Consider the following 61,519-nt stretch of genomic DNA (forward strand, 5'->3'; position numbering starts at 1 on the left):
CAGGGGATCTTCCCAACCCAGGGATCGAACCTGCATCTCTCGTGTTTCCTGCATTGGCAAGTGAGTTCTTTACCATTAGCACCGCCTGGGAAGCCCCTTTGTTGCCATTGCTGAAAGCTCCTGGTCCTTACAGGCCAGCTCCCTGACCCCAAACTAGGCAAAAATGCCCACCCTTGTGCTCAGCCTATAGTGCCCTAACCAGTCGTCTAATGCCACCCTTCCAGCAGGAATTTTCTTTCTCTTGAGGATATAACAATTGGGCACTAACCCACGAAAAGCCTTGACTCTCCCTCGAGCCGGCCTGTTGTTCTAACACTGTCCAGCAACTCTCCCTGCTTTGTCGGTACGTCGGCCCGCTGTGCTCGCAGTGTCCACATTATCTTTGCTCTTTGTTCTTAATAAACTCACTCTTTTCTGCGATACTCTGTTCAGACTGCCACAACAGCCGCATCTGTGTGCAGTGTGGTTGGCCTTCCTAGCCAGGTCCGGCATGACAGAGACGGGAGAGGCAGGGCAGGGACAGCCATGAAGGGAGATACATGGATGGCAATCCAGCCGAACCAAGCCCCGGGTCACTTCATCCTCAGCAAGAGCTGTGTGTGGATGGTGGGTGGTGGGGTACAGGTGGGCTTCTCTACATGGCAGGGCTCTGAGAGAGAACACGGAAGAGGCAGTGGGATTTTGGGGGTGCAGGTTGGGGGATGGGAGAAATGTGGCCCCCCCAGTCCCAAACCCTAGTGCCTCCTCCTCCTCTTGAACTGTAGGGTCAGCACCCCCAACCCTGACCCTGGGGTGGCCCTATGACTCTGTATTCTGACTCACAGCAGCTGGGGCATCACATGAGCAAACCCCGCAGCTGGGGGGACCAGAACCCCAGGGGCCAGGCAGATGGCAAATGAGGGCAGGGCAGGGCTGGCAACGAGGGGCCTCTCAAGTGGGGTGGGGTCCTGGGTGGGCCAGCCTCCCCAGGCTTGCCCTCGGCCAGTCTGGTCCTCTCGCCAATCAGGAGTTCCTTGGGGCCCCCGGGGAGCCCTGCAGATTTGGGGGTCAGGTTGGGGTGCTGGAGGAAGGAGCAAAGATACACATTTTCTGACCCCTGCCTGGTGGCTGCCCTGGCACAGGTGGGCTGAGACGCCCCTACCCCCTGCAGGCCCCTCAAGCCCCAAACTCTCTCTGGTTCCCTGGGGGCTTGGCTGGACTAGAACAGTCCTGGATCCTTGCTGCCCTCGGACTCTGCAGGACCCTGGGCTCAGCGCTTTGCAGGTACCTTTGTTCCCACCAGTCATAAGCTCCTGATGTGCCCATTTTAGAGATGAGGACACTGAGACACGGGAGGCTTATCCGAAAGTGACCTCTTATCTTGGGGGCTCCAAGTGGACTCTTGTCCACTGCACTCTTCTGCTCCCATCTGTGGAGATGGGACTCCTCAGCCAGGCCAGACTCTGTGCTGGGAGCTAGAGGACATGTGCCCTTGTCTTGAACCCCATCCCTGCCACTGCCATGCCTACACTCTTCTAGGGAGACAAGACCCACAGAGAGAGCAAGGCTGCTTGTCTGGGGAGAATCCTGGCTTTGTTCCTCTTGGGTTGTGTGCACTTGGGCGTCTGCACCTCAGTTTCCTCACCTGAAAAAAGTGGATAAAATAGTATCTGCTGTGGGGCTGCTGTGGAGAAGGCAATGGCACCCCACTCCAGTACACTTGCCTGGAAAATCCCATGGATGGAGGAGCCTGGTAGGCTGTAGTCCATGGGGTCGCTGAGGGTCGGACACGACTGAGCGACTTCACTTTCACTTTTCACTTTCATGCATTGGAGAAGGAAATGGCAACCCACTTTGTTCTTGCCTGGAGAATCCCAGGGACAGGGGAGCCTGGTGGGCTGCCGTCTATGGGGTCACACAGAGTCGGACATGACTGAAGTGACTTAGCAGCAGCAGCAGTGGGGCTGCTGTGAGCATGAAGGGGTTAACGTAGCAAAGTGTTGACAACTGCACGTGGCCCATATCAGTGTTAGCCTTTGTGATCTCCCGGTGGGGGCAGATGAGTGTACTCGGTCACGTGGCCGCATTTAACTGCCAGGGAAACTTGGAAGTAATGTCCTTATTCTGGAGAGCTGTGAGCCCTGCTAAAAGTGTGAGGTTCCATTCCACTGAAGGGGCACGGACATTGGGGAACACCCCAAGGCTCTGACATGAGGTCTAAATGCTGTCAGTGAGAGGCCCATGGTGGTATCTGGCCCTGTATATAGGCTTTGACTCTCAAAGGGCTTTAAATCCATTTGAAATCAATCTCAACCTTTTTTTTTTTTTTAAATAATTTTTAAAAATGTGGACTAGTTTTAAAGTCTATTGAATTTGCTACAGTGCTGCTTCTGTTTTTTTATATTTTGGTGTTTTGCCTGTGAGGCATGTGAATCTTATCTCCCTGACCAGGGATCGAACCTGCACCCTCTGGACTGGAAGGCAAAGTCCAAACTAAAAGTTCTAGCTTTTCTCAAAAGAACTGAGGGATCAGGCCACACGGGGCCCAAACTCTTTCGAGTGACATTTGGTTGGAGCTGGGCAGCACTCCCCAAGATGGCCCTTACTCTCCAGTTCACCCCCCACCCGTTCTCCTCTCCCTCCTGCTCTCATCAGCTTTGCCTGCCCGGCCCTTGGCGGCCACTGCAGTTTGCACCTCCTGCTCCATCAGCTTCCGCAGACAGTGCAGCCGAGACACAGAGAAATGAAGGGACTTGGTCAAGGGTCACCGGGTGGGTCTGGAAAGAGTCGGGCCCCCAGCTCCAGCCTGCAAACTCAGCTTGGGCTTGTTTCTGCCACGCCTGAGGTGCAGGCAGGTGTCCACGTGCCAGGGAAGGTTTGGGGTTGGGGTGGAGGGATCGGAGAGAATGGCTCGGTGGTTAAGCCAGTGGACACTGGAGCCTGACAAGCCTAGGTTCAGGCTTGACCCTGCTGCTTTCCAGGGTGATTCACCTTGTGCTGTCTGTGGCTTGTGCTTTTTGTTTTGTTTTGGTTTTGAGATGAGATAATAAGAGAGCCTGCCTTGCAGAGTCCAAGGCAGATTTAAGAGAGGTGCAGAGTCCTGGGCTCCTGGCAGTGAGCATCTCCTTACATTCTGTACCTGAACTGCCCTTTCCCCTACCCCCTGCCCCACCCTGCACTAGCAAATCTAATATTAGGACAGGAACTCAGAGACGAGGGAGAAAGAAGATTGGGAGAAGAGATAGCTGCCCCTTCTATGAATAGGGAGGGGATGGGGGGCAGACTTTCCTGCCTTGGGGGCCAAGGCGGCTCCCCAAGCTGCCAAGGCCAATCTCTGCAAGGCTCAGTGAGTGCTGAGGGGAATGGAGCCCGTGTCAGCTGTGGGGGTGGGCCTGAGATGCGCCGGTGCTGGACTTCCCCAGCAACAACAGACACCCTCTCTGACTCAGGAGCTGCGCCTGCCCGCCTCCGATTTCCTCAGTCTGCTCAGGTTTTTAGTCCTGGCATGGGTTAGCATAACCTCAGAGAACAGCCAGCCAGCTGCATCTCCTGTCAGCTGTTCTAAAGATACACCTCCTGGAACGGCACGCTTTGGGGCCAGCCGCGGTGTCCGGGGAGCAGCCCTCCGTCATACCCCCTCACCACAGTGTAACATTTGGTTTCAGGCTCTATTTATATCCACCCAGGTACATAGACAGCTCCGGTTTTTGTTTTACTTTGATTGTGTTGTGCAAAACAATTTTAGAACAGCCATAATGGAAACAATTCTAAAATGGAAAGAAATAACCACAATCCTTCCAACTGGCTTTACTTCCTGGTAGCATTGTTTCGGGCTTCCCTGGTGGCTCAGACTGTAAAGAATCCACCTGCAATGCAGAAGACCAGGGTTCGATCCCTGGGTTGGGAATATTCCCTGGAGAAAGGAATGGCAACCCACTCCAGTATTTTTGCCTGGAAAATCCCATGGACAGAGGAGCCTGGTGGACTACAGTCCATGGGACTGCAAAGAGTCGGACATGACTGAGCAACTACCATACATACAGCATTGTTTAAGTGCCAGCTGCATGCCAGGCACTATGCTTTCTGTGATCAATCTCACTGAGGCTGCACAACCGCCCAAGGTGGTAGGAACAATTTACAGATGGAGACACTGAGGCACAGAGCTGCCAGGTCACTTCCCAAGGTCACCCAGCAAGTGTGTGATAGAGCTGGGATTGAATGGGCTCCAGGGTCCTACACTTACCCACCCCTCAGGGTTGGGTCTCCTTTTCCCACATCTCTGCTATTGGAAGCTGGACCCAGAGGCACAGATTTGACACCACCAGCTTTGCAGAGCATTTCTGAGTAGACTCTGGGTACCAGCCTCACCTCAGAGCAGACAAACAGGTCCTCGGGATGGGTAGAGATGCCACGTTTGTTTTCTGCTTATTTTCACTGAATTTATTTGATTATTTATTTTTGGCTACACTTTTGTTGCTGCACTTGGGCTACTCTCTGGTTGTGGTGCATGGGCTTCCCTGGCGGCTCAGACGGTAAAGCGTCTGCCTGCAATGCCGGAGACCTGGGTTTGATCCCTGGGTCAGGATGATCCCCTGGAGAAGGGAATGGCAACCCACTCCAGTACTCTTGCCTGGAAAATTCCGTGGACGGAGGAGTCTGGTAGGCTACCGTCCATGTGGTCACAAAGAGTTGGACACAACTGAGCGACCTCACCATCTTTCTTTCTTTCTTCTACTTGCAGTGCACGGTTTTCCTGTCGTGGTGGGCCTCTCTTGTTGTGGCTCGCGGGCTCTAGGGTGCAAGCTCAGTAGTTGTGATGAATGGGTCCAGCCGCCGCATGGCATGGGGGATCCTCCTGGACCAGGGATCAAACCTGTGTCCCCTGCATTAGCAGACTCTCCACCACTGGACCGCTAGGTAAGCCCCATTTTCACTGAATTTGGTATTTATAAGCAGTTTTGGGGAGGTTGACCTTAAGGTGGGGATGGCCAACTGTCCTGGTTTGCCCAATACTCAGGCATTTCCTGGAACCCAGAATATCCAGGGCGGAAAGTGGGGACAGTCTGGGGCAAATAGAGATGGTTGGTCACCCTAGTGGGGCAAGCTGGGCTGCGCTTCCTGGCGCTGAGCACTTGGACTGTTTCCAGCTCTTGGCTGGCTGGGTTGGGAAGCCCTGTGACCACAGCTTGTCACTGGCACATCCTTCCCTCAGGACCCTTTCCTGGTAAGAAGAGACTGGGCTCTCAGGGTTCCTCAGAGGAGATGTTCAGGACTTACCCCCAGATTTTCGGACCTGTCCCTCATCTGAGCCTGCAGGGAGGTCAGTCGGGGACTTGGGACAGGGCTGAGGGAGGCAAGGGCCTCCGATGTGTTGGAGCCTGTTCATACTGGCCTGCAAGAGCCAGCTGTTGGTTATGAAACAGTCCTTGTTAAGCATTAAATCACATAAACTTACAATTAAACTATAACCAAAATGGTAATAAATGCTCAAAATACACTACTTTCTAATTATTATGCCACATTTTGCTATTATCTATGGTTATGGGCTGAATTGTATCCTTCCCCTCGATTCATATGTGGGATTCCTCACCTTCAGTACTTCAGAATGTGACCTTATTTATAGATGGGGATCTTTAGGGAGGGAAACAAGTTAATATGAGGTCGTTAGGGTGGGCCCTAACCCAATATGACTGGTGTTTCTATAAAAGGGAGACATTTGGATGCAGACACACACAGAGAATGTCATAAAAAGATGAAGGCAGAAATCAGGGTGATGCTTCGACAGACCAAGAAATGCCAAAGATAGCCATCGAACCACCAGAAGCGAGGAGAAAGGTTTAGAACGGGCCCTTTCTCACAGCCAGCAGAAGGGACCAGCCCTGTGGATGCCGTGATCTTGGACTCCCACCTTTCAGAACTGTGAGACAACCCGTTTCTGTCATCTCAGCTGTTCAGCCTGCGGTACTTAGTCACGGCAGCTTTAGCAAACGAGTCATCTATGTGCTTGTGGGTTTTTACATCCATCGCACCGATACCATAGAAATGCTGTAGAATAAATAGTGAGCCGTGGCACAGCTTTCCTCCGATTCCACGTTCAAGGCATGATACATCTTATGGAAAAACACTCGGACGAACTTTTTGGTCAGTCCAATACCTTGATATGGTCCATGTTGGGAGTATCTATACCATAGAAGTCTGCACATGCTGCAATACAGATCAGGCCTTGATCGCTCGCTTTGTTGGTCATCTCGCTAGACTTAAGGAAGTGGTGGAGAAAATAGCGATAGAGCACATTCAATGCCGTGTGTCACGTCTGTGGCTGTTAGGTCGTGAAAGGCGCAAGACAACAGAAAACTGTTCTCCCATTCAGCAGTATATTCAGAAGCTTATCTGAGTCAGCAAGAATTCCAGGCTTTGAGGATTGTGATCCAATTCAGTTAAAAAAAAGAAATCACTCATGTCACTGATGAACAAGAAAAGTTCCAACATGTCTTTGTCATTTCACTCTTGTCTTAGATGTTGATACAAATAAAAATTTCAGTGTTTGGGACTTTCCTGGCAATTCAGTGGTTAAGACTCTGAACTTCCACTTCAGGGGCCACAGGTTTGATTCCTGGTCAGGGAACTAAAATTCTGCATGCCATGCAGTGTGGCAAAAAAGAAAGACAGAAGGAAAAAAGAAAATATCACTGTTTATGTCTGAACAATACACAGAGAGCCAAGTGTTACTGTTTAGCTGCTCGCTGTTGGTGAGGGGCAGGGTAGGCCAGCCCGGGACCCAAAACTGCAGAGGGCTGTTGGGCAGATAGACAGAGAGACTGCCTGATGGATAGACAGGTGACTACCTGACGGATGAACAGATGCCAGCCTTCCAGCTCTGGGGGAACTAGCTACTGTGGATGGACCAGCCTCAGTGTCTCCCTCCTGGATGGGAAGGGAGGTTGCCCTGCCCTCTGCCCTGGTGAACTTCTGCACAGTTCTTGCTTGACCCCACAGGACCCTTGATCCTTGACCCAGCCTTGATCAACAGCCTTGACCTAGTCAGGGCAGAGACTAGGTCTTCAGCTACTCTCCTTAAAATGTAAATGGATGCCCTCACCCCTTGCCTGAGTCCACCCATGGCTTCCTCCTGCTCTGGGATCAAGATTGCACCTCCCTCCCTGTCTCCACGGCCCTCCTTTCTGGCCTCATCTCTCTTGCCTCTGTGCTCCAGACACATTTACTAGCTGCCTGTTTCCCCAACGCTCTGAGTTCTTCTCCCACTCTGAGCCTGTGTGCACAAGCGGTCCCTTCTGCCTGGTACTCTGTGCCCCAGGCTCATTCTTTCCCAGACTGGCTCTTCCTCACCCACCAGGACTTTATTACAAATGTCACCTTCTCCAAGAATCCTTCCGCGCTTACCTGGCTAAAAGCAGGTTCCCTGTTGCATGTCATCTCTGCCCTTATGTGTGTGTTTTTTTTTTCCTTTTTTTGCCTTCTGCATTGCCCTTACATTATATAGAATTATTTTTCTTCATATTTATTGAATTACTTGATTCATGAATTACTTCACTGAATCTTTTTTTAATCCTTCACCCCATCTGGCTATAAATTCCATGAGGGCAGAGGTGATGTCTGTCTCATGTTCACAGAGCTCAAGGGTGAGGTCTGGCATTTAGTGGGCCCTTGTAAAAATGTTTGTTGAATGAATGAATGAAATACATTTACTGAGAAGCTGCATAAAAGAGACAAATTATGGTCTAACCCAGATATGGGTTCAAATGCTAACTCCGGCACTCACGGGCGATGTGTTCTGCGGTAGGTGACTCAATTTCTTTGGGGCTCCATCCCCTCACCTGTAATAATAGCATCCCTCCATTGCATTGTTTCCTACGGAGCATCCCATGGAGCATCCCTCCATAGCTTCCCTGGTGGCTCAGCTGGTATAGAATCTGCCTGCAGTGCAGGAGACCTGGGTTCAATCCCTGGGTTGGAAGATCCCCTGGAGAAGGGAAAGGCTACCCATTCCAGTATTCTGGCCTGGAGAATTCCATGGACAGTATAGTCCATGGGGTCGCAAAGTCAGACATGACTGAGCAACTTTCACTTTTGATCTTTCAATAGGACTGTTATGGGGATTAAATGAATCTGTCCATGCAGAGTTTAGGCTTCCCTGGTAGCTCAGATAGTAAAGAAACTGCCTGTAATTCAGGAGACCCAGGTTTGATACTTGGGTTGGGAAGATCGCCTGGAGAAGGGAATGGCTACCCATTCCAGTATTCTTGCCTAGAGAATCCCATGGACAGAGGAGCCTGATGGGCTAGTCCATGGGATTGCAAAAAGTCGGACATGACTAAGGGACTAACATACACTTTAAAGCTTTATAAAGGAAAGGGCCTGGCACAGAGATGCTCAGGAGAGTTGGATGGTAGTATCCTTGTAGGTAAAGTGCTGAGGACTTTTGAGATGGTGGGCCTCACGGCAGGCTGCTCCCAGTAGGCCATATTGGTGTATTGATTATTTTGAATTGAAGTTATTCAAGGATCAGCTGATGCAAGAAGGAAGCTCTGATCCTCCTCTGTCTCCTTGAAAAGCAGGAAACAATTCCCTGATGTGAAAGGTGCCCTTCCTGTGGATGGAGGAGGAAGGACACCCTTATCGCCAGAGACAGGAAATTTGGGCCGAGAAGCTGCATAAACAAACCTTGTTACTTCTTTCCTAATTTACAGCCCCGAGTCCACACTCTTGATTATTTCTGGCTGTGCTGGGTCTTCGTTCCTGTGTGGGCTTTCTCTAGTTGTGGTGAGTGGGGGCTACTCTCTAGCTGCGGTGCAAAGGCTTCTCATTGAGGTGACTTCTCTTGTTACAGAGAACAGGCTTTAGGGTGCATGGGCTTCAGCAGTTGCAGTTTGCGGGCTCTAGAGCACAGGCTCAATAGTCGTGGCACATGGGCTTAGTCGCTCCACAACTTGTGATATCTTTCTGGATCAGGGATGGAACCCGTGTCTCCTGCGTAGGCAGGTGGATTCTTTACCACAGAGCCACCAGGGGAGCCCCCCAAACTCTGTTTAGATTCTTCACTAATTAAGTGATAAGTTTCTTTGTCCTGTTAATTCCTCACAAATGTATTGTTTCTCTGTCTAAAAAGTATAAAACCTGCCAGCTTTGGCCACTTCTTGGGTTCCATTTTTTCTTTCTTTCTTTCTTGGCTGCACTGCATAGCTTGTGGGATCTTAGTTCCCAACCAGAGATCGAACCTGCGCCCCTTGCAGTGGAAGAACACAGTCTTAACTCCTGGACCAGGGAAGCCCCTTGGGTCCCGGTTCTGAGACCTCCCTGCTCACGAATTAAAATTTGTTTCTTTTTCTCCTGTTAATCTGTCTTGTGTCAATCTTATTATTAGTACATCCACAAGAATTCAAGTGGAGTAGGGTTGAGATGCCCCCCTTTCCAACAGAGGTTCAGAGGCTGAATTCCCCTAGGGAAGAATGGGATAACTCCAAGAGGACTGACTATTTGGAAGAGGGGACATTTGAATCAGGCTATAAGGGCAGAGGGTGGGGTTTGTCTGGGCAGACACGGGATGGGAGATCAGGAGAGGTGAGGGACACTTGGTCCCAATAAGGGACCCGCGGGCAGGTCAGGGCCACGCTGGGACTATGAGAGATTCTTCAAGCTTTCCCAGACATAGCCCCGGCAAGAGCTGCCCTGTTCTAGGCCCACAGCTCCTGCCCCCACAGTCTCAACAGCTGGTTTGTAACCCATTTCCTGTGTTTGGTTGCTACCCGGGGAGTGCTGACTTCAAGGAGACATGGGGGGGGACCCAGCAGAAAATGTGACTCAGTTGTCCTAGAACTCAGTCAACTCAACAGAGGACCCCGGGACCACAAAAGGACAGCCTCTGCAGGGCCACGGAATGCCAGGGATGTGGCCTGACACCACCAACACACTAGGCTATGAGTAAAGTTCTCTCTCTGGGTCGCCCTGGTCTCAGACACTTGGGGACAGACCCTCGACAGTTGTTGAGATGGTGAAATGAGTCTTTTGGTTGGCAGAGTGGTTTCAGAGTGGTTCGCTGCCCTAAGTCTCCTCCTGTGATTCATTTGAAAACACTGTAGCATGGGTCATCTTATTATGTCCATTTCACAGATGGGAACGCTGAGGCTCAGAGGAGGGCCCTGGCCCGTTCAGCCTCACAGAGCCAGTGAGCGGCAGACCCAGGACTGGAACCAGCTTCTCCTGACCCTCAGACTGGGTGCAGATGAAGGAGCAGGTACAGACAGAGCCTGGAACACGTGTGTCCAAGGATGCAGAAGGTGGGGAATGAACTTCTCGTGCGAAGCAGGGTAATTCACTTGGCTCTCTCTCTGCCCATCAGAGCAGGGAGATGTGGTTTGTACACCCACATCTGGCCGGGGAGGTCACTTTCTTCCAAATGTGGCCAAAAAGGAGGAAGAGGCCAATTCTGTTCAATTCAGAGACAGCAGCAAAAACCATAACGGGCTTTGAAACTGAAAGTCAGTCTTGTCTGACTCTTTGCGACCCCAGGGACTATACAGTCTTTATAAGGTCCATAATTTCATTTCCCCTCTGCGTGTGGGTATGGCAAACACTGACTGAGCCCTTACCACATGCCAGCCACTGTTGGAAGCACTTAGCATTTTCTCATTTAATTCTCATAGATTGATACTGATATCACTCTAATTTTGCAGATAAGCAAACCAAGGGTACAGGAGGCAAACTGACTGGCAAGAGGAGCTGGGATGTCCCATCCAGGCAGTCTGCTCTAGAGCCCCACGCCCAATCACAGCGCTGCTGCCTGCCCATCCCAGCACAGTGAGAGCTGTGGGTTTGTTGAGAGCTGTGGGCTGTTTGCTTTTGAAAACATAAGGAAGGTCCTGGCACCTAGGAGTCATTCTGCAAGTATCAGTTTAGTGAATGGATAAGTGCATTAGTAAAAAATGACCCATGTGAATTAACCTGTGATTAGAAAATTATTTTAGAGATCATTGAGGAGAATTCACTCACAGTTCAGTGGTTAAGAACTCTCTGCTTCCATTATAGGTGACACAGGTTTGATCCCTGGCTGGGGAACTAAGATGCCACATGGCATGGCCAAAAAAAAAAAAAAAAAAAAGTAAAGACCATTGAGTCCTCCTCACAGATGTGGCAAGTGTCTTTTCTGCAACACTTCAGCTTAGCACTCCTTGGTTTCCCCTGGGGATGGGGAGCTCACTCCCTGACAGTGGGTAGCACTAGCTCTCAGAGGGAGCTTGGACTGAGCCCGAGGCCCTGCTAGAGTGTGAGATGTCACAGCTGGGGACCCTTTACACCCCTTCACACGTCCCCCTTACCCCAACAATGAAGGGGTCTGCATTTCCTGAGACCTCTGAGTGGGGGTAGGGTTGAGCAGAGAGAGGCGGGGTTCACCTAGAGTCAGATAAAGGGCCCCAGTCCTGAGTCAGACTGTCTGGGTATGACCTCAGATGTGTTACTTAACAATCCCCCCACCCAACCCCACCTGTATCTGTAAAACCCACATGAAAAAGCAGGTGTAGCGGGGAGTTGAGGGGATAATCTGCAGGTCCTGGATGGGGGCTCCTAGAGACCCAGCCCCCAGCCCCACAAGTTCTTCTCAGACACCTGCTCTGACAGGGCACTTTCCCATCCGTCCCTTCTCCTCCTCCTTTTGCCGCTGGAAGAGAAGCAGGGCCAAGGCCTGTGCTTTCATTCCATAGATGGCCCAAGGCACAGGTGTTAGGCAACCTGCCCCAGGTGCATCCAGCGAATGACGAATGACGGCTCCAGCCCCTCCTGTTCACCTGAAGAGCCTGCAGATGACATCACCAGCCAGGGCCCTGAGGGCACAGTGGGGCAGTGTGGAGGTTGGAATGCTGGTTCAGGAGTGGGGGAGTCACCAGCAGGTATACAGGAAATCACAGGGACTCCCCCGGTGTCCTTATCGGGGTGGGTGGCATCTCTGGGGCCACGGGTACCGCTCTCAGAACCCCAGGGAAACTCCGTGGTTTTAGGGGTCAGGCTGTCTTCCTGCAGGCCTATTTCTCCCTGACACCCCACTGCTCTCCTGGTGCCCCCATCTGTGCTCAACTGTGGGCACATCTTGCTGCTGAGCAGAGCAGCCACCCAAGCTCATGGGCAGAGCAGCAGTCGTATCAGCAGTTAGAAATTTCCCTGGGGTGAAGACAGGAAGGTGATCTGGGGACCACAAACTGCAGTGGGGTATGGGCTAGCCTCCGGAAAGGGGCTGAGCTGTGGCCAAGAGGCAGACCCTCCCTCAGGGAGTTGGATCTCTCCCACACCTCACCAGACCCGCATCCCTCCTCTGTTCCCGTCTGTCCATCCATCCTTCCTTCATCTCCCTGGGCTCATCTCTACTTCGACCCCTTTATTCAGCAATGCCCAGCTCCTCCTTTTTCCTCAAATGCATCAAGCGGCCACTCACCCCAGGGCCTTTGCACATGCTGTTCCTGCCCCCAGAATGCTCTTGCTCCAGACATCGCAAAGTCCACCTCCCTCATCACATTCAGCCTGTGTCGTGTCATACTCTTGGAGAAAATCAAAACCAACGCTCCCTCCTCCATCCTTCCCTGCCTCCCTTGCTTTATTTTGCTCCATAGTTCTTATCACTGAAAGTATTTCATATTAATTTCCTAATCAATTTATTATCTGTCTCTCTCAGCTCTAGGAAGGCAGAGGTTTCTTGGCTGTGCTGGGTCCTCGTTGCTGCGCGTGGGTATTCTCTGGTTGCAGTGAGCAAGGCTTTACTCTCTAGTTGCAGTGCATGGGGTTCTCACTGCAGTGGCTTCTCTTGTGGAGTACAGGTTCTAGGGCAGGGGCTTCAGTAGTCGTGATGCATGGGTTAGTTGCCCGCTGGCATGCGGAATCTTCCCAGAGCAGGGGTCAATCCCATTTCTCCTGCACAGGTAGGTGGACTCCCAACCACTGGACCACCAGGGAAGTCCAGGCAGAGATTTTTATATTTTGTTTGCTGCTGTGTCCCTCGTGCCTAGAACAGTGTCTGGCACGCAGTAGGCCCTCAATAAGCACTCACTAAATACGTAGCTGAGTCTGTCCACCTGTCCATCTGTCTGTCCATCCATCATCCACTGCTTCTCCCCATATTTGCTCCTTCACCTACCAGTCACCCAGAATTTCTCTGCACCAGGCCCTGTGCTGGGGTGTGGTCATCTGGCAGGGTTCACAGACAAGGAAAGAAATGACTCTGATCCTGGGGGATAGGCCCCAGAGGAGGGGAACCCATGGGAACCCTGTGTTGGGGTGGCGGTGGCAGGGGGAGGTGACAAAAGGTGCTCAAGGCGTATTTATGTGGCTCAGGGCCTCACCTGGGGCCGAGTCCGCAGTGGCTCCTGGACTTTGCCAAATGAATCAACAACGGCCTGGATGGCTTCTTGGAAAAAGTGGTGGTTTAATTCTCAATACTATGGCACTGGGGTGGGGGTGGGCAGGGAAACAAGCCACCTGTGGAAGTGGGGCCAGAACTGCTGGCCTCAGGCAAGGCTGCAAGGGTGATGCAGGGGCCAGGCGGGTAGCACTGGGCAGGGGAGGTGGGGGTGGGCACGAATGGTCCAGAGGCCCAGGCCTCTGTGGGGACCTCCGGGATGGATGGAGCAGAGCCTGCCTGGACTACTCCCCACTGTACCCCTGGAAAGCTGGCGCAGCTGCCCACAATCCCTCCCATTCTTGCCCCCATCCTTCCTCTGTGTCAGCTCCTCTTTGTGCCCCACACGAGGCTGAATATCTGACAGCAGGGACCATGCCCCCAGTCCCCAGGCCCCAGAGCCCCACCCTCGCCTTCTGTCTCCAGCCAGCTGCAGGCTGTTGGCTTGTTCCTACTGCAGGCAGGTGAGTCTGGGCCCAGGCTTCAGGTGGGGTCTGAGCTCGGAGAGGAGGCAGGCAGGAGCTGGCAGAACTGGTCATCACATACGGTGATGGGGGCAGTGACGCCCACCAGCCTTGGGGAAGGGGGCACTGAGACTCAGAGACATTGGGGAACCCCTGGAGGGCCACAACCCAGGAGGCCCCGAACAGAGGTGCAGAAAGCCCATTAAGGGCTGTAGTGAGGGCCGGGGAGGCTTCAGCACCCAAGAGTCCAAGTCAGCCCCTGAAGGGAAAGCCAGGAATGAGAGAGGGAGGCAGGAGCCGTGGGGCCACCGGAAATGGGAAGAGACACGCATGCGGGCGGAGCCATACCTGGGCCTGCCTGCCCAGACAAGCTCCGGCTGGGTGCCTGGGAGCCCTGGGAGAAGGTGGACGGGAGGAAGTCGCACAGGCAGAGTCCGGCCAGGGGCCTGCCCAGACTTGAGGTAAGAAGCGGCTGCTTGGAGCGGAGAGGTTGGGGCAGCGTGGCTCCCAGCCTGGCTCACTTGACCTTGGCTGATCTCAGTCTAATTCCACCCCTGAAGGCAGGTGTGCGGCCCAGCAAGGACTCAGGATTCTGCGCTGACGTGAAAGTCCTGGCGGTCCCAGGGTGGCCCCTCGGGGCTCTGAAGGGGGTTCGGCCATGCTCACGTGCTGGTCATCAGGGAAGCTGGCAGGCGCGGCGTGCTCCCTGGGCTCAGCCGGGGAGACTGCGGAAGGTGGGGGGCCGAGGGGAGGCTGCAAACCTCGGTGCTTGGATGGGGAGGCAGGAGGCAGGCACCCAGCACCCAGAGCCTACTTCCACCAGCGATCTCACAGGAAACCGGTTTGGGAGCTGGTTGGCCCAGGTTGTCTGACTTTTGACAAGGCGGGGGAAGGCAGTCTCCCTGGGTGAGACAGGCCAGGGTGCGGGCCTGGGGGCGTGCCTGCCCCTCTGGCCAGCACAGGGTCCTTCTCGCCGCTCCCCAGACCCCTCACCTAGCAGTGTGTCCTGTCCCAGCCTGGAGGAAAGGGCTGACCCCACCACTGCCTCCTGTGGGAACTAGGGCAGCCTGCCGTCTCTGGGCTGGTTCCCTATCTGCCTCAAGGGAGGTGGCAGGAGCGGAGATCTGAAAACAAAGACGGGAGCAGACATCTCCAGCCCCACCTCCACCCACACACACGCTGTCTCCTGGCCCCACACGGCAGCCAGATGGAGGTGGGGGAATGGAGCCGGGAGGGGGCCTGGCGCCGGGCCAGCTCTGCCCCCACGAGCTTGGCTCCCTGGGGCGTGTGGGAAGCAGAAAGGGCTCCCCATGTTCCCTCTGTTAATTAGGCCACCCCTGCTATTGAATGTCTGTCATCATCGCCCCATTACGCCTCCTGAACCATCTGCACCCCAGCACTTATGGGGAGACCCTGGGGCGCCCTGGCTGCCAGGGCAGAGGCGCAGGCGGGAAGTGGTGCTTCTGGGAGATGCTGGGGGCGTCTCCCGGGGTGAGGATGGCCTTTCCACAAAGTACACCTGCCTCTTTATTTATCAAAAGAGGAGTGACGGTAGCCCCGGGTTCCAGGTAAGGACTCTGAGGCACCCTCTTTATGGCTCCCAGGTGCGTCTCCTGCAGCCAACCCCTTCCACACAGCTCTGTGTGTGTGTGTGTGTGTGCACGCTCAGTCGTGTCCGACTCTGTGACCCCCTGGACTCTAGCCCACCGGACTCCTCTCTCCATGGGTTTTTCCGGGTTTTTCCAGACAAGAATACTGGAGTGGGTTGTCATTTTCTACCTCAGGGGATCTTCCTGACCCAGGGATCCAACCTGTGATTCCTGTGTCTCCTGCACTGGCAGGCAGATTCTTTACCACTAGCGCCACCTGGGAAGGCTGTGCTGTTGCGTGCGTGCGTGCGTGCGTGCATGTGTGCGTGTGTGTGTGTGTGTGTGTGTGTGTCTTGCCGGGGGTGTGGCACTGGCTGCCTGGGAAGGTCAAAGTAGAGAGCCTGAGCCCTGGGAAGCCTGTGGCAGTCAAGCAAGATGGCACCCTGTTACCCCACGATGAAACGAGATCTGACGTCTTTGCCTGCTGCTGTGCCACCTGGCGGGTAGTCGCTCAACCTCTCTGGGCCTCATTTGCCTCCCGTGACTCAGGAGTGGTGATGCCTCACCCCTGACCAGAGACACTTGGCCCAAGTCTTGGGTGTCTGAGTAGCTGCCACCCAAACCTCACAGGCCAGGCCTGGGGGTGAGCACCGACCAAAGGGGCACAACCATCGAGACATCAGCAGCAGCTGGGGTGGCCAGCCTGGGTCTCCTGTCCAGAAAGGGAGGCTCCTATGGAGGAGTGAGAAGCCTCTTCTGCTCCTCCTAAGAGCCAAATTGCCCTTGAAAAGAGAGCCTGGAATAGTGAGAGCAACTGTGACTGCACTCCCTGGAAGCCCTGGCCTCAGACAAGCCTGTGCAGGCCCATGTTACACCAGTGAACACTGAGGCTCAGAAGCTCGAATCTGGACAGTTGGATGCCAGGTCCTGGGCTATGCTGATTGGAGGACTTTGGGAGCAGTGTTGGGAGGAATCCAGGTGGGAGAGGGGCAGTAGGGAGCCTCCTAATCACCAGGCGAAGAGTCCACTCATTGGAAAAGACCCTGATGATGGGGAAGATTGAAGAGAAATGGAGAAAGTGGTGGCAGAGGATGAGATGGTTGAATGGTATCAGTGACTCAATGGATACGAATCTGAACAAACTCTGGGAGATAGTGGAGGACAGAGGAGCCTGGCATCCTGCAGTCCGTGGGGTTGCAAAGAATCGGACACGACTTAGTGACTGAACAGCAGCAATTACCAGGTCTCCCCCAGGCAAGCCTGCCTCAGAGCAGAGCACCAGAGGTCCCCTTGGGAACAGCAGTTCTCCCAGATGTCAGCCCCCCAACCCCGGAGGAAGGCTGCACCCAGCTCACCAGCTCCAAAACCCTGGGCTGCAAAGGGGTGCCTGATACGTAAAGACAGCATGGGATCTCACCTGTGGAACCCAGACCTCTGCGTGTCCCGCCCTGCACCTACTTCCTGCAGCAAGGGTGGTTCAGGCTGGCGGCCTGGGGAGTGGGATCGTGGAGAGGGCTTGCAGCCCCCGTTTGCTGGGCCTGCCCTTGCCCTGGGTTCAGGGGCTTCTGGAGGCAGTAGTGTGGTCAGAATGGCCTTCCAGGCCTGCTCTGGCTGGATCCAACCTTCCTGGCACGTGTACTTGGGGGGCTGGACTGAGGTCAGACATTCCGTCATGCCCAGGGAGACGGGGTAGCCGCCCTGTCTACCTTCTGTCTTAGGTAGCTAGTCACCCAGGCGTGCCTGCCTCTGGGGAAGGTCAGCAGGGTGGTCCGGGGAGGCCCAGCCAACCTGAACTTTGTCTAAGGACCTGCATAATGTGTCTAGGCAGGAATAGGGCGACTGCAGGAGGTGGCGGGTGGGGGAGAGGGGTGGCGGTGTCTGTCTGTCTGTCTGGGGCAGGTCCAAGGACACTTCTTGTTGGCATGTGGTCAAGATGCCACTGGGAACAGGAAGAGGGTATTAAGGGAAGATGCTGGCCTTGAAGTCAGATCCTGTGTGACCTTGGGCTGGGTGCCCTCCCTCTCTGAGCCTCCATCTCTCCCTTCAGCAAAAGGGGCAAGACTTCCTCGGCAGGGCTGTGGGAGAAAACATAAGTCCCCTGCTTGGTACACAGTGAGAGCTCAATAGGGGTGCATGGACTCTGAGTCTAAAGCCTTCAGGGGGAAAGGTGGCGAGAGGTCAGTGCTGGGGACACAGGAGCCCAGCGGTTGGTATCCAGGGAGTGTCTTTTTCCCCAGACCACAAGCCCCATGCTTTTGAAACCTGATGCAGGTAATCATGGGTGGGGCACCTTCCTGGTGCCTTGGGAGGAGCCAATGGGGTTGAGTCTGTCCTTGGCCCTCCAAATAAGGCCTCAGAAAGCCAGCTTGGACCTGGGTGACCCCTGTCCTTCATTCCAACGCTGGAGCTGGCACCAGCCTCTTGCACCCCAAGTCTAGACTTGAATCTCCATTAAACCTGTCCCATTGGCTGAAGGATCCTCTAGCTCTCCTGTGTCTTGGATTTGTCAGGCTCCCTGCTCCTTCTCCAGCTGGGGGATGGGTGGTGGAGGCAGGCCCAAAGCACCAGGCACACAGCTCCCTTTGTGAGGGCGGCTGAGTCACATGGCCTGTGCCAACCCCCTGCGCCCTGGGGTGGCTGTGATGGTGTTATCATGGGACTGTGACTGCCCCCACGCCTGTGGCCAGGAAGCTTTCCCACGGGAATGAACAGGGAGGTGGCTGACAGCATTGGCCACCAAGTACATAGTCTGAGTCACAGGACCAGGGTTCGAATCCTGTCTCTCATTCGGATGCACTGTGAGGCTTTGGAAAAATTCTGAGCCTCCGTCTTCATCTCTGTTAAGTGGGAACAGCCATCACTGTCTTTAGAGGAGACACTGGACATGAAAGAGCTTTGCAAATGGTGGAGTGTGGGCCTGTGGCATTTGCGTTGACTTGGTGATAATCATGATATTGGCCAACATTTGTCAAGCACCTACTGTGTGCCAGGCATGGTGCTCCGTTATTTTCAGGGACACTCAACTTGCAAGGGGGAGAAGCCTGAACTTGGACAATTCTTTCCAATAAGAACCCACCCATACACAGGCAGTGGTGACTTTCCTGACGGTGGGCACAGTGCTTCACTGTTTGCAAGGCTGCCCAGGCTGGAGGATTAGAGTCGGGAAAGGGTGAGGCCTCCAGGAAGAAGCCACACTGTACCCTCCTACTTGCCCACGCCTCTGCCACTGTGACCACCACGAATGTCCTGTCCTCCCTCCTGTACTGGGGACCACACGTCCTCCCACCGTGCTGACAGCCTCACCTCTGTCTCCTGTGCAGGCTTCTCTGAACAGCAAAGCCCTTGCAAATACATCAGAGTACGCGTTTGTGCCAGGCTGGGCCAGGAGCTTGACGTATGTGGCCTCATTTATTACTACTGGTGGTGCTGTTACCATCTGCACAGATGGTGGATGGCTAGAGATGCTGCCTGAGTCCCTAGGCTGCCAGACCCAGGAGCAGAAGCCCGTTGGCCTGAGCCGAGAGTCTGAGTCCAGCCTCTCAGCTGTAGCATTACCACCTCTCCTCCCTCCCTTCAAATGAAGCCCTTTTCTGCAACTTTCTGCACTCTCCACCCCATCTCTGGCCACTATCACCAGCCAGTAAAGTTCATGACCTTCCCTGGCCCTGAGGGACCCCAGCCCTTCACCCCTGAGCCCTAGCTATATGTTTCCAGTGAGCTTTCGGAAGGTTCCCCACTATATCACAAGGATACCCCATTCTGCTGTGCCCGAGGGCAGCCTCTTCCCTGTCACCCAGATCTGCAGTCTGTCCCATGCCCCCTGCATTTCTGGACAGTCTATGACATTGTATCCCCTCTCATGTGTGGAGTGGGGGTCCCAGCCTCTGCTTCTCATTTCTTGGACCAAAATCCCTAGCCTCCCACCCGCTTCCATCTCTAAAGCCCCAGCTGGGCTCTGGCCTCCCTTCCATATCCCATCCCCTCAATGCTGGTGCAGCTGCTAGAGCAGACCAAGGTTCCTCCTGCTTGAATAAATGCTGGGACCACCTAGGATCTTGTTTAAATACATACTCTGATTCGGTAGGTCTTGGGCACACCTGAGATGCTGGATTCCTAATGACTCCTCTGATCATGCTGTAGGTCTGTGGACCACCTTTTGCGTGCTGGTCACAGGAAATTTCCTTCCCTGGCTTCTCAGCAGCATTGATGAAACCCCTTCAGAAGCAAACTCCCTGCTTTCAAGATCTTCCTGAATCTGCCTTCACCCACTAATTAGATCCTACTTCTTTCCAAGGATGCCTCTCATGTTGGAGGCTTCTCCCCTCTCTGTTGATGCTGTCCCCTCTGCCCAGAAAGTCCTTCCTGCTGGTCTCTGTTCATTGAAACTGATTCTTTGAGACCCAGCTGCTCTCAAGGGCCAACAAACCTGTTTCAAACCCTGGCTGTGATCCTCAGCCTCTCTGAGCCTTGTCCCTCTTCAGTGGAGCAGGATAACAACTGTCCTGAGACGCAGGGGAAATCATGAATGTGATGAACCTAGCAGGAGCCTTGTGCCTGGCAGGTGCTTGGTTAGAGCCCATGGGTTGGAGACCCAGACACAGGCCATTTGGGTCTCTGAAACACAAGCACGACCAGCCCACAGGGTGGAGGATACAACGAGAACTCAGATAGAGCTGAGCATTTTACTCAGAGCCTATGGACACAGCCCTGGTAATCAGTCCCGGTAGCAGTACTAGGAACAGGCAGCATGCGTGCTAAGTCACTTTAGGCATGTCTGACTCTCTGCGACCCCATGGACTGCAGCCTGCCAGGCTCCTCTGTCCATAGGGATTTTCCAGACAAGAATACTAGAGTCGGCTGCTGTTTCCTCCTCCAGGGGATCTTCCCTACCCAGGGATTGAACCTGCGTCTCTTCTGTCTCCTGCATTGGCAGGCAGGTTCTTTCCTGTAGCGCCAGCTGGAAAGCACAGTAAGAGGTAGTGTTGTGATTAATAATAATTTATTTGGTTTCTCTTCTCCGACTCCCAGAGCTCCCTGGGGCTCTATGGTGCTGATAACTGACTCCCCAGTGTTGCTACATTGTGAGCCAGGCTTGTCCCCCAACCCCTGGAGCCTGGCACAGTACCCAGCAGATAGTAGGTCTCTGAGCAGGCTGATGGTGAGAGAGCAGGCAGAGCCTGGTGAGCAGCTCCTGCCCGGCTGAGCCACCTTCTAGGGCCTTTCCTACGTGGCCAGGGTGGCAGTTAGCTCCAGGCTTCTGCGTCCCTTGCTTGGACATCCAGCTCAGCAAGTCCCTGCCAACTGCAGAGTGGCGCTGCTGACCCTCCATCTGCACCCAGCTAGCCAGTACCCTCTGTGGCATGTGTGTGTGTGTGTGTGTATCTGGTTGCTGTCTGGCTGGCCTGGATCCCGGAGAACAGCTGAGGCTGCTCCAGTGACCATCTGGCCTGGCCCTGAAGGACAGACCTTGGGGGAACTAAACCTTAGCAGTGATGATTTGCCCAAAGACATGAATTTAAGAAATCCTGGATCCTTTTCCTGGGTTCTTTCCTCCCTGTCCTTTTTCTGGTGAGGAAGAACATCTTCACCCCTTGTTTCTTGGTCTCCAATGTGGACTGGCCCTTCCTGCCCTGGCCATGAGGCAGTGCTCACTGCAGCCCTGGGAGGGAGCAGCCAGCTGGACACAGACCCAGTGCCCACCTCTCCCAGGCAGGGGCACAGCTTGGTCAGCGGGCTGACTGGAGAGCACAGCACTGCTTTCCAGAAGCTCAGGCCTGGGGACTTCCTTGTACCCCGCTATGTAGCTTTATTGCCCTTCCTCTTCCCTGCAGCTTGATTTATATGAGCAGGTAAGGGATGGACTTCACCGGCAGCAGCCCCTGGCCTCCTGGGCTGCCTGAAAAGCTTCCATTCATGCAGCAGCAGGTGAATGATCCAGGCCCTTCTGCAGATCCCCGTGAGAGAGAAGGGACCTTAGGGCCCTGGGCATCCATTGTGTCCAGGGCCCGCTCCAGAGGCCTGGGAGTCTAAGTTCATGAGCGGTTAGGACGGATGGCTGTGGAGCCAGACCATCTGGGGTCCTGTCCCACCTCTGCCACTTCCCAGCTGTGCTATCTTGTGCAAGTTAATTCCCTTCTCTGGGCTTCCTAGCTCTTCCTTCTGCTTCAGCACATTCATGGCGAACATTGACTGAGGGCTCATCAAGTGTCAGGCGCTGGTCTGAGCAACGAGTTTTCCCATGGTGCAACGGGTATGGCGCCAGGGAAGAGTCTGGAATGTAGTAAATGGTCAGTACATATAATCCTTATTATTAATTATTATTATTACTGTTGTTATTGTTGCTCTCATCACTTGCCCTCATTAGGCTATGAAATCCTTCCAGCACCTGTGACTTGGAAATCATTGGTTCACATTGCAGGGATGAGGGAAGATGAGGGATTCCCCGCCCTCCACAGTGGGGGAGCGTGGGCCATCTAAAGTTTTCTGACTCCCAGGATGGCCGTGAAGGTTAACAGTGAGAGGAAACTGCAGACAGAGGCCAGTGGCCAGAAAGGGAAAGAGGGAGTCAGCCCATTTTCAAATTTCTCTCTCTGAGCTTTCGGAGCCCCCTGGAAGGGTTCCTCCCCTGGGCCTCAGTTTCCCCCTTTGACCCAGCAGACAAACTGGAAGGCCATTTCAAGAAGCCCCTGGAGTCTCAGACTGCAAGACCTGAGTCTGCTGAATGTTGTGAGTGCTTGGGGAGCACTGAGGTGGGTCCCTCTGCTGGGAGGATGAACTGAGGCTCAGGGAGGAGTCAAGGTCAAGTGGCCAGTTGTGTGTGGCCTGGCTGGCCGCATGCCAGGTGCTTGACACCGCCCCCCCCCCTTTCCACGGAGTCCCTTCCGCTCTGCTGGTCAGCACCGGCTCCTGCCTGCTGCCAAGGAGGCCGGCCTTTCTTTCAGGAAGGGGCAGTTGTTGCCGGGCCCTGGGTGGAGGCGGCGGCATCGGGGCAGACTGTTGCCATAGTAACCCTGGCCTCTCTGCGGGAACTTTGGGGAGAACAGCCTTGGGGAAGTAACAGATGGAGGGCGAGGAGGCAGTTATCTCTGACCAGCATCCGTCCACAAAGCCTGGCACCTGGATGGGGGGTGGGGGGAGGTGAGGCCGAAGTGCCCCCTTGCCCAGTGCTGAGTCATGGGCATCCCCCAATGTCCCCGTCTCGGTGCTCTCAGCCCTGCCCCCTCCCAGCCTCCCTGTGAGAAATCCGTGTGACTCACGTATGGTCCCGTCATCCCCGGCCGAGCTTGGAGGAGGGAGGAGCCCAGCTGGGGCAGGAGGGGGGTGTCCTCCCCCACCCCCTGCAAACACACCCCGGAGCCTCCCCCGGCTCCACACTGGCTGCTTGCCTTGCACTGCCTCAGGAGAGGGAGTCTCCACGCGCACCAGCTCCCTCGGCCCCTGCGGGACCACGGCTGGCAGGTTAAGCCTCAGAGGTGGATCTTTAAAGGTGGTTCCGCTGCCTGGTCCCACACGGGACCTTCTGCTCATCACCAGGTACCGGATCAAGGGCTTGACAGCAGGAGGGAGGCGGAACGGGGGTGTGTGCGGCTGAGGGTGGGGTGGCGGTGGAGCGTGGTTCTGAAGTCTCTAACCCACACATGAGCAGGGCTGTGCCGGGGCTGGAGAGTTGCAGGCAGATGGACAGCGAGATGCCGCGGGAGGGGGTGGAGCCGGAGAGGGTGGAACCTCTCAGAGCCGTTTGTTAGCGGGGGAAACTGAGGCTGGGAGTGGTAGGGTCCCTGGGTCCGACAAGCCTGGGTCTGCTCCGTGGACGGGGAGGTACCGTTGTCTCCTGCTCCTGCCGTTCAGATGATAGAAGCAAGGTTGCTGAGAGGGCAGGGGGCTCACTCAAGATCACAGAACAAGTGCGGGGAGGGAAAGCCAGACTCTGGCTTCAGGGAGGAGAGGATAGGGCAAGGCGGCTGGGCAGGGGCACTTGAGGGGCAGCCTTGCCTGTAGCTGCCCTGGGGCTGTGTGTGGGGACCCCCCCGCCGCCCACTGAGCCAGGGGCAACGTGGTTCTTCATGGTCCAGGCCCAGCCTTTGGGAGGAGACGAACCTGGCAGTGGGGTCTGAACATGGGGGACCTGAGATGAGAGAGAGCATCCTGGGAACCAGCGGCAGTCGATGGGGAAGTGCCCCCGGCTTGCTAACCGCCAGGCCCCAGGTCCCTGTCTGCTCGGAGTTGATAGGGCCTCCCCACCTGTGGGACTTCTGGTTTCTTTCCCCACCTCCTTCCCAACCAGCCTCCTTCCTGTGGTGCCGTTTCATGGGAGTTAGGGTCTCCCATGGCCCCCACGGAGGTGGCTGGTGCTCATTTTACTGAGGAGGGTTGCGGGGGACATGAGTTGAGGCAGGGGCCCCTCTCACCATGCCGCCACCACTACCATCCTGCTTGGAGCAGCTCTTGCCTGGGTGAGGTGGGGTGGGGAAGAATAGCCTTTGTGGCTATAGAGGGCCCAGGAAGTTAATTATATAAATATTAATTGAGTGCCTACTGTGTGCCTGGTACTGTTCTAGGGGTGGGGACTCATTTGAATGAGACAAATGGAGTGTGGGTGGTCCAGAGCCAAGCCCCTGCCCTACCCACCCCACCCCACCCACGCTTGGGCTATGCTGAGGGCAGAGTGTTGATTCCTTGGGATTGAGTCGGGGAGAAGGGTCTGGAGTCAGTGAGAACCATCAGGGACTGAGTTAGTCCCCCAGATCCCAGGCCAGGGTCCCCGTGGGGTCTTCCCTGCCAATGACCAGGGTAGGACTAGCTCTTGGAGCCAGACCTGAGCCCCTTTGCTGCAGGGACCCCAGGGGCCTGAGATGCACCCCCACCTTGGTCTTAGCATCACCACAGCCACCTTGCCTTGCCTCTCTCTCTCTCTGGGTGCAGTTGGCCCTGCTGATAAGTGGAAGTGTGTGTTGGGGTGGGGGGTGGTAGCTGGCCCGCCTCCTCTCCTGGGCTTGGCTCCGAGAGGGTCAGGTTGTGAAGGACACCATTCCGGGCGGGTGTGGTTCTGAGGGAGGCAGAGGCTCTGCTAGACAGCCTGCTCTGTTGTTGCCAGCCTTGGTGGTTCCCTGGGCCACTGGGCAGGACACCCTCAACTTGTCAGGGATACAAACAAACAAGACAATTAGGATCTGAGGCCAAGGAAGGAGATAAGCTTGCTGACGGAGGAGGAGAGAGTTTCCTGACCTGGGAGGATGGGAGGCTCCGCAGAGGGCATAGAGGTGGCCTTGGAGGCTGGTGGGGAGAGGGGGAGGGCTGATGGGGTGGCAGGGGTGGCATTCCTGGCTGAGAAACTGCAGTGGGAAAAGGTTTAAGAATGATGAGAACTGGGGGGACTGGAGCAGATGATGGTACTGGAGAGCTGGCATGTGTCATTTTGGTAGCCTGAGTGCCAGGCCGGCGGGTTGCAATCTGCTCGCAGGGGAAGGGATGGTGGGAAGACTTGGCAGTACTGCAGCCAGGCCAGGTGGGGGATGAGGGGGAAGTTTCTGGGGGTGTGGGCTGCCACCCAAGCTGGATGAGAAGGGCAGGATTGTGATTGGGGTGGGAGGGTCTGGCTACCCCAGGCCCAAGGCTCCTGTTTGGAGGGAGGAGTTTCATGGCTGAGGGAACAGAGTGGGGTAGTGGTCGGCCAGTCCAGGAGAAGGACAGGTACAAGAGGCGGCAGAACTGTGGCCAGTCCATGTGCAGCGGGGGTGGGCTTCCTAGCAAGGTCCAGCATGACAAGTGCAAGATGGGCAGGGCAGAGTCTGCCATGAAGGAGGCCACGTGGACGGTGCTCTGGTTGAGTCTAGCCCCGGGTCACTTCATCCTCAGCAAGACCTGCGTGTGGATGGTGGATGGCGGGGGCTGGAGTGAAGAGTCAGGGGCAGGGCTGGTGGGGAATGGGGGAAATGTGACCACACAGCCCCAAATCTCACTGCTGCCACCCCACCTAGAACCAGAGCAGGTTCAGCACCCCCAAGCCTGATCCCGGGGCAGCCCTGTGACTCTGTGTTCTGACTCACAGCAGCTGGGACATCACATGAGCAAACCCAGCAGCTGGGGGGACCAGGACCCCAGGGACCAGGCAGATGGCAAGTGGGGGCAGGGTAGGCCTGGCACCGAGGGGCCTCTCAAGTGGCATGGAGTCCTGGCTGGACCCCAGCCTCCCCAAGCTTGCCCTCTGCCAGTCTGGTCCTCTCGCTCATCAGGAGTTCCTTGGGGCCCCTGGGGAGCCCTGCAGATTTGGGGGTCAGGTTGGAGCTGCTGGAGGAAGGAGCAAAGATACACAATTTCTGACCCCTGCCCGGCGCCTGCCCTGGCACAGGTGGGCTGAAATATCCCCACCCCCTGCAGGCCCCTCAAGCCCCAATTCTGGTTCCCTGGGGGCTTGGCTGGACTAGAACAGTCCTGGATCCTTGCTGCCCTTGGACTCTGCCAGGCCTAGGCTCAGCGTTTTGAACACTCCTTTATTCCCACAAGCTGCAAGCTCCTGGTGCACCCATTTTAGAGATGAGAGCACTGAGGCACAGGAGGCTCCTCCAGGAGTGACCTCTTATCTTGGGGGCTGCAGAGTCTGGGCTCTTGTCCACTGTGTTCTTCTGCCCCTCTCCATGGGAAGGGGACTCCTCAGCCAGGCCGGACTCCATGCTGGGGGCAGAGGACATGTGCCCTTGTCCTGAACCCCATCCTTGCCACTGTTAAGCCCATGTGCTTTTAAGGCAACAGGACCCATGGAGAAAGCAAGGCCACTTATCTGGGGAGAGCTTTGTTCCTCTCGGGTTGTGTGAACTTGGGTGTCTGCGCCTCATTTTCCTTATCTGGAAAAAGTAGATAAAACATAACAGTATCTACTTCAGGGGCTGTTTTGAGCCTGAAGGACTAATGTGGTGAATTGCTGACACCAGCGCTTGTCCCACAGGTTAGCCTTCACTATTGTGATCTCCTCCTTGGGCAGAGGGGTGCACGGAGGCCCAGAGACACGTAATAGCTTGAGGGGGGACATCTTCCTGCCTCCCATCCCCCAAGAGACCGAGAGCTACCTGGGCATCAGCAGGAACCGCCCCCCTACCCCCCCACCCACAGCCTGACTTGTGTTTTGGCGGGGAGGCCAGGGTGGTGGGAGTTGGGCTCTTGGGCTGGCGCTGGCTCAGGCTCAGGCAGCTTGTGGCGCACTTGGCAGTTCAGGCAGGCTGAGATAAAAGCTGAGCCCTGGAGGAGCTGGCAGGGCTTCCGGGCACCAGTAGACAGGCTTCTGCATTAGAGAGAGATGGCCTAGGGGTGGGGGCCTCTCTGTCCGGGAGCCAGCCCAGCTCTGGTCCCCTGAAAGGCCGGCGGTTAGACAGCTAATGGCTCCAGCCTGGCTCCCAGGGCCACTCACACTACCTCCAAGATGAGCAGCAGTGAGCGATCAGAGCCACCTCTGACTTCCCTCCAGTCCCGGGTCTTTGCCTTCCTCCTTCCAGAAGCCCTGCCCTTAGCTCTCTGGGCCCAGGGGTGAGAGCAGAGGACTTTCGGGCTTGTATCCTGCTGCCTAAGGTCACAGCCTCCCAGACCTCAGTGTTCACACCTGTGCATCGAGGTGACCCCCCCACCCCAGGATTATTGCTGGAATTTGGGGGAAATGGCTGCAAAGCATGTACTCAGCACAGTGTGCAGCATTGATGGGTCTTCCCTAAACCTCTGCTGGAAGTTTGGGCTTCAGGTTTGGTCACACGGTAGTTCAGTTAGAACTGAGTTTACATCCTTGAAAAGTGACCTTGAGCAGGTGGCTTAATTTCTCTAAGCCTCATTCCTTAGGCTGGAGAAGGCAATGACACCCCACTCCAGTACTCTTGCCTGGAAAATCCCATGGACGGAGGAGCCTGGTGGCCTGCAGTCAATGGGGTCGCTAGGAGTTGGACACGACTGAGCGACTTCACTTTGACTTTTCACTTTCATGCATTGGAGGAGGAAATGGCAATCTACTCCAGTGTTCTTACCTGGAGAATCCCAGGGACGGGGGAGCCTGGTGGGCTGCCGTCTATGGGGTCGCACAGAGTCGGACACGACTGAAGTGACTCAGCAGCAGCAGCAGCAGCATTCCTTAGGCTGTCAAACGGGCAGAAGGATACCTGAATCCCTAAGTGAGACCCTGTGGGAATCATCTGAGTCAGCCCCGGGCTGTAGGGGTCCTTGAACAGTAGACCCCCCCCCATTCCCAGCTGTTCTGGACCTTTGCTTTCCCATTGCCCAGCTCAGCTGTCCCCCTGGGGGAGGCAGCACAAGATGGGTGGCTCTGGGTTGCCCCATTCTGGCCCAGCTGTGTGAACTTGGACAGGTATATTAGCCTCTCTGTGCCTATTTTTGTTATCTTCAAATTGAGGATAATAATGGCACCTTGGGGCTTCCCTGGTGACTCAGTGGTAAAGAATCCACCTGCCAATGCAGGAGATGCAGGTTTGATCCCTGGGTTGGAAAGATCCCCTGGAGAAGGGCATGGCAACCCACTGCAGTATTCCTGCCTGGGAAATCCCATGGATGGAGGAGTCCATAGGGTTGCAAAAGAGTCGGACACCGCTTAATGATTCAACAATAATAAATAACAGCAACGGCACCTTGAGAGGGTTAAGTGAGCCAAGAAATCTCAACCACTGGGTATAGGGCCTGGCACACCATTAGCGATGTCATCGCCACTCTTCTGGGCCATCACCGAGCCCTTCTCTGAGGGAGCCGCAGTGAGCTTATCACAAGCATTAGCCCTGTCTTCCCATGACATCACTGGGAAAGGACCCAAGCCCCAGAGAGGCCCCCTGGACACCCTCATCCAATGGCCTCTTGATCTGCTGGCCTGAGGAACAGTCCCAGAATGAGGGTCCCTCCTGCCCCTGGAGACCCAAGGCCTGCCTGGCTTGACCACTGTCCCAAACCTGCAGGGGAGACCTGGGTTTGAGCTGGGCTGGTCTCCTGGGGTAGCTGAGTCCCCTTGACCCCTGGGCAGTGAGGGTGGGGGTCCCTGGCTGAGTCTGGCCCTCAGGGGTGTGGCTCTGTGGCTGGCATCCTGGTTTCTGACCCTATGGCAGGGGCACAACTGCCCAAACCCACCTGCCTTAATGGTGACAAATGTGAGGGGTGACCCCAGGGGGCAGCTGAGTCATGCTTGGCCTGGCACCCTCTGCCCACTGCTCCTCTGCTTTGTCACCAGTTCAGTGTGTGTCAACCGCCCTGGGCGACTCCTAACCAACCCCCCAGGCCTGGTGCGTACAGCTCCACTGCCTACAAAGACCTTCATTCAGTCGTGGTGCAGCTGCCCTCGGAGTTTTGAATCTGTACATTTCACAGATGAGGAAGCAGACCAAGGTCCCCTGGCCGGTCAGAGATAGTCTCCTGACTCCGAACCTGGATCTTTGCCTGTGGCCCCGCAGATGATGTTCCCAACTGAGGTAGTGAGTTCCCCGCACCTGCTGGTATTTAAGTCTGACAGGGAAGTTGTAGGGGGACCTCAGATACCATGTGGGGATCTTCACGGCTCTTTCCAGTCCTGAGCTTTTCCGACCCTGCCCATTCTAGCATCAGGCAATGTTTGTGGGTAGGTGGCGCCTCCATATAAAAGCCCTCTCCAAGTCTTGCCAGTACACCCACCATTAGAACCATCCATTACATCTTCAGAGGCTCCTCAGTTCAGTTCAGTTGCTCAGTCATGTCCAACTCTTTGAGACCCCATGGACTGCAGTACGCCAGGCTTCCCTCCCTGTCTATCACCAACGCCTGGAGCTTAGTCAAACTCATGTCCATTGAGTCCGTGATGCCATCCAACCATCTCATCCTCTGTCATCCCCTTCTCCTCCCGCCTTCAATCATTCCCAGCATCAAGGTCTTTTCAAATGAGTCAAATCTTCGCATCAGGTGGCCAAAGTATTGGAGTTTCAGCGTCAGTCCTTTCAATGAACACCCAGGACTGATCTCCTTTAGAATGGATTGGTTGGATCTCCTCACTGTCCAAGGGACTCTCAAGAGTCTTCTCCAACACCACAGTTCAAAAGCATCAATTCTTTAGCCTGTAAACAGCTCAGTAAGCTGGATGGGAGGCACAGAGGGCAAGAGGACATCAGGGGAACAGGACAGGCGTGAGGAAGGAAGGTCTGATGGAGGAGTTGGGAAAGGTGGACACCCACCTCCTGAATTATCAGGTACCCCTTGCTCTCCCTCATCCAGTAGGTCTGCGCCTGGTAGGTGTGTGCCTGGCCTCATGGCACTTCCCCTCCCCCACACCTGCATGTGACATCACCTGGTGAGAGCTGCGGACAGTGGGCAAGGCTGGAAGGAATCCTCATGCAGTTTCCTCAAAGCTGTACTTATCCTTTGTCCATGACCACATCGGCCACACCCGCCTGGGGCTCTGCCACCTAGGTACACACCCCAGACCAAATGGGCAGAGTCTATTATTCAGTTCCTTGGCTAGAAGCCGAGAATATCTGGGTCCTAGTACCTGGGCCAGGTCTGGAGGCAGTGCACATTGCCATTTGTGGCGGAAAGGACAACCAGGGTCTCCCCAAGGAGACCCTGCAGTGGGTGTCAGTGCATCTGGGAGTCTGGCCTCTGCTCTCCCACCCGGGTTTAGGGAACCAGAGTTGGGAGCTGCAGTAACTAATGACCTGGAAGGATGGGAGTGCTTGCAAACCCCATGAGCCTATGGGTGAGGGTCTGACTTCTGGGCTGGAATGCTTTGGACACATCGCGTAGCCTCTTGGGTCTCATGTCCACTTCCCTGGAGTGGCTGGCAACTCCTCTCCATGTTCTGGAGATTCCAGGGCTGGGGCTGGGGGCATCACAGGTGAGGGAGTGCATAGAACTACCTGTAAGTTCAGTTTCACCGCCATGTGACCCCAGGAAAGAAGCTTCTCCTCTCTGAGCCTCAGTTTTCCCAGTTGTAAAATGAGCTTAATAATACCTACTCCTCTCAGGGCAACTGTGTGCATTGCAGAAGGTCAGGTGCACATCATGTGGTTCATGCTCCCTCATGGTTCCTATCTCTGCCCCAGCTCCATCATGAGTCTCTGCAGGCTGGTCCTAGGGATACACCTGCCTCCAGGTGCCTAGACCCCAGGATCCTCCCTGGCCACAGGCACATACCATTTCCCCTCCTTGCTCCACTCTGGGGAGCCCACAGGGAGTCCAGATGGGAGATTTGGCATTTGGAGCAGTGGGTGCACGACCCACCTTCGTTGGTAAATTGCATGCCTGGGCCCCCTCTCTCCTGGGGCCATGGGAGCAGGTGGTGGAAGGTGTAGTAGTGTGTACTCTGCCTCCACGTAGAGAGAAAACTCTAATTTTGATCACAGTTCAGACAGGATCTCAAACATCAAATAATCCAGCACCTGTGAAAGTATGTCTGTGGTCCCACTGGTCTAGGAAAGCCTTGGGCTTCCAGGCTTGTGCACAACAGTTCAGTTCAGTCATTCAGTCATGTCCAACTCTTTGCGACCCCATGGACTGCAGCACGCCAGGCCTCCCTGTCCATCACCAACTCCTGGAGCTTACTCAAGCTCATGTCCATTGAGTCAGTGATGCCATCCAACCATCTCATCGTCCCCTTCTCCTCCCGCCTTCAATCTTTCCCAGCATCAGGATCTTTTCAAATGAGTCAGTTCTTGGCATCAGGTGGCCAAAGTATTGGAGTTTCAGCTTCCACATCAGTTCTTCCAATGAACACCCAGGACTGATCTCCTTTAGGATGGACTGGTTGGATCTCCTTGCAGTCCAAGGGACTCTCAAGAGTCTTGTCCAACACCGCAGTTCAAAAGCATCAATTATTTGGCGCTCAGCTTGCTTTTAGTCCAACTCTCACATCCATACATTGCTAATGGAAAAACCATAGCCTTGACTAGACAGACTTTGTTGGCAAAGTAATGTCTCTGCTTTTGAATATGCTGTCTAAGTTGGTCATAACTTTCCTTCCAAGGAATAAGCTTCTTTCAATTTCATGGCTGCAGTCACCATCTGCAGTGATTTTGGAGCCCCCCAAAATAAAGTCTGCCACTGCCATTGTGCACTACAGGACTTCTTAAAAGCCTTTATCAGGTGGCTCTGGATGGGAGGTGAAGTTTCAGGTCCTGTCCTGGCTCTCAGGCTGTGCACAGTCTTGGAAGCCCCTCTCTGGCCAAGCCTCTGGCAGCGATGTGTGTGCCCCTAACTCAGATAGAAGCTGGGAAGCGGGGACGGCTCAGTGCTGGAATCCCCCTGCCCTAAGCATCGGGAATGACTCCTTTGGAAACAGGCTTGGAGCCAGCCTGGCCTGGTCAGACTCCCAGCTCTGTCTCATTCACTCATCCATTTATTAACTAGCTGTCATTGAGCATCTACTGTGGACCAGGCTCTGTGGCATTAGGTACTGGAGATACAAGTGCTGAGCAAGATAGATAAGAAAGAGCAAACACAGAGAAATGGATGACAAGCAAATCACAGGGTCATTTCAGACAATGTTAAGTGCTTTAAAGTTTATTACATAAGGTGACATGGAAGAGGAGATGAATGGGGAGGCTATTTTGGTTGGGTGGACGTGGAAGGCTTTTTAGGAGAGGGGAGACTTGGATTAAGACTTGAGAAGGGGGACTTCCTGATAGTCCAGTGGCTAAGACCCCATGCTCCCAATGCAGGGGGCCTGGGTGCAGTCCCTGGCTGGGGAACTAGATCTCACATGCTACAACTAAGAGTTTGCATGCCACAGCTAAAGAGCCTACATGCCGCAGCTAAGACTGGGCACAGTCTAATAAATATTAAAAGAAAAAGAAAAAGTCTTGAGATGGAACCAATCAGTGAAAGAACCCAGAAAGAATGTTCTATGCTGCGGGGAAAGCAGGTGCAAAGGCCCTGATGTGTGTCTGGAGATAGAAAGAAGGCTAGTGCGCTGGAGCTGGTGTACGTGAGGAAGGGTGGGGGTGGCATAAGGTGGAGGAAATGGAGCGGGGTCACTAGCTTGTTATTTTGGCGGTCATGTTGCTCTCAGAGCATCAATTATCTGATTTATGAGGCTTATCACTTTGTCCCCGATCTCCACCCTGGTCAGGAGTGTTGTGGGTGTTAAGTAAGAATCTTTCCGGCAGACACTTGGTTATGGGCAGCTATGCGCTACTTTAGGTTTTTTTAAAATTCATTTTGATATTTGGCAAAACTAATACAATTATGTAAAGTTTAAAAATAAAATAAAATTAGAAAAAAACAAAAAAAAACAAAAAAAAATTGTTATTATAAGTGCTTAGTGACTATGGGTGGGACCAGGGATCCTGGGCCTCTCTTTCTCTGCATGTGGCTGCAGTTAGTGAGTACCAAGTGTGTGTACAAGGCCAGGGGTGCCCCATCTGTGGCCCCCTCTCTGGCTCCCCTGAACCACAGCCCCCCGCCAGGTCCTTTCAAGCCTAGGATCTTTTGATCCACAGCGACTGCCTTCTCTGGCCCAGCAGGCCCTGGAATCCTTTCCGGGCGAAGGTTCCACCGAGAACAGCAACTCCTTTCTTTGCTTTCTTTTCCTCTTCCTCTGGGCGCCAAAAATAGTGCCTGAATAGGACACAGCTCTGCGCCGCCAGTGAGACAATAGCCCTGGCTCTGGTCCATCAGTGGTGGGGTGGGGGGGCGATGGGAATGCAGGGGCGCACCATCCCATGGACCCCAGCTCCTGCTGCTTTTCCCACGGCCTCGGCCAGAAGCCAGCCCAGAGCCCCCTGGAGTGTGAGTGCCGAGGGGATCCTTGCTTATTCTGGGGAAGGGCTCTGAAACCCTGGGCTCCTTGGTGCCCTGAGCAGCCCCATCCTGTCTCTTAATCAGCTGCTGGTCTGGAGCTGAAGGCCCTCGTGGGGGCGTCCACAGCCCTGGGCCTCTTCTGGGCCCTGTATGGCACACAGAGGCCATCCCGTGGCTTTGATGTCCTTTTGCCTTTAACTCAATGGCTATGAAAGACTTTTCAGAGGTCAAAGAGATGTGTCCTCTTGAAATGAAGTGAGCCCTCATCAATGGAGGTAATCAAATAAAGTCCGGATATACATTGGATGGGGGTGGGATTAGTCAAGCATCAGATGGACACTGGGTCTTGATGTCTTCATGCCTCAGAGGAGATCATGGTTTGAATTCCATACATCTCTCTTACCAGTTAGGTGGCCTTGAACAGGTCACATCATGTGCCTGAGCCTCTGTCATTCCATCTGTAAGATGGGTTCAATAGGGCTAACCTTTAGAGTGGTGGAAATGGATTTCCAAAATGCCCAGTGGAGTGCCTGGCACATATGCAGGCTTGCAGAAGCTTTGCCTCTGTTCTCTTCCCTCCTCAGACAGGTACTTACTCTAAGGCATAAAAAGGACCCACTCTTGGCCCCTAGGGAGCTCTGGAGGAAAGCCAGGGGGAACCTCTGACTCCAGGGCTAATTCAGGAGAAAGATTCCTGGTGGGCTGTGGATATCTGGGACGGCTTCCTGGAGGAGGCACTCCTCTAAGACATTTCCAGGGAAGTATTGTACATATTCTGTGCTCTTGGAACCCAGTGGTGGGGATTAGATGGGTATCCAGGGGGATCAAGCCAAGGCCACAGGCTGGCAGCCTCATGGGCAAATATAGCTGATAGCAGACACTTTTGATCACAAGGGTAGACCTCACTAGTGTTCTAAAAAGATTTGGATTTAAAGTAAATGTTGACGAACTTAGGCAAGTGTTCCCCAGTGTTCCCCATAACTTAATGTACTAAACTCTGCCCTTCTTCCTGCCAGCTCCATTCCTGGCCGGCATCTGAGTAAGGGGATATGGGCACAGGACAATTAGGGGAACTGCGCTGTGCTGGGTTGGAGTTGGGTGGTGACGTAGTAGTCACTGCAGCTGCCAATGGTTGCCAGGGCAACGGTTGCCAGGGGTTGCTGTCACCTGCGCCCCTTTTCCTGGGCTGTGGGCTGGGGCTTGCAGCCCATCTTCCCGCTGCTTTGTTTGAGGCTCTGGTGAGGAGGCGGGAGCCGGAGCTGGGGTAGTTCAGCTTCAAAGTGCCCCTCTGGCCTCTTAGACTGGGAAGAAGCTGACCCACCGCCTCAGCAGGCTGCAGCCTGCAAACAAGGCGAGCCCTTAGCCTTTACTCATTCTCGCGCTTTATGTATTGATAATCTGCTTGACGGCACGAAGGAGGAATCCAGGTATGATTCTTGCCCTCTCTCTCCATCCTTCTGACTCCCGCTCCCCAAACCCCACCCCCACTTCTCATCTCTCCCCTTTTCCTTGTCCACCTTCCCTGCCATCCCTCTCCCCCTGTATCACCTTCTGCTCCCTCTGCCTCTCCCTCCCATCCCCACAACCGCCCTTCCTCCCTAAACTGAAAGCTTAGCTGATGGGGAGGGTGGGGCTGGGTGTCCGTGACACCAGGGGCTCAGATGCGACTCCGAGGGGAATTGGTCAGTGAAACAGACAGCAGCCCAGAGTGACGAGGAAGTGGCTGGGGGTAAGGGCCTCATACCCCACATTCCTTCCCTCAGCCACACTCCAGCAAAAATTCAATTTCAGTTTATGGGCTGTACCCCCGTCATCGAAGACAAGCCTCTGCTGGTGCTGGGAGTGGGTGTCCAGAGCCTGCGGCGGACAGAGAGCAAGAGTGTTGCTGGGAGGGGGTCCTGACAGCTCCCAGGACCAGGGCTTCTTCAGAGGAAGGGATTCAACTAATACCAAGCAAACACATTTCTGGAAGCATCTTTTACTGGAAATTTTAAAGAGAAGCCCTTTCTAACAGGTAATGTCAAGCAGAAATGGACTGCAAAATCGAGAGCCTGTGCTCTGGAGCCAGGCCCCAATGCTGCACCTCAAGCCGCGTGATCTCCAGCAGCCAACCTGATCTTCAGGGCCTGTTTCCTTATTTGTTAAATGGACAGAATGGTATTTGTCTCAGATTTGGGGGAGGATTAAATGTGCTCCTTTGGGTGGAGAGCTTAGAATCGAGTCTTGCATCTTCAGAGAGCTTCCTTTAGTGCTAGCTGTGTGGCTGGAGGTGGTGAGCACCCCGCCCATGGGGGTATGCAAACAGTAGCGGAGGACCAGGTGAGGCAGCGCTGTGTGCTCAGTGAGCTGGGGTGGGATCCTAGTCTGTGCCTCCACCGACCATCCCTGGAGGGAGCGGGAACCTCAGGCTCACCCTGGCCCCCAGCCCCTGTTGGGGAGGATGCCTGGCTATGTGTCGGGTTTGCCCCTCAGCCAGGGATCTGGGACCCGGAGGAGGAGAAAGGAAAGGGAGGGCTGGCAGCTGACCTTGGGAATGCTAAGGGGTCCTATGCTCCAAAGGCAGGCATTCTGCCAAGGCCCCAAGGAACTGAAACACAGCCCCCAAAAAATGAACAGGGAGGTAACTGGGCTGACCTTGTATGCCTGGCCTTAGCCACTTTTGGAACACAGATGCAGAAGGGAAACTGCAGCCAGACAGCTGAGGTCAGTCTGTGGTTTGAGAGAGAAGACAGGCTGGGCAGGAGGATGGGATGGCCAGCACTGTTTTCCTCCCCGTTCGCTGTCAACCAGGAGGTAAGCTCTTCCCTTCCCTAGAAGCAACCTGGGGCTCTGGTCTATGGAGAAGACAGACGGGGGGACAGGGATCTTGTCACCTCCTCTGTAGAGGAGGAAGCTGAGGCCCAAAGAGGGGACTGGGTGCTACAAGAGTCCTAGGACCAGTTAGGTGTGGCACTAGTTCAGGACCCTATGGGCTTCTCTGATGTCTCAGGTGGTAAAGAATCTGCCTGCAATGCAGGAGACCCAGGTTCAATCCCTGGGTTAGGAAGATCCCCTGGAGAAGGAAATGGCAACCCACTCCAATATTCTTGCCTAGGAAATCCCATGGACAGAGGAGCCTGGCAGGCTACAATTCATGGTGTCCCAAAGAGTGGGATATGACTGAGCGATTAACACACACACATGTCTAACTCCTGCCCCCCTACTCTGGGAGTGTGCATTCCCTGGGCAGGTGCTGACTGGTGAGGGCCCTGAGGCCCAGCTTCAGCTGCTCCTTGTGGGGAGGGCTGTGGGGAGCCCTGCATGTGGGTTGCAGGCTGCCCCAGGGGCATGGAGCTGTGCAGGGCTGGCACCACTGTCCCAGGACTGCTCATGACAGGTCCTGCTGTCTGAACACCACCCCCAAACTGGGCCTGACCCAGACCTTCCTAATCCCTCCCCTTCCCTGAGGTTCTAGATTTTTTCCATCCTCACTCAGATTCCAAAAAGGTTGTGATTCTCAGCTTCTAAAAGCTCTTGCCTCCCCATCACTTTTCTCTCTCTCTTTTTCTCTCTCTGCTCCTCCCTCATTCCCTTTCAGTCCCAGCATTCTAAGTGTCTCTGCCGCTTGAGGTGACTGTGGTTGACTTTAATGGCAATCTAGAAACATGCTGGCACTGCCCCTTTTTCCAAGAGCTGGTGCTGCCGGCCAAAGGGAGGTGTGATGGGGCTGCCATTACCCCAGGTTCCCCCAGGACCTCTGGCCTGGGAGTGTCAAAGATGGTGATGAGTTGCCCTGGGGAACATCACAGCCTAAATGGCTCCTGTAGCCCATCTCCTGCTAGTTAATGGCCTTTGGGACAGCTCAGAGGGGAGGAGAGGGGAGGCAGCTGGAGGGGGAATGCTGACAGCTTTCTTATCTGTGTGGTGTCAAGATTTCTGAGCGCTCCTCTTTTCATATTGGTAACAGGTGTTCTGCAAAAAAAAAGCTCGCACCATCACACTGGGCTGGGAAACTAAGCCCAACCAAGCTCTGTGGATTTTCTTTCTGCAGCACTTATCAGAGCCTTTGATACGTTAATTCATATGATCAAGTAGGACCTGCAGTATTTCTCGAGCTTGGGAACTAGTGCTTCTTAGGGAGGAACTTCCCTGTAGCTCATACAGTAAAAAAATCTGCTTGCAGTACAGGAGACCTGGGTTCAATCCCTGGGTCAGGAAGATCCTCTGGAGAAAGGAATGGCAACCCACTCCAGTGTTTTTGCCTGGAGAATCCCACGGACAGAGGAGCCTGATGGGCTACAGTCCATGGGCTTGGAAAGAGTCGGACATGACTAAGTGACTAAGCACACACAGCTTCTTAGGAAGTGCTTGGCTAAGTTACCTCATAGTAAAGTCAGGGAGATAGTTCCAGAGAAGGGAAGGAAGGGGCTCTGGTGACCGTAATGGCTGAAATCACGGGCTTTGATGTTTGGTAGACTAAAGTCTGAATCCTGGCTTGGCTACTTACTTGCCTGAGTATCACTTAGCCTGTTTGGATTTCCATTTCCTTTTTACATTGGGGCAATAATAGTATTTGCTTTATAGAGTTAAGGTGAGGATTGAACAATTATTTGTGAAAAGTGCCTTGCACAGTTTTGGGCACCAAGTGAGTGCTTGCTCAATGGGAACTGTCATCCCCCGCTCCCCTTCTTGGATTCCAGCTCCTTTTTGCTGTGCCAGCTAGACCTCTGTTTATTGCCGTCTGCTATTCTGCCAGGCACTGCAAGGCTGGAGTGCAGGGCAGTCAGGGGAGGATGTGGAGGCCGAAGGCCAGTGTATGGTCTGGGATCCCACTGGGGTCTGGTGGGGGCACCTCCTTCGTTTGTTGGGTACATGGCATTTCTAAGTTAGACCTTTACAGATTTGGCACAAGGTTGGCATCCAGTGGGGAGGACCGGTGTGTGCAGAGGTTTGGAGGAGGGAACACTCAAGCCCAGGCAAACCCAGAGCAAAGCAGAGCAAGCCCAGAGCAAACACTCTGATGCAGATAAAGCAGGTGTCAGGGTGGGCGGCTGTGGCTAACTGGCTCTCAGGGGAACCCGGCGTCCTTTCACCTGGGCAGGTGCCCCTCTCCTGCCCTTCCTCGGTCTCCCCCCAGGGCCGGGGCCTGTCTGGGCACGCGGAGGGAGCCGTAGCCCGGGGACCTGCTGGACGGAAGCCGTGGGGTGGCGGGGCCTGCGCTGACGGGGCAGCGCTCCAGAATGTGGGACTCATCCTGGGCAGTGAGCCGGCAAGGCCTTGGCACCCGCCGGCCTCCGGGAGGCAGGCAGCTAGCTTAATTTTTATTCTTTTTAATTGTAGAAAAATTCCTGGAACCTGAAGTCACTCTGTTTTCCCCGGCCAGGCCAGAACACCCTTCCTGGGGGGAGTTCTGTGTGGCCACCTAGCTTGGGCCTCGGTCACCCGGCCTGTGACTGAAGGTGGGGAGAGACGGGCTCCATGTTTGCAAGTGGTGCCCCCTGGAGCCCCGGGCTCTGCTGAGGGGCTGGGGGACCGGCTGAGAGTGAGGTGTGGTCGGGGGTCCCACTGGGGTCTGGTGGGGGCACCGCCTTTGTTTGTCGGGTACATGGTGTTTCTAAGTTAGACTGCATTTATGAGAGTTTGGAAAGGGCTGATGGAGGGTCCTCTCAGCCCCCCACCCCACCCCCGTGGAGGAAACACCTGCTGCAGAGCCTCCGCTCTGTTCTAACGTCCCTCCTCACTCCCCTACACACCCGCACACATGAGCACACACACGTGTGCACACCTCATGTGTTCTACCCTCAAGGACTTCATGCTCACCCACCCCTCTCTTGGCCAAATCCTTCTCTCCTAAGGCCCTCTGTCCAGGGCTGGGGGAGGGGGAGCCAGCATCTCCATGTTGTCCCCCATCCGTGTCCCCACCGCCTCCCACACTGACCAGCAGCTGAAGATGAGGGCTGGAGCTGGGAAGCTGGGCTGGGTCCTCCCACTGCTGGCCCTCCCCGCAGGAGGGCAGGACCAGGCTCACACCTGGAGACCCGCTGGGGCAGGGGCTCCCCTCCCCCTCACACCCCCCTGCTCCCAGCTGTGCTTGGGGAGGTCTCTTAAAGGTTCCAGGCACCCTGATAAATGCTAGGTGAGCCACCCAGGACTGTGATTCATCCTCACTACCACTGAGGTGGAGACGAGACGCCACGGGGGAGGCAGGCTGCCCTGGCTCCCGTCCAGAGCGAACTGTTTACCACCCAAGTGATCTGGGGTGGGGCCCCACCCACCTCTGACTCTGTAAGACAGGGCTCCTGGTGGTATCCCAGCCTTGTAAGCCAGTGGTTCTATGCCCGAGGAGTGCTGGTCAACGGGATGCCTGGTCCAGCTGGACTCCCAAGCCCCACACCCGGCCTGGAGCATCTGCCCCTCACATGCTGCTATTGTTTAGTCACTCAGTCCAACTCTTTTGTGACTCCATGGACCGTAGCCCACCACGCGCCGCTGTCCATGGGATTTCCCGGGGAGAATACTAGAGTGGGCTGCCGTTTCCTTCTCCAGGGGATCTTCCCAACCCAGGGATCCAGCCCGAGGCTCCTGTCACATCTTCTGCATGGCAGGCGGATTCTCTACTGCTAAGCCCCTCACACGTGTTCTATCACACGTTTGTGTATCCCTGACAATACCCTGTGTGTGTGTGTGCACGTGTTTTCATCCTAATGTTACTACTCTCCTGGCAGAAAAAGGAAAAAAAAAATGAAAAAAAAACCCATCAAGCTCATAGCAGCTACTGGGTACAAATTCCCCCCTACTTCTGATTTGCTGAATGAAGAAAAAAAATCTTTTGTGCTATTTTCAGAGATACTCAATGTCAGTGTGGAGGGATCTGTGATAGTGCATTTCAGTGAACTTCCTGGGGGTGGTTATGACCCATTGTGGGTTTGGGCACCTCTGATATGAACTCCTTGTGGCAAAGGTGGGCATATAGGGTTGAGTATAGGCTGTGAACTGCCCCCTTCCCCACAACACCAGAACACAGAAGTTAATTCTGTTAGGGAAGTTAGGGAAAGCTTCAAGGGGAGGGCGTGTCTTCACTGAGTTTAGAAAGATGAGTTTGTTCTTGGAAAGAGGGAGGTGATCCAGACAAAGAGGCTGGTCGGGGGATGGATAAGTCTGCGGTCCATGGCGTATGTTACTGGCAGGAGAAGGCCTGGGGGCCTAGGTCATCTTCCTGGGGCGGCGCCTGCCCGGGAAGGGTTAACCCCAGAGCCACCAAGGTCCTGTCCACTCAACTTCCACCTCCATCCTCCGAGGAAATGGGTTTTCCAGGGGCCTGGACTGGGCCAGCAGTGACTCGTGGCTCTAAACGGATGGCAGAGGAAGTGAGTCAGGACTCAGGGGAGAAAGTGAGCCATGAGTCCCCTGCCCGTTACCCTCTCCCCTACCATGAGGATGGGCAGGGCTGGGCCTGTGCTGGAGCCGGGGCATCTCCTCCTGGGCCCAGCCAGCCCAGGGGATGGGCAGCCAGGAGTCTTAGCTTAGATGAGCCCTGGCCCCTCCGCTCTGCCTGGATCCTTGGGACTCTGTCATGGTGGCCCCCATTGTGTCAAACTGGGCCGGATTGTTTTGTTCTCTGCGTGTGTTTACGGAAGGCCTGAGGTCAAGGGCAGCTGCTCTAGAAGGGGTGGGGCAGGGAGGGGCCTCTTTTGGGGACTCAGCCCCCTAAATTCTCTCTCCCAGGCTGGAGTTGCCTGCACAGCCTGTGGTCTCGGCTGTCACCCACCCACCATTTCTCTCTCCTTTTGTTTGGGGGTCTCCCCAAACCAGAGGAGCAAGCATCTCTAGAAACTATTGGCTCCAGCTCTCCAAGGAGTTCTCTAGAATGACACCAAGGTCCGTGTCTTAGCTCCACCAGTGGGGAAGCTTAGAACAGACAGCCCTGCCCTAGTCTCAGTTTTCTGATCTGTAAAATGGCAAAGCAGCAGGACCGGCCTCACAGGGTGGCTCTGAGGATCTCATGAGAGTGTAGGTGGTGCCCCCGTCCAGCCCTCCTGTCCCTCAGAGGCTTCTGGGGACAGGCTCAGGTCCGTGCTGTGAGGTGGGAAGTTTTCTGGGTGGGGTTTCAGTCTTCCCAGAAAGGAAATTTCATGCTCGAAGAATTTCCGGTCAAGGCGCTTTGGAAGTTGAGCTGGCTGTGGGGGCCACGAGGGGGTGACGTGGAGGGTGGGAGGGAAGGTGTAGGAGTCAGGACCTGTGACGGGCCCAGGGGCCTGGGTGAGGGGCAGGCGTGAGCTGGTCAGGAAGGATACAGAGGTATTGAGCCGATATCTATGGCACCTGCCTTGTGCATATTCCTGCTCTAAATCCTCTATAGATACCAATTCATTTAATTCTCACAGTGACCCTTGCGATAGTCTTGATTTTTATACCTATTTACAGATGACAAAAGTGAGGCCCAGAGAAGGTGAGTAACTAGTCCAGAGACACATGGCCATTGAGTAGAGGAATTGATATTTAAACCCAATCTGGCTCCAGAGTCTACTCTACTAAGGATGGGTTAAAGGAAAGCAGGCAGTCCCTCCCCCTCAAATTCCAAGAAAGTCTATGAGGCTAGAGTTGTTCACTTTGGAGTGGCTGTTCAAGCAGCCAGGGTAGAGTGGGGATGACCCAGGAATGTCAGAGCATGCCATTGACCCCTATCTGTTGGAATCATGGCATTTCACAAATGTAGCCTCACTTGTATCCCTCTGGTGATGGGAACCTCATTCCCTCTTTATGCTTTTTTGTTCTCAAAGAGATCAGTCCAGGAAGATAAATGAAAACAGATGACTCTGCCCTGTCCTAGGCACTGTATACTGATAGCGGTAACTCACTTTGAAAGTCAGTGGGCCAGAGAGATACTTGGATTCTAGCCAGCTCCATCCTTGCTTGCTGTGTAAGGTCAGGAAATCACTGGCCCTCTCTGGGCCTTGAATGCAAATGCCATAATGAAGAATTGGGGCCATATTTGCAAAGTGATCTGTGAACTCTGAGTTCATAGGTATAAAGCAAAAGTCAAAATAGGGGTTGGGGAGTTGCTTGGAGGAGATGTTGTTTGTATTGGGGATCAGGTACAGACAGTGACAGGGACTGGCAGAAAGGAGGAGGAAAGAGAAGGGGGTCCAGCAGAGATATACTTCTGTCCCCAGATGCTGGGTTTCCTTCCACTGTTCTAGAGTGACAGTTTCAAAAGGAGTCCAAATGGGAGACACTGCTTTAGAAAGATGCTCGGTGTTCTCCTTACTTCAAGTAATAAATCCTTCATTCCCCCTAAAAAAAAAAAAAGAAAACACCAAAACCCAAAAGGAACCAAAATCCTCAGAGAGGATGCAGAGTGAAACATTAAAAATCACAATTTAGGAAATAGCAGCCATTCCCCCAAAGACTTCCACTTCCTTCTTCTCTGGGGTCTTGTGATATCACCAGGGCAGGGTGATGAACCCAGTTGACCAACGATTAGACTGACCAGACCCAAGAAATTAGGATTCCGTTATATATGTTGGGATACTGGAGACTGGCTTGAGGGGGCCAGGTCATTTCAGTGACTTCCTGTCTGGGCCACCCCTTCATTTAATGCTGCCCTCAAATAGTCCATCCAAAAGTCCCTTTCTCCTGGAAGCCCTCCTGGGTTCCCCCAAATCAAACTCCTCACATGCCCCATGGATGCCAGGCTTCCTTTTGTCTGGCTTGTGGCAGATGACTGCATCTGTCACCACAGACATATGCAGCTCCCCACAGGATGAGGGTGTCTGTTCGTGACTGCCAGCACCCAACTCAGTCACCGGGCCAGATGGCCGTTGGGTGGGCAAAGCCACCCGGCATCTCTCTGTAAGTCCCAGAAACAGAGGTTCCCTGCCAGGCACTACAATCCTGATCAGGCAGGGAAAGCCCTTGGCCTCTGGAACAATTAAATGGGCAAGTCGTTTAATTCCTTGGATCTCAGGTTCCCTATCTGTGAAATGGGTCGAATGGTAGGGCCTATTTCACAGGGTTGGAATGAGGATTAGCATACGTGTAGGGGTGAGGAGGCTGGGTCAGCACAGGCTGGCAGATAGTGGGTACTCAGCTAACAGAGGCTGGGGGAGTGACCCATTCTACACCAGGAGAGGGCTGGAGGGAGCTGTCTCCTCCCCAGCTTGGACCATACTGTTTCTCCCTGCCAGACTGGGACATCCCTCTGCCTTTCCAGCTGCCTTGGGAATGGCTCCCCCTGGTGGCCATACCAGGCAGTGCCTCTCTCCTCCAGCCCCTGTAGAAGGCGCTGTGACCGCACTGATCCTTCACTCCAATACCCCTGCGGCCCGGATGCCCAGTAACCTCTGTGAACACTGGGGCCTGTGCACAGAGATGGATCAGGAGCTCCCTGTGGAGGAGGGGTGCACCGTCCTGTGCCTCCCAGAGCTGGCGAACAGGAGACCCTGGCTGGAGGCGGGAACCAAAGGAGTCTAGGACCGACTGTAGAGAGGTTGAGGAAGACTTCCTGAAGAAGGTGTCCTCTGAGCTGGGTCTTAGGGGTGATCATGGTGAGGTTCCTGGAGGAGAACCCTGAGAACGTCCTTTTCCTTGTTTCTGAAGGCCCGGAGCGGGCAGGGTCGGGTGGTTCCTGGTGATGCTACCCTGGTTACCCCATCACTGCTGGGTTCCGAAGGGAGGTACTATTCTTAGTCCTGTTTTCCCTGACTTACACAGGATTATGCAGCAAGCCAGAGGTGGAGCTGGGACTTGAACTCAGTCACTGCCTTTTTTTTTTTAATTAAAAAAATTATTTAAAAATGTATTTTATTGAAGAATAGTTGATTCACAACATTGTGTTAATTTCTGCTTATAGCAAAGTGATTCAGTTATGCAGTACTTATATACTCTTTTCATACTCTTTTCCATTACGGTTGGTCACAGGATATTGAATGTAGTTCCCTGTGCTACACAGCAGGACCTTGTTTTTCATGCATTCTGTGTGTAATAGTTTGTATCAGCTCACCCCAAACTCCCAATCTATCCCGCCCCACCCCCCACCTCTGGGCAATCACAAGTCTGTTCTCATTGGTGTCATATTGTAGATTTCACATATAACTGATATCATACTGTATTGGACTTTCTGTGACTTGCTCCACTTAGTGTGATCATCTTTAGGTCCATTCATGTTGCTACAGGTAGCATTGTTTCATTCTTTTTTATGGCCAAGTAGGATTTCGTTGCATATATGTACCACATCTTTATTCGTTCTTCTGTTGATGGAAGAATAGGTTGTTTCCATGTTTTGGCTATTGTGAATTGTGCTGCTGTGAACCTAGGGGTGCATATATCTTTCTGAATTATAGTTTTGTCCAGGCATATGCCCAGGAGTGGGATTGCTGGATTATATGACGACTTTGGTTTTAATTTTCTGAGGAGCCTCCACACTGTCCTCCATAGAGCTGCACCAGTTTACATTGCCACCAACAGTGTGGGAGGGCTCCCTTTTCTTCACACCTTCTCCAGGATTTGCTATTTGTAGGCTTTTTAATGATGGCCATTCTGACCTGTGTGAGATACTTCATTGTAGTTTTGATTTTCATTTCTCTAGTAATTAGCGACGCAGAGCATCTTTTCACATGCCTATTGGTCATCTGTGTGTCTTCTTTTGGCCACTGCCTCCTGATACTCCGCTCCTGGCAGCGCTGGGGGAGGTCCACGGACTGTTTCCACACATGCCTCCCTGCCTCGCACCCACATCCATACTACACTGGTTTGTCCCTCTGTAGGGCTGGCAATCCCCCTGGGGATCAGGACCTCGGCTAACACTCCTGGCCTCTTTCAGGCAGTGATGTCTCGGGTGCCTTGGGGGAGGAAGATGACTGCCCAAGTGCTGCTGCAGATGCCACTGTTCCTGCTGGGTCTCTTCCTGGTTCCAGGTAAGTTTTCCTGGAGGTGCCTTGGGACTTCTGTTAAAATGCCATCCTTGTGTTAAGAACCAGCACATCCACTAACCCCTTTGGGCAGGCACAGGCCTGCAAATACAGCTTAGCAAGTAGACGGTACCTTGGAAAAAAGATAGAGTCTCCCCTTCATCCTGTCAAATGCAGCCCCCGGCCCCAGTACACAGCTTGGGGTGGGTTTGGGCCCCACCCGCCCCTGCAGCCAGAGCACCCCTGTGCAGTGCACAGCCTGCGCCGCTGTCTGTGGCAGGCATGGCCTCATGAAATATTTTATTGCTATTTAAAATATTATTTTGCCTTTGAAATTTTTTTCTTTTCTTTCTTTTTTTTTTTTTAAACTGATTTTGAGTTTGTTCTTTTCCTATTTTTAAGCCAACCATCTTGGAACAGGGTAGATTTATATTTTTTGAAACCCTTTGAAGTAGGTCCTTGGAATGTGTGTGGGTCCCAGGCACTGGGCTCCTGTGTTCTGGGCCTAGGGCCTGCCTCCAGCCCAGAGTCTCATCTGCAGTCTCTGCCCCCTCAGGTGCCCATGGCAGGGGCCCCCGGGAAGACTTCCGCTTCTGCGGCCAGCGGAACCAGACGCAGAACAGCAGCCTCCATTATAAGCAGGCGTCCCAGCTCCACATCTCCATCAGGAATTCTGAGGAGGCCCTCACCATCCATGCCCCCTTCCCTGGAGTCCAGCCGGCTTCTTGGCCATTCCCTCTTCCCAGGGGCCTCTACCATTTCTGCCTCTACTGGAACCGCCATGCAGGGAAATTGCATCTTCGCTACGGCAAGAAAGACTTCGTGCTGAGTGACCAAGCCCTTGAACTCCTGTGCTTCCGGCATCAGGAGGAGACCCTGGCCCCGGGGCCCCCGCTGTTTGCCACCTCAGTCAGCTCCTGGTGGAGCCCCCAGAACACGAGTCTGCCCAGCGCAGCCAGCTTCATCTTCTCCTTCCACAGTAAGGTGACTTCCAGGCAGCAGAAAGGGATTAGCCCAAGGCCTGGAAACTGGAAAAGCAAAGTGCACGGGGGCTGGGGGCGGGGCGCTTAAAGCGGTCTGGGCTGCCTGTCATATCATGCAGTTGGGGGGGCTCTGTTCACAGGCAGTGGGGACTCAGGGAAGGTGTCTGAGGAGTGGAAGAGTGTGATGCAAGGTGTGTTTGTGGGAAGACAGGGGTGAGGGCAGAGGGGTGAAGTCCCATCCTGCGGCTGCAGCGTAGGTCCAAGTAAAGGAAGACAGGAGATGAACAGGGTGGGAGCAGAGAGAATGGAGAGACGGAGCTAGAGGTCAGGAGCTGGAGGAAAAATTCTGCTTCGTTAGCCTCATCTAGACTGTTTCTTCCCATTTCACAGAGGAGAAACTGAGGCTCAGAGAGGCACAAAGTTGCAAGAGTAAGGAGTAAGAGAGGGAGCCAGATTTGAACCCAGCAGCTGACTGGCTTGGGCCCGGGGGACAGGAAGAGAGGTCAAAAGTCAGGATGTGGCAAGGCTCGAGGCTGACACTGAGGTGTGCAGACTGAGTCTTCTGGCTGAGATGTGACAGGTGTGGCCTGGCCACTGCCTTCTATTCAGTGCGGAGTGGAGGCAGGGAGGAGGGGCTGACCAAAAGGAGCTGGAGGCTTTACTTGGGGTCCAGGATTTCCCTGATTCTGGTTCCTTTCAGGCAGCTCCAGTTTGGGGCAGGGCTCCCAAGAGAGGGGGCACAGGGCTTTGAATATGTTAGCATCTCCAGGCCCATGGAAATGCTAAGGGGTGGTGGTGGGGTGGGAAGAGGGATGGAGGGGGCAGAGCTGGGGCAGGTGGGGGCGGGTAGACGAGGGTCCTGTCCCCAGGCCCAGATTCTGCCCCAACCTGGGAGGGTTTAGGGCAAAGTCAGGAACAGCTGTAAATGGGCCTCCTGCAGAGGAGATCTGGCCTGGTCTTACTTGGCCTGTACAGAGTTTTTGGAAAACATGAGCCAGGGTTTTCAAATGACTGAAAAATTAGGCTTTCTGCCTTAAAAATTCAGATGTGACCATGGGGCCTGCCTTATTTGATGGCATAGGGCCTGCCCTCTCCCACTATATCCCTATTTCCATCTGCCAACTTCATCAGAGTTCCATCTAATCCCTGGAGATTCCTGAGTCTGCAGCCCTTGGGTGCAGGGTAGCCTGGGTGGAGGCCCTGGAGCCACCAGAGAAGCCCCCCACCCCCCAGCTCCTCCTGAAGGAGGCCTGGCTGGTTCTGGGGAACTGGCCCTCCCAGCTCCCTCTGTGTGGTCAGAAGGTTGCCTGGGGTAGGGGTAGGGGTGGTCTAGTCCACCCTACTGGGGCTGGAGTTTCTGGGAGCTCCGTATGACAGAGGCCCGTCTGGCTGGCTACATCTCTGAGTGACCTGGGGAAGTCCACCCCACTACCTGGAGCCTCAGTTTCCTGTTCTGTAAAATGGGGACAGAAACTGTCAGAGTCACAGGGGGAGTAATTGAGAGTGTGATGAGTGTGGCCTGAGTTGAATGAGTGGAACCTCATTCAACAGCTTTTGGTGGCTCTGTCCATCCGTCTCCCCCAGATCCCCCCCACAAGGCCTCCCACAATGTCTCGGTGGACGTATGTGAGCTGAAAAGGGACCTCCAGTGGCTCAGCCAGTTTCTGAAGCATCCCCGGAAGACCTCAAGGAGGCCCCCCTTCACCTCCATAGGCCAGTAAGTGTGGGTCTGCAGCATGTGGGGGTGAGGAGGAGGCTTCCCCAGACCCGGGCATGGCAGGGATTTGGAGTGGGAGACCGTAGAGACCAACCAGTCCATTCTGAAGGAGATCAGCCCCGGGATTTCTTTGGAAGGAATGATGCTAAAGCTGAAACTCCAGTACTTTGGCCACCTCATGTGAAGAGTTGACTCATTGGAAAAGACTCTGATGCTGGGAGGGATTGGGGGCAGGAGGAGAAGGGGACGACAGAGGATGAGATGGCTGAATGGCATCACTGACTCGATGGACGTGAGTCTGGGTGAACTCCGGAAGTTGGTGATGGACAGGGAGGCCTGGCGTGCTGCGATTCATGGGGTCGCAGAGTCAGACACGACTGAGCGACTGAACTGAACTGAACCGTAGAGACCTCCCCTCGGTCTCCATCTTGATTCAGTCCCACAGGCCAAGCCCCACCACCTGCCTGAGTCAGAAAAAAAAAAAGTCTCTCTTACCAGCACCCACGCCCTCCTCTCCACCAATAAGGAAAAAGGATTGACCCATTTTACAGCTCAGCAGACTGAGGCCAACTGATGGGTAGGGCTGTCCAGCGGCACAAAGTGGGTCGGTCCAGGCAGAACTGGACCCAGAGCCTGGTGGCTGAGTCTGAGGATAGGACCCCACCCCACTCCTTTCCTGTTTGCCCTGAGGCCCCAGTTTCCTCCACATCACCCCCGCAGGTCATTCTGTCGGGCCCCACACTCTTTCCTGTGTATCAGCCTGAGTCGCCTCTCTGCTCCCTCTGTCTTCCTGCCTACTGGCCTACCTGGATCCACCCCTCACCTCCAGCAGTCATCTCTTCCTCTCTCCCCCTGCTTCCAGGCAGCTGCAGAGCCTGGAGTCGAAGCTGGCCTCTGTGAACTTCACAGGGGACGCCGTGTCCTTTGAGGAGGAGCGGATCAACGCCACAGTGTGGAAGCTCCAGCCCGCCTTCAGCTCGCAGGACCTGCACATCCACTCCCGGCAGGAGGTCAGGGGTCAGGGTCGGCAGCCAGGGCAGGAAGCAGATGAAGAGGCTGCGAGCACTCCCTCCCCACACCCCCCCACCCTTCATATCCCCCAGCACACCAAGGGGCCATAGGCAGGGTCAGTGTCTGACACCCAGACACCGCAATAAACATGATTCTCCCAGGCCCTTATCCCCTGGGCTCTAACCACAAGACTCCATAGCCAGCACTGGTGCCAAGGAAAGGAGGAGTGAGTAGGGTTGCTGTGAGTCTGGCTTTGTGAAGGAGGTGGGCTTAGACATGGCAGCATGCAGGAAGGCGTGTGCTAGGGGGACATGGCAGGGGCCTGGAGGTCCACTTCTGGCTGAGCCCCAGCAGGTCCTCTGGTCTGCAGGAGGAGCAGAGTGAGATCCTGGAGTACTCGGTGCTGCTGCCCAGCGTGCTCTTCCAGAAGGCCAAGGGCAGGAGACAGGAAGCTGAGAAGAGACTCCTCTTGGTGGACTTCAGCAGCCAAGCTCTGTTCCAGGTAGGGGGTGGTTGTCCTTGTGCCCTCCCTTGGGGAAAGCAGCTTCTGTCTGACAGAGAGATGGAAGGTAGGCATGGAAGGTAGCCCTCTCCTCCAAGAGTCCTTGCAAAGTCAGAAATCAGATGGCAACGTGCATGACATTTAGAGCTGCTGCTGCTGCTAAGTCGCGTCAGTTGTGTCTGACTGTGCGACCCCATAGACAGCAGCTCAACAGGCTCCTCTGTCCCTGGGATTCTCCAGGCAAGAACACTGGAGTGAGTTGCCATTTCCTTCTCCAGTGCATGAAAGTGAAAAGTGAAAGTGAAGTCGCTCAATTGTGTCCGACTCTTAGTGACCCCATGGACTGCAGCCTACCAGGCTCCTCTGTCCACGGGATTCTCCAGGCAAGAGTACTGGAGTGGGTTGCCGTGCTGGGAAAGATCTAAATGGTGTTATTCTTATTATGGTATAAATGACTACCTATGCAAGAACTGCTTCCAGAGGGAGACTCAAAATCTGGGAGCAGTGTACTGGGCAGAGACAAGAGTGTACTCTTCTTCTCAGTCCTGAGCCCCCTCCCTCCCCTCTCCTCCATACCCCATATATCTAGGATAAGAATTCCAGCCAGGTCTTGGGAGAGAAGGTCTTGGGTATTGTTGTGCAGAACACCAAAGTAGCCAACCTCTCGGAGCCCGTGGTGCTCACCTTCCAGCACCAGCCACAGCCGGTGAGTGTGAGCCAAGCAACCCAGGGGACAAGGGTCCCTGTTTGCCCATGTGCTCCCGTCTCCCCTCTCTTCTGAAAGAAAACTGATTGACTGGCTGAGGGCACTGGCCAGTCAGGTCAAAATAGGGTGGGGCCCTGGCACTGGCCCCCTCAGCCCGGCGGGGAAGGAGCAGACTGCCACAGGGCCCCCCCCTTCTTTCTTGTCCCTACAGAAGAATGTGACTCTGCAGTGTGTATTCTGGGTTGAAGACCTGACATGTGAGTGTGGAGGGGGCTCTGAGCTGGGCAGGTACCTGGAGGCAGGTAGTGGGGGTCCTAGAGGGTGGGGTAGATGGAGTTAATCAAAGAGGGCTTCCTGGAGGAAGGTAGCTTTGAAGAAAGAGTGATGGCAGGTTAGGGACCTGCTGAGGGAAGCAAAAGCTCAGAAGGGGGATGCAGTCATGCATTTGTGGGGTACTGGGGATGACAGTGGGGGTGCTGAGCTTGGTCTCAGAGCCTCATGCTGGCCCTTCCTCAGTGAGCAGCCCGGGGAGCTGGAGCGACGCGGGGTGTGAGACCATCAGGAGAGAGACACAGACGTCCTGCCGCTGCAACCACCTCACCTACTTTGCGGTGCTGATGGTACATGAGCCCCTCCTGCCCCACTGCCGCCACTTCTCACATATATGGCATTCATTCCTCACAGCAAGCCTCAAGATGACTCCTGTTGTTGTCCCATTTTATCGCTAAGGAAACTGAGGCTCAGAGAGGTTAGGCAATTTACTCAAGGTCACACAGCTAGTAGTAAGTAAAAGGTCTCTGAAGTCCTTGCTCTTTATCCCCCAATTTGGGTGCCTGATACAAACAGGTTCCTGATCCTAACCTAGGAGTCTGATTCTAAAGGGCTTGGGTGGGGGCAGGACTGTGTTTCTGTAGAACCTTCCAGGGGATGCGGAGGCCCAATGAGGTGGCCCCCAAGATGTCTTTGTGTCTTACATTCCTTCTCCCAGAATTTTAGGACTTCCCATCTGAGGGACCAGAGTGGTCCTCTGGTGCTCTCTGGGTATCAGGAGCTCACTCCCTCCCAGGAGACTTATTTCTGAGTTGAGTGTTCTAGAAACAGAGTTAGTGCCAGGACAAAAAAGGGGTTCTCTGGTGGAGGCTGCTGGACCTTGGTGGGGACAGGGATCCATATGAGAATGTGGTGAAAAAATGCACTCATGGGACCCCACTCTGCTCCGCTGGGGGGCAAGAGTGGCTCATAGATGCCCAAGGTCCTGCAGGGACCACGGGTTAGCCCCCGACCTGGGCACACCCTCAGCACGGAGGCCAACCCCGACCCCTCCTGTGGCCCAGGTCGCCTCCTTGGAGGTGGACGCCGTGCACAAGCACTACCTGAGCCTCCTCTCCTACGTGGGCTGCGTCATCTCCGCCCTGGCCTGCGTCCTCACCATCGCCGCCTACCTCTGCTCCAGGTAGGGCCTGGGGCTGGGAGGGAAAGGGGAAGAAGGGAGAGCCTCCATTCCCGGCCCCCGCGCTGGGACCCCACAGTCAGGGAGACCTGCCCTGGAGACGGGCCTGACTGACCCCGACGTGTGTGTGTGTGGTTTGTGGGAGCCCTGGGAGGTTCAGTCAGCTGACCTTCCCTCCTCAGATCTGTGATATTTGGCTAACATCGCACTGACAGTTTATATTAGCTGCCAATATTTAAAATTGGGTGAGTTGACGTAAGACTCTAGATGCCTGTCTTTGAAGGACCAGATGTGATTCCACTGGGGGCGTAAGTAATATGATGCATCTGGTGATGGTAACAGTGAACAATTACATCAAGCTTCCCACATGCCACACCCTGTTCTTTTTTTTTTTTTTGAACATATAGAATATATTCCTTTATTTTAAATATCCCATTGTTTCCCTCTATTTTAAATGCATTTCAATACTTTATTTGCTTAAAGGCTACTCAAAGATTTGCAAATTTTTTTTAGTGCAATTTTTTTCTTTTTTAAAAAAATTTATTGATTTTAATTGGAGGCTAATTACTTTACAATATTGTAGTGGTTTTTGCCATACATTGATTTGAATCAGCCATGGGCACACCCTGTTCTGAGTGCTTTAGATGAACGAGGTTCATCCTCACAAGGGTCCTATGAAAGAGTGCTCAGAGAGGGTAAGTGACCTGACCGAGATCACACAGCACGGAAGTGGCAGAAGCATCCTTGAACCGAAGCCCGCACGCTCCAGGCCTGCAAGGCCCCAGTTACTGAGCTGTCTGGCCATGGCCTCTGTGGAAAGGCAGAGCCTCCAGGGTTCTCCCCACCCCCATTCCCTGGTGTTTGTTTTGAGGCCCGGCCTCCTGGCTCCATGGAGAAGGCAATGGCACCCCACTCCAGTACTCTTGCCTGGAAAATCCTATGGATGGAGGAGCCTGGTAGGCTGCAGTCCATGGGGTTGCTAGGACTCAAACACGACTGAGCGACTTCACTTTCACTTTTCACTTTCATGCATTGGAGAAGGAAATGGCAACCCACTCCAGTATTCTTGCCTGGAGAATCCCAGGGACGGGGAAGCCTGGTGGGCTGCCATCTCTGGGGTCACACAGAGTCCGACACGACTGAAGTGACTTAGCAGCAGCAGCAGCTCCTGGCTCCATGGAGGAACCTGTCACCCTAGTCGTCTGGATGCCTGAGGAGAGAAGAGGTCACCTTTGGCAGAGTGAAGAACGCCTCCCCCACCCTCAGACGGGCTTGTGTGTGGGGTCTGGATTGTCAGAGCTGGGCTTCGCCTAAACTGAAGTCCACCTGCAACTGGGGCCTGGAGCCATTGCGGTAGAGGGGAGACAGCCTTAGATCTGGAGTGACACTTGGAGTGTGCTCACTGTCCTCGTGGGGAGGAGGGGAGGGTGCAGCCGTGTGCAGGCACGGTCACAGATGCACACGTGGTGGGCTGGAGTCGGTGATGAAGAGGGACGGCTGGCAGGCTTAGTGGAGGGCCAGGAGTGGGGGCACAAGCCCCCCAGCACTTACCCAGGACACAAAAGTGCCCCAGCACACAGGGACGGGAACGCTTCGGGACTGAGATCTTATCTGTGCTGGGTGCTTTATATCAGTGTAACCCTCACCGCGCGCTTGGGGGGCCAGTCCTCCCACTTCACAGAGGAGTAAACTGAGGGTGAGGGGCGGGGCCAGCCAATTGTGGTGCCTGAGTCAGGGGCACAGCAGGCGTGGAAGTCCAGGATGGCAGGTGTTCTTCTGCGCCCTCTGGGACAGGCAGTGGATGGTGCCAGGCAGGGCACATTGGGGGCAGAAAGGCTGATGGTGCCCTGGACCACGTAGTATCTCAGGATGGGGGCAGGGCAGGCACACACAGACTTGCAGACTTAAGGGCACAGGCACACACAGCCTGTGCTCACAGAGGTACAGTTGTACAGACAGACATGGAACGTGGGTGGCGTGGATTCTCCAAAACAGCAAAAATTCCAGTCTTTCCCTTCTGACTTTGGGAGTATCTGGTTGATGGTCGTGTCTGTGTAATCGGAGCATCTATGCCTAGCTGAGGCTGCTGTTAAATGCACATACAGTGCCCGAGCCTGTGCGTGCTGGATACAGGGTAGGTGCCGAGGGACAGGTAGGCAAGAGCCTGGCTGCAGCCATAAGAGTAGGACAGGAAGCGTGTGTGTGTGTGTGTGTGTGTGTGTGTGTGTGTGTACTCTGGGAAGGCTGTCTGGAGGAGGAGGGGTGGGCGGGGGTGGGCGGGGGTGGGCCCCCTCCCACCTCCCACCTCCCACCTCCCACCTCCCACCTCCCACCTCCCACCTCCCACCTCCCTGCCTTCCCACACTGACCGCCGCCCACCTGTGCAGGAGGAAGTCTAGGGATTACACCATCAAGGTGCACATGAATCTGCTGGTGGCCGTCTTCCTGCTGGACGTGAGCTTCCTGCTCAGTGAGCCGGTGGCCTTGTCAGGCTCTGAGGCTGCCTGCCGTGCCAGCGCCATCTTCCTGCACTTCTCTCTGCTCGCCTGCCTCTCCTGGATGGGCCTCGAGGGCTACAACCTCTACCGACTTGTGGTCGAGGTCTTCGGCACCTATGTCCCAGGCTACCTGCTCAAGCTGAGCATTGTGGGCTGGGGTAAGTTAGTGGAGGGGGTTTGTGGGTTCCCCCCAGACCGGCCTCCTCCTCTTGGCTTTTGACAACAGGTGGGCACTTCATTCCACTTCTCCACCTACCCTTCTGATTATTCCCTCACTGCTTCCTTCACTCAGCCATCCTCAGGGGTTCTTTACCTTGGCTGGATCAAGGTCCTCTTTAGTAGGATGAGGCGATGAGCCCTGTCTCCAGTAAATGCTTACATATTCTCTTCATCTCTGTTTTACAAGTGGGGTTTGCAGACAGAGCTGCCATGTGCGGATGTGCAGGTTGGGCACTGCTCAAAGGCACCCAGTCGTGGATGAGTGGGACTGTAAACCAGTCCTCACATAATGCGCCTAGGCTGGTGGTGGCCCAGACTGTGCATCCCGATGAACCTCAGATAATGAGGTTCCCAATGGCTCTGGCATTTGTTCTTAGCCAATAGCAACCCAATTCACCTGTGGCCTGATCTCTCTTTTGTCAGACCCGAGGCCTAGGGGCACATACCACAAGTCCTTTTGATCATTGCACAGGCCCATCAACCTCCACATGTCCCTGATCCCAACTTGCTGCTCCTCCCATATTTTTCATTTGATTCCTTCTTGGTTCTTATCATTGATTTATATGAAATTCCTTCAGAGTTGGCTGTTTGTCAAAATCCAGGTGTTTAATGGTGGGCAACCCCTTCCAGGGAGCTCTCAGGCTCCACCTAATGGACAGAGTCAAAGCCCAGAACAGACATTCCATTGGAACATAACTCTAGATGTCCCCCATTGAACTGTCCTCCACTCCACCAATGTCTGCTTCTCTCATTTCTCCTGTGACATCCAGCCCCCCAGCAGGGACCTGCTGGCCCTTTCCCTTAGGGCCTTTCAGGATGGCGAGGGGGCAGGGGTTGGGTTAGGGGAGATAGGTCCCCCTTTGGGAAACCAGGAGCTTCCTTCATAGTTCAGTTGGTAAAAAGTCTGCCTGCAATGCAGAAGACCCAGGTTCAATCTCTGGGTCAGGAAGATCCCCTGGAGAAGGAAATGGCAACCCACTCCAGTATTCTTGCCTGGGAAATCCCATGGACAGTGGAGCCCGGCAGGCTACAGTCCATGGGGTCGCAAGAGTAGGACATGACTTGGGAAAGCAGAACTGGAATAGAGAAGGGAATGTCCAAGCTTGGAGGACTTGCCCCAAGTGGAGCTGGCTGGGCTCTGGGAGCTCAGGTCTCGGAGGGAACGTGAGAGGAAGAGGGCTCACCAGAGGGAAGGGGAGGCCAGACCTGGGAAGGTGGGAGACGGAGCTCCCTGCTTTGCTGTCCACAGGCTTCCCTGCTTCCCTGGTAATGCTGGTGGCACTTGTGGACGTGAACAACTATGGTCGCATCATCCTTGCTGTGCACAATACCCCCGAGAGCGTCATCTACCCTTCCATGTGAGTGGCTTGTGCATTGGGGGCAGGAGTGTGGTCCCCATGGCGCAGAAGTCAGAGCAGCCTGGGCCCAGGTCACACTGACCAGGAGACTCTTGGGTGATGGGTGCTGGAGGTACCGGCCTGGCCTTGGCTGGAGCCCTGGGCTGAGAGTGATGCTCCTCTCTGGGAGGGTGAGAACAGGCCTGGATCTGCCACTCACTTGCCAGATAACCTTGCGCAGGTCCTGGTCCCCCTCTGGGCCTCAGTTTCCCCACTTGTGTGTGGGGGAGTCTGAGCTGGAGCAGATGAACCTCTAGCATGTTCCTTTGCTGCACACTTCTATCTCCCTCCCCATGGAAAGATGGAAAGACTGAGACCCAGAGAAGGCAGGGATCCACATCACCCTGCTCAAAGGTACCCAGCCAGGAGATGAACGGGGCTGAAATCCAGTCCTACATTCAGCTAATTCACCCAGGCTGGTGTGGCCTGGCCTGTGAGTCCCTCTGAGCCTAGAGTAGAATCCAGAGCTCCTGAGCCCTAGGCTAGGAAAGAATCCTTTCCATTCCTTCAGTGTTTTAAAAATTTCAGTTTTTTGCATCATAATCTTGTGACTTTTGCCTTACCTTGTATCATCCGTATTATTATTGTTTAATGTTTTCTTTTAAATCTTCTGGCTTGTTAAATGTATTTTTTTAAGTCATAGTACACATAAATGGGAAATAAGCATTACTTGTCATAAACAGTGAAAAGTCATGAAAGGAACAAGAAAACCCTGCTACTAAATTCTTGATGAAAGCGGTGAGCCTAAGTCTGGCTCTGTTTGAAAAGGGAGACTAGCAAGTGTTCAGTTCAGTTCAGTTCAGTCGCTCAGTCGTGTCCGACTCTTTGCAACCCCATGAATCGCAGCACGCCAGGCCTCCCTGTCCATCACCAACTCCCGGAGATCACTCAGACTCACGTCCATTGAGTCAGTGATGCCATCCAGCCATCTCATCCTCTGTCATCCCCTTCTCCTCCTGCCCCCAATCCCTCCCAGCATCAGAGTCTTTTCCAATGAGTCAACTCTTCACATGAGGTGGCCAAAGTACTGGAGTTTCAGCTTTAGCATCATTCCTTCCAAAGAAATCTCGGGGCTGATCTCCTTCAGAATGGACTGGTTGGATCTCCTTGCAGTCCAAGGGACTCTCAAGAGTCTTCTCCAACACCACACTTCAAAAGCATCAATTCTTTGGCACTCAGCCTTCTTCACAGTCCAATTCTCACATCCATACATGACCACAGGAAAAACCATAGCCTTGACTAGCCGGACCTTTGTTGGCAAAGTAATGTCTCTGCTTTTAGCAAGTGTTAAAAGTGTTAAAAACATATTAGCACCAAACTAAGCCTTTCTCTTGGCTGTAGAGAAGGAATACAGGATAGTTGAAAGAAGAGTGACTTTTTGGCCCTTGAATCAGTGGTGTCTAAAGTAACTGCCCTGTAACTGGGGCTCACCACGGTGCTCGCCCACGGCCCAGGAGGCACCCTGTGAGCCCGGCCTTGCCCTGAGCCTTTGTACACTTGCCCACAGGTGCTGGATCCAGGACTCCTTGGTCAGCCATGTCACCAACCTGGGCCTCTTCAGCCTGGTGTTTCTGTTCAACACGGCCATGCTGGGCACCATGGTGGTGCAGATTCTGCGGCTGCGCCCACACGCCCAGAAGTGGCCCCACGTGCTGACCCTGCTGGGCCTCAGTCTGGTCCTCGGCCTGCCCTGGGCCTTGGTCTTCTTCTCCTTTGCTTCTGGCACCTTCCAGCTTGTCGTCCTCTACTTCTTCAGCATCATCACCTCCTTCCAAGGTAGGTGTGGAGAAGACCCTAGACCCTGGCCCAGGAAGGGTGCCCAGACATAGAGAACAGGTCACGGATGAGATGACCCAGATGACCTGAAGCCTCCCCTTCTCTGGGCCTCAACCTTCCTGTTTGTAAAATGGGGGCCTCTGGGCCACAGTTGACAAGTCTCTGTTTGTACAGTAAGTACTGATGAGTACCTACTCTGTGTAGACTCTATGTTAAGCCTGGTGCTCCAGTTGTGAACTAGCTGGGCAAGAGCCTTGCTCCACAGAGCTCATCTCTAGTGGGGAAGACCAAGTGTGGCCCTGAAGACCAAGGGCCACAGGCATCAGAGGGCATCTGGGAGAGGAAGGAAGTAATAGTGGGCAAGGTGATAGACAGTCTGAGCCTGCTAGGGGACACTTGGAGGGGGAGGCCCCTCCGTTTAGGAGACATCCAGAGACAACAGAAGGATCCAGCCATGGATCCAGCGCGCCCTTCACTTCCCCTCCCTCACACCCCACCCCCATTGCACGGGGACCCCATGGAGGCCTCGCCTTCCCTGTTTTCCTGCCCAAGTCCTCCTCCTACCCAGCACGGTGAAAAAAAAGGTGGATCTCTCCACCCACAGAGAGATCAAGGGTCCCATTACTCCAAGGGTGTTTCTCAGACCAGCAGCATCAGCAGCATCAGGAGCTTATTGCAGACGCCGCCTCTGGCCCACCCCAGGCCTGCTGAGTCAGAGTGCTCCTTGTTACAGATGCCCAGGCGCACCTTAGAGGCTGAGGAGACCTGCTCTAGGGCTAGAGCGCTCCAGGCAGAGGGAGAAGCGTGAGCAAAGGTCCTGAGGCCAGAAGTAGGGTGTGTGTTGGAGGAACCCTAAGGAGGAGCTGCGTAAGGGGTAGTGAGCTTGGGGGGAGACGGGGAGGAGGTGAGGGGGGAGGAGCAGAGGGGCTGGATCCTGGGGGCCTGGCTTGATGCCATGAGGGTCTGTTCCTGCTCTGCCTGCACCCCTCTGCCCCCAGCCCCCCAACATCACACACACACACACACACACCTTTGTTTTTCACCATGTTGGGTAGGGAGGACAGCTTGGGCAGGAAAACAGGGAAAGCAAGGTCTCCATGGAGTCCCCATGCGATAGAGTGGGGTGTGACGGAGGTGAGCCTTTGTTTTCCCATCTGTGAAGTGAAGGGAACTCTGTAAGGATGCTGATCAATTCACGCATTTACTGAGCTATTGCTAAATCACAGTAGTATTATTTGGGGAGAAATACTATCACCTGGTACTTAAGCAGGTGGCTCCAGAGCCCACCCACTGCTGCTGGACCCCTGGCTCAGCCAAGCCCCTTATCTCCCTGGGCCTCAGTCTCCCTGTTTGTGAAACAGAATGGTAATAACGAGGCATGGTCTCAAGGGAGCTGGAGAGACTAAAGTGACATGATGCACAGAGCGTTGCCCAGTGCCTGGCGCAGAGTCGGTACTCCTGGGATCGAGTCGTTGTGGGGAGCCTGTAATGGGGGTGTGGGCAGACATGGGTCAAAGTGGATGGGAGTGGTGTCGGGGGGGCTGCTCCCAGCCTCTGAGCCCTGTACCCCCTTGCTGCCCACAGGCTTCCTCATTTTCCTCTGGTACTGGTCCATGCGCCTGCAGGCCCAGGGTGGGCCCTCCCCTCTGAAGAGCAACTCGGACAGTGCCAGGCTCCCCATCAGCTCGGGCAGCACCTCGTCCAGCCGCATCTAGGCCGCCAGCGCCCCCCGCCAGTGTGAAGAAGCAGAGTCACCTGTCTCTCTTCACTGCTACCTGCAGCCCCTGCAGCCAGGCCCAACCCTGGGTGGGCCAGCTGAAGACTTGAGAAGGCCCAAGGACCTTGGAGGGATGGGGCTGTTGCCATGGCAGCCAGGAATTCCCAGGCTGGGTCTTCTGACTACTTGCCTCTTGGGTCCATCTCAGGGGACCCAGGAGTGGGACTGAAGGCTAGTCTTAATGCACCAGCACTGGACCGGCCCTTGGAGCTGGGGGTTGGGAGTCTGCAGGACTCAAACCTTGGAGGCTGGCGGTACCCTTGGTCCTGTGCTCTCGCCCAGGACAGAAATGTGCCATGGCTGCTCTGTCTCTGGTGATCACCACGAGGGTACTCTGTAGCCCCATTCATTTTAACCTAAGGATGGCATGCAGGGAAAATGGGTAGAGGCAGAGCTTTGAGTCAGACCCCTGGAGGAGCACAGCTTCCCTACCTCTGAGCCCAGGGCCCTCCCCCTTTGTCAGCCTCCCCAGCCTTCCCCTTCCTGCTCCTCCCTTCCTCTTCTAGGACCTCCCTAGCCTTCCACTCACAGCCCCAGGGTCCCTGATTCCAACCCTGGACTTTGTGCAGTGGTTCCCAAGAGCCGCCTGGTGCCTGCTGTAAACCTTTATTTACTGTGTGGGCCTTTGCCTGCCCCTGACTCAGGCTTAGTAGAAACATTTCTGGGCTGGCTAGGTCCATCTTTCCATCTGGGCCTCTCCAACGCTGCATCACCCTTGCTCACCACTGCCGAGCCCACACCTCACAGGGGCCCACAGCTTCTCCCGAAGCCCTCTTGCCTCACAAACTATGGGACATTGCAGTCCAAAATCGTTTCCACCCCAGCCCTCCAAAGACTGAGACACGCCTCCCCTGATGATGCTGGTAGAGCCTGACGTGCCCCTTAGCGCCCCCTGCAGGCAGTTTTGATCACACCGCAGCCAGTCACAGTTAATTCTGTTGGAACAAATGGTCGTTCCCCTCTGTGAGTTCCCAGTCTAGTGTGGGAACCATGCACAAACACAAGAACTCTTAGAGCTGCAGGCACAGGGTTGGGGGAGCCATCACTCCTAGCTGGGATTCCAGAAAGACTTCCTGCAGGACAGCAACATTTGACCTGGCTCTCAGACTCAAAAATGGGGAGGATTTCCTTTGTAATTACCAGTCCATTTGTCTTTTGATATTAAAAAGAAGTATGTGTTCATCGTAGAGAATTTGGAAGCTGTAGAAGAGTGCACAGAAGAAAATAAAAGTCAGTTGTTGTCACCTAACCAACAAATGCAAACATTTGGGGGCGTTTCCTCCTGAACTTTGTTCTGTGCTTCTAGTAAGGGTCACTGTGGGGGTGGGGCGGGGGGGACAATGGAGAAACATGAGCAAGAGAAGACGGCCATGTATAAGAGAAACCTACTGGAAGTGTTATCAGGGCAACGGAGAGGAGAAATGGCGACTGGGTGTCAGCACTGGGGAGGCAGTGGCAAGCGGTGGGGTCAGTGGAAGGCTACGAGCCTCAGCCTGAGGGTGCAGCTGCTACTCAGCTCAAGCCAATCACCACCTTGCAGGAATGAGGGCCCGTGTAGCCAAACCACACCTGCCTTTTATGAGGAGAAATCCAGATTGTGCTGGTGTAAAATCCCCTGATTTAAGAAACTTGACTAGGGACCTCCCTGGGGGTCCAGTGGCTAAGGCTCCGCTCTCCCAGTGCAGGACCCCTGGGTTTGATCCCTGGTCAGGGAACTAGACCCCACGTGCCTCAACTAAAAAAATCCCGCATGCTGCTACTGAAGATGCCTCTTGCCACAACGATCGAAGATCAAAACCTGGGTGCAGCAACTAAGACTTGGTGCAGCCACATAATTAAATAAAAATAATAAATATGAAAAAAAACCTTAGCTAATCCAAAATATTCGCCAGTCAAAGAAATCACATTTGAGGGCTGAATTCAACCGTTGGCTGGTCACGGGACGTATGTAACCAGTTTACTGACCAGTGTGCAGTGGGTGGGCTGCAGGAATAAACTGATTGGACCTCTCTCCCATCACTGCCTTCTACCTTGTCCCGTCAAGTCTCCCGTCTCTGTCCTGTGACACAGGTGAGGCAGGTCAAATAGCTTCTCATCCCCCTTCAGTTTCCGAAAGCAGTCTTGTTTGATCACGGCTCTTTGTGTCTAAAGGTCCAGTGTAGCTCCAGCCCTGGCCCCCATCTGAGCTTTCCGTCCCCGAAGTCTCCTCCCTCCTGTCCTGGCTGCTCCAGGAGGAACATGGGCTGGGGAAAGTGTCACGGTCTCCAGAGATGGACAGGAAGCGGGGTGAAGCACCCTGGCAGCCAGGGATGGGCCAGGAGTGATGTCACAGGCTTGAATGTGGGATCTTTGGGGACCTGCCCAGACCCACTTCCATCGGTCCCTGCCTCTGCCTTTCTCCAAGTGGTGGGCTCCTCTTGTGCTCCAG

At 54.5% G+C, this 61,519-nt stretch overlaps 1 protein-coding gene across 6 annotated transcripts; it reads left to right on the forward strand.

The window, feature by feature from the left end:
* Window positions 1-14,178: 14,178 nt before the first annotated feature.
* Window positions 14,179-60,340, forward strand: ADGRG1 (adhesion G protein-coupled receptor G1). 6 transcript variants are annotated; one of them, XM_061387323.1, is made up of 14 exons: window positions 14,179-14,303; window positions 44,968-45,061; window positions 45,612-46,034; window positions 47,623-47,755; window positions 48,618-48,765; window positions 49,137-49,268; window positions 49,858-49,974; window positions 50,186-50,231; window positions 50,491-50,594; window positions 51,309-51,427; window positions 53,812-54,080; window positions 55,391-55,499; window positions 57,046-57,314; window positions 58,899-60,340. In XM_061387323.1, exons 2-14 carry the CDS (start codon window positions 44,974-44,976, stop codon window positions 59,027-59,029), a joined length of 2,088 nt encoding a protein of 695 aa, XP_061243307.1. In that variant the 5' UTR covers window positions 14,179-14,303; window positions 44,968-44,973; the 3' UTR covers window positions 59,030-60,340. The 6 variants fall into 6 exon arrangements, with proteins under 6 accessions (XP_061243307.1, XP_061243311.1, XP_061243313.1 ...); XM_061387327.1 differs by lacking the exon at window positions 14,179-14,303 and adding an exon at window positions 22,420-22,964; XM_061387329.1 differs by lacking the exon at window positions 14,179-14,303 and adding an exon at window positions 34,380-34,594.
* Window positions 60,341-61,519: the final 1,179 nt, after the last annotated feature.

Source organism: Bos javanicus, chromosome 18 (genome assembly GCF_032452875.1).
Source record: "Bos javanicus breed banteng chromosome 18, ARS-OSU_banteng_1.0, whole genome shotgun sequence".
Lineage (NCBI taxonomy): Eukaryota > Metazoa > Chordata > Mammalia > Artiodactyla > Bovidae > Bos > Bos javanicus.

Coding starts and splice junctions, on each gene's coding strand:
- ADGRG1 (XM_061387325.1), top strand. CDS start 35,838: ATGCAGAAGGGAAACTGCAGCCAGACAGCTGAGGTCAGTCTGTGGTTT. Junction 46,035..47,622: donor CTTCATCTTCTCCTTCCACA/GTAAGGTGACTT, acceptor CGTCTCCCCCAG/ATCCCCCCCACAAGGCCTCC. Junction 50,232..50,490: donor CTGGGTTGAAGACCTGACAT/GTGAGTGTGGAG, acceptor GCCCTTCCTCAG/TGAGCAGCCCGGGGAGCTGG.